The 72,089-nt window shown below is 47.3% G+C and overlaps 1 long non-coding RNA gene and 1 pseudogene across 1 annotated transcript; both read left to right on the top strand.

Annotated features, from left to right (window-relative positions):
• The first annotated feature begins 28,408 nt into the window (after positions 1 to 28,408).
• On the top strand, positions 28,409 to 32,768 carry LOC123086494 (uncharacterized; annotated as a pseudogene).
• Positions 32,769 to 35,458: 2,690 nt separating this feature from the next.
• Positions 35,459 to 39,292, top strand: LOC123082104 (uncharacterized). The gene is made up of 3 exons (XR_006438945.1): positions 35,459 to 35,836; positions 35,917 to 36,170; positions 38,857 to 39,292. It is a non-coding gene; the product is annotated as an uncharacterized lncRNA (long non-coding RNA).
• Positions 39,293 to 72,089: the final 32,797 nt, after the last annotated feature.

Raw genomic sequence — 72,089 nt, 5'->3', positions numbered from 1 at the left:
CATCTGTGAAGGTCAGAAAATAGCGATACCCGCCGCGAGCCTCAACACTCATCGGACCGCATACATCAGTATGTATTCCAACAAGCCAGTTGCTTGCTCCATTGTTTTGGAGAACGGAATCTTAGTCATCTTGCCCATGAGGCATGGTTCGCAAGCATCAAGTGATTCATAATCAAGTGATTTCAAAATCCCATTAGCATGGAGTTTCTTCATGTGCTTTACACCAATATGACCTAAACAGCAGTGCCACAAATAAGTTGCACTATCATTATTAACTTTGAATCTTTTGGCTTCAATATTATGAATATGTGTATCACTACCATCGAGATTCAACAAAAATAGACCACTCATCAAGGGTGCATGACCATAAAAGATATTACTCGTATAAATAGAACAACCATTATTCTCTGATTTAAATGAATAACCGTCTCACATTAAACAAGATCTAGATATAATGTTCATGCTCAACGCTGGCACCAAATAACAATTATTTAGGTCTAAAACATTGGAACCATTTCCCGACAGTAGATGTAGAGGTAGCGTGCCGATGGCGATCACATCAACTTTGGAACCATTTCCCACATGCATCGTCACCTCGTCCTTAGCCAATCTTCATTTAATCCATAGCCCCTGTTTCGAGTTGTAAATATGAGCAACAGAACCAGTTTCAAATACCCAGGCGCTACTGCGAGCATTAGTAAGGTACACATCAATAACATGTATATCAAATATACCTTTCACTTTGCCATCCTTCTTATCCACCAAATACTTGGGGTAGTTCCGCTTCCAGTGACCAGTCCCTTTGTAGTAGAAGCACTCAGTCTCAGGCTTAGGTCTAGACTCGGGCTTCTTCACTTGAGAAGCAACTTGCTTGTCGTTCTTCTTGATGTTCCCCTTCTTCCCTTTGCCCTTTTTCTTGAAACTAGTGGTCTTGTTAACCATCAACACTTGATGCTCCTTCTTGATTTCTACCTCCGCAGCCTTTAGCATCGCGAAGAGCTCGGGAATTGTCTTATCCATCCCTTGCATATTATAGTTCATCATGAAGCTTTTGTAGCTTGGTGGTAGTGATTGAAAAACTCTGTCAATGACACTATCATCAGGAAGATTAACTCCCAGTTGAGTCAAGTGGTTGTGGTACCCAGACATTCTGAGTATGTGTTCACTGACAGAACTATTCTCCTTCATCTTGCAGCTATAGAACTTATTGGAGACTTCATATCTCTCAATTCGGGCATTTGCTTGAAACATTAACTTCAACTCCTCGAACATCTCATATGCTCCATGACGTTCAAAACGTCTTTGAAGTACTGATTCTAAGCCGTAAAACATGGCACACTGAACTATCGAGTAGTCATCAGCTTTGCTCTTCCAGACGTTCATAACGTTCGGAGTTGCTCCTGCAAACGGGTCTTGCACCTAGCGGTGTTTCCAGGACGTAATTCTTCTGTGTAGCAATGAGGATAATCCTCAAGTTACGGACCCAGTCCGTGTAATTGTTACCATAATCTTTCAACTTAGCTTTCTCTAGGAACGCATTAAAATTCAAAGGAACGGCAGCACAAGCCATTGATCTACAACAACATAGACATGCAAAAACTATCAGGTACTAAGTTCATGATAAATTAAAGTTCAATTAATCATATTACTTAAGAACTCCCACTTAGATAAACATCCCTCTAGTAATGTAAATGATCACGTGATCCATATCAACTAAACCATGTCCGATCATCACGTGAGATGGAGTAGTTTTCAATGGTGAACATCACTATGTTGATCATATCTACTATATGATTCATGTTCGACCTTTCGGTCTCAGTGTTCCGAGGCCATATCTGCATATGCTAGGCTCGTCAAGTTTAACCCGAGTATTCTGCACATGCAAAACTGGCTCGCACCCGTTGTATGTGAAAGTAGAGCTTATCACACCCGATCATCACGTGGTCTCTCGGCACGACGAATTGTAGCAACGGTGCATACTCAGGGAGAACACTTATACCATGAATTTTAGTGAGGGATCATCGTATAATGCTACCGCCGTACTAAGCAAAATAAGATGCATAAAGGATAAACATCACATGCAATCAAAATATGTGACATGATATGGCCATCATCATCTTGTGCCTTTGATCTCCATCTCCAAAGCACCGTCATGATCTCCATCGTCACCGGCTTGACACCTTGATCTCCATCATAGCATCATTGTCATCTCGCCAACTATTGCTTCTACGACTATTGCTACAGCTTAGTGATAAAGTAAAGCAATTACATGGCGATTGCATTTCATACAATAAAGCGACAACCATAAGGCTCCTGCCAGTTGCCGATAACTTCTACAAAACATGATCATCTCATACAATAATTTATATCTCATCATGTCTTGACCATATCACATCACAACATGCCCTGCAAAACAAGTTAGATGTCCTCTACTTTGTTGTTGCAAGTTTTACGTGGCTGCTACGGGCTTCTAGCAAGAACCGTTCTTACCTACGCATCAAAACCACAACGATTTTTCGTCAAGTGTGCTGTTTTAACCTTCAACAAGGACCGGTCGTAGTCAAACTCGATAAAACTAAAGTTGGAGAAACAGACACCCGCTAGCCACTTGTGTGCGAAGCACATCGGTAGAACCAGTCTCATGAACGCGGTCATGTAATGTCAGTCCGCGCCGCTTCATCGAACAATGCCACCGAATCAAAGTAAGACATTGGTGGTAAGCAGTATGACTATTATCTCCCACAACTATTTGCGCTCGTGCATATAACATCTACGCATAGACCTGGCTTGGATGCTACTGTTGGGGAACGTAGTATTTCAAAAAAGTTCCTACGATCATGCAAGATCTATCTAGGAGAATCATAGCAATGAGCGGGGAGAGTGTGTCCACGTACCCTCGTAGACTGAAAGCGGAAGTGTTTAGTAACACAGTTGATGTAGTCGAACGTCTTCGCGATCCAACCGATCCTAGCACCGAACATACTGCACCTCCGTGTTCAGCACACGTTAAGCTCGATGACGTCCCTCGAGCTCTTGATCCAGTTGAGGACGATGGAGAGTTCTGTCAGCATGACGGTGTGGCGACGGTGATGATGAAGTTACCGGCGCAGGGCTTCGCCTAAGCACTACAACAATATGACTGAGGTGTGTAGCTGTGGTGGGGGCACTGCACATGGCTAAGAGAAGACTTGGTGTGCCTTTGGGGTGCCCCCTCCCACGTATATAAAGGAGGGGGAGAGGAGACCAGCCCAAGGGGGGCGCACCAAAGGGGGGAGTCCTGCTTGGAGTCACGGTCCAAGTAGGATTCGCCCCCCCTTTCCTATTCCAACAAGGAGAAGGAAGGAAGGAGGAAGAGGGGAGAAGGAAAGAGGGGGCGCCGCCCCTCCTAGTCCAATTTGTACCAGCCATGGGGGGTGCGTGGCAACCCCTTGAGGCCCTCCTCTCCTTTCCCCTAAAGCCCATTAAGGCCCACTACTTCCCCGGGGGGTTCCGGTAACCTCCCGGTACTCCGGAAAATACCCGAAACACTTCGGAACCATTTCGGTGTCCGAATATAACCTTCCAATATATCTATTTTTACCTCTCGACCATTTCGAGACTCCTCGTCATGTCCATGATCTCATTCGGGACTCCGAACAAACTTCGCTCATCAAATCACATAACTCATAATACAAATCATCATCGAACGTTAAGCGTGCGGACCCTACGGGTTCGAGAACTATGTAGACATGACCGAGATACATCTCTAGTCAATAACCAATAGCGGAACCTGGATGCTCATATTGGTTCCTACATATTCTATGAAGACCTGTATCAGTCAAACCGCATAACAACATACGTTATTGCCTTTGTCATCGTTATGTTACTTGCCCGAGATTCGATCGTCAGTATCATCATACCTAGTTCAATCTCGTTACTGGCAAGTCTCTTTACTTGTTCCGTAATGCATCATCCCGTAACTAACTCATGTAACATCCCAAATTTCCAATTTGGAATGTTATACATTAGATCATCATTGCATATCATAATTTATTGCTTTTGGGTTGATCCTAGAAATTTCACGCAACTCAAGGACCCTCGGAGAGAGTTGGGGATTTCCTTATTTTCATATTTGAGTTTTCTCAAAATTTGAAAAATAGGATCATTTGATTTTATTTATTTTATCTTCAATTATTTCTATTACAAAAATATGAGAGAGGGAATAAAATGACTTTCCCAAAATAAAGAAATATTGAGGATTTAATAATAAAATCAAAATAGTTTTATTTCGGAGTTTTTCATTGTTTTTTTTAATTTAGGAAAAATTACACGTTTTCAAAAATTGCATTTAGGGCCAAGAAAATGTTCATCCTATTCTAAATATTTTATTTAGACGGTGAAAATTTGTTTTGGCATTTTTAGATTTTTATTTATTTTTCTAGAATTTTTTTAGTCCGGCGAAATTATTTTAAAAAAACCCGCGCCCGACTGGGCCAAAGGCCCAGCCAAGCCAGGCCGGCCCGCCAGGAGCCGCCGCCTCCTGCGCCGTGCTGCCACCGGACTCAGAGTCCGAGCCGGAGCCGCCCGCGCCGCCCGACCCCCTCCCCAAGCCAGCCCCCCCTTCCCCATTTAAATAGCCACCCGGGCCCCCCTCCCCCTGGAGCCCCGAGCCGAGCCGCGCCGCCCCGCCCACGCAGCCCCGCCGCCGACGCCGCCTACCGATGCCTTGCGCCGCCGCCCCGCCCACACAGCCCCGCCGCCCGCCTCGCCGGACTCCGAGCCGAGGTAGCCGCCATCACCCAGTTTTCTGAGAAAAACCGATTCGTTTTTTTTAGAAAACCCTAGTTTCCGTTTTTTTAAATAGATCGGTTTTTTCCGGTTTATTTATTTAGCGAGCGTTCGCTCGTTCGTTCGTTTTAACGAACACGTTCATCGTTAAGTTCCAGAAAATGAACGTTCGTTCGTTATTCTGTTCGTCGTTTCTCTTTTTCTCGGATTTTCCGCGATTATTTCTGATCGCGATTTCTGATCCGATTTTCGTTCTAGTATAACTTTTCGCTCGTTTATCAGAATCAGGCGATTCAAGTGCCTGGAGTTTCGTCTCGAAACCCTCTTTCCGTTTAACCAACTCAAACAAGTTTTTGCCTGAGTAAAATTTGACCTAGATTTAGATTAGTAAACGGAGTTTGTTTCTTTTGTCGTTTGTCTTTTGTTGCTTCGTTTGATTTGATTCTTTTTGCCAACCGGAGTTATTAAGTTGAACTATCTGGTTAGATCTCTTATTTGAGTTTTACCTGTGCATTAGATGAGTACTTATTGTATTCTTGTTTGTTTGCGGTAGAGTACCCGGATTGCGCCGCTTGCTACTTCGAATCCCTAGGTTTCACAGATCATCAGCAAGGCAAGTAACACTTTGATCATACTTCCTATTACCCAGTTTTTATTGCATTAGATCAATCCTCACACATTGCATTTTTAGGATCTAATTAAATTGTGGGTTTTGGGAAGTAGATGAGGTAGTACCTATTACCTGTTTTATTATCAAACCTTTGGGAGTTACTTCTACGTTGCTTATCGCTATGCTATGCTAGTAGACGTGGATTGGGTGAGTGTATCCATGACAGATGTGAGATTGTTAAATTAATGGTTTATCTAAGGTGGCAACTTAAACACACATCTGGGTGGATTGAGGCACCTGGGTATTCCAGCAATTGCCTGTTTTTCTTTGGACCGCCACCCAGGCTCAAAGCGATCATGAGATTATTCATACTAGAAACTTCCGTGTGCAGCCACAAGCTACTATGGGCTCTAGCATAGTTGACTAAGTCGTGCGAACTCTTACAGTGGTAGACTAGCAGATGTAGGGGATGTAGGTTGGTACGGTCTACCCGTTCGTAAGGTGCAAGCGCTTCTGAAAGACTATGTCTCGGTCATCCATTTCTCAAACACCATGTAGTGCGAGAATCCCAACGGAGGAGATCGGGTCTTGTGGGGAAAAGTGCGCAAACCTCTGCAGAGTGTATAAACTAATCATGGTTAGCCGTGTCCCCGGTTATGGACATCTTGAGTATCTAGTACTTGGATTATCATGTGAATCTCATCATGTTACTCTAATTAATTTTGTTGGGTTTAATGATGATGCTTAATTGGGATTGAGAGGCGTGTCTACACTCTCAATGTTTAACAACTACCATGATAGTTAAATAAAATTTATTCCTTTGCAGTAGGGAAAAATTGGCTTTACGCAAAACTGTAACCATAGAGCTTTCCACCATCCAAATATGCATGTAGTATAGTCTTATTCTTCCATCATTCTCTATGTGTTACTTTGCCAGCATATTCCATGTGCTGACTCGTTTTCGGGCTACAACGTTCATGTTGCAGACTTTTCAGACGACGAGTAAGGAGACTTTTAGGTCGTGGTTCTATACTCAGTGATGTCGTTGGAGTTGATGGACTCACTTATCTTCCAAGCCTTCCGCTGTTATCGTTATTAGATGGCCTTAAGCCATATTTATTGTAATAAGTTCTCTTTTGAGACACTCGATGTAATAAGTGTGTGATTGCTACTCTTTTATAAATCCTTCAAGTACTATGTGGTGTCAGCATTACTGATCTAGGGATGACACCGGAGCACAGAGATCAGACTGGTTGAGGTATAGTCGCTACAAGATGGTATCAGAGCACACGCTGACTGTAGGACACGACCACTAAGCTAAAAGCCCTAGATCACTACTCACTCTTCTCATTCTGACTCCTCATCTTTTCCTACTATTTTAGGATGGCGGATGCAAGGAACAAGTTCACGCAACCGGATGAAGATACACCCTTTGGACGTCACCTGAAGGAAGTCACTAGATATCTGAACATCGGAGTACCAAGCTTCACCGGAACCTACAACGCCACTTTACCTGAAGAGGAGCGCTGGATGATTCAAGTTCAAGTTCCAGGAAGGACGTTCATGCCAGTCACCGAGCCCATAGAGTTTTCCTTTGATGCACCAACCTGGAGTCTAGGAAAGAGCATGGCAGCTCACATCACCATGGGACGTATTGGAGAAGTTTACCGCAATGATCTCAAGGATACTATTTACCAGATTTGTGGGCGCCGAGATGAGCACTGGGAGATGATCAACACCAAGAAGGATAGATCCATTGCAGCTTTTATCCAGGAGTTGAACCAGCACATTCGACGTCAGGAGAACCAGATGTGCGCAGACATGATAGATCTGAAGAAGGCAAGAACAAGAATCAAGGAACTGGAGGAAGAACTCAAGGCTACACGTGAAGATTATGAAGAGGAAATCGAAGTACTGGTGCAGAAGAATGACGACCTGATCAAGAAGATCAGAATATTCATGGGAGGCCCTACACCAGTAGAAGAAGACGAAGAACCCAAGGAGATTCGCCCGAAAGACTACATCATCATCGACGACACCGACTCGGATCCAGATGATAGCGATGATGACTATGTTGATGAAGCTGGAGCAGATATCATGGAGTCTGCAACCGAAGAATATTTCTAGTAGACCACCCAAAAGTAGTAGTAGTCCACCATGTAAATATAGTAGTCCGAGCACTTTTGCGATAGTTAGACCGATTGTGTGCCCTTGTTTGATTGAATGAAGTGAATTGTTTGCTTTTGCCTCATGTGCATAAGGGTAGTGTTTCTCTTTAGACCCATCTCTATTCTTAAATCTCGTCTTTTCTAAACCCAACAGATGCCTCTGAGACGTGACCCCGGATTTACCTTCCCACCGGAGCTCACTCAGTTGATCCAGCAGCAGAATATGTTGATGCAGTTGCTAGTCTAGAATCAGAATCAGGGGAACAACAACAACAACCCACCACCACTACCACCACCTGTTGACCACTTAGCCCGTTTTCTTAGGTTGAACCCGCCAGTGTTTTCCAGTAGCACCGAGCCTATAGTAGCAGATGATTGGCTCCGCGAGACAGCAAGGGAGTTAACCACGGCAGGATGCACAAATGCGGAAAAGGTGAAGTTTGCCGCACATCAGCTTGACGGACCCGCATCATCATGGTGGGAGAATTTCACAGCCACTTTCCCTATCGACACTGTCACATGGGACCAGTTCCAGCAGGCTTTCCGTACTGCCCATGTTTCAGCAGGAGCTATGGCCATGAAGAAGCGTGAGTTCGCAACTTGCGCCAAGGAGGGCGGACAGTTGGCCAGTATGTGGAGGACTTTAGTAAGCTAGCACGTTATGCCCCAGATGACGTTGCTACAGATGCAGCTAAGCAGGAGAAGTTTCTGGAAGGACTGAATGATGAGTTGAGCATGCAGTTGATGGTAGCAACCTTTAACAACTACTAGGAGTTGGTAGATCATGCTCTTATGATTGAAGGGAAGCAGCAGCAAATTGAGAACCGCAAGAGGAAGTATGGACAAGGGAAGTACAATTCTGGAGCTCAGCAGAAGCTGCGCTTTACCCCTAGACCGGGAGGACCTTTTCAACATACCCATGAGGGAGGAAGCTCGCACAATCATAATGGCCCCAAGAATGGTAATGGGAATGGAGGAAGCAACGGCCAGAACCATACCAACCCATCAACCCCAGCCAAGAGAGACCTGAGCCAAGTCACTTGCTTTAAGTGCCAGAAGACCGGACATTATGCCAATGAATGTCTTGAAGCCCAGAATGGAAATGGCAATGGAAGCTCTGGGAAGAATCCGAACCCTTTCAACAGGGGACAGGTGAACCACGTTAACGTGGAGGAGGTTGAAGCCCAGCCCGATGCAGTAATAGGTAAGTTTTTGGTTAAGTCATTTACTGCACTCGTTCTTTTTGATACTGGTGCATCGCATTCATACATCTCAAGGGGATTTGTGGATAAGTATAAACTGCCAACCCAAGCCCTTAGGTCACCCATGTTAGTAACCTCGCCTGGAGCAGAGTATATGGCTAGTCTATGGTGTGATCGGTTACCATTAAGGATTGGTAACTATGTATTTCCCTCGGACCTAATAGTATTGGAATCTCAAGGATTGGATGTGATATTAGGCATGGATTGGTTATCGAAGTATGAAGGGAACATTGAATGCACCAGTAAGTCAATTTTGCTTACAACGCCAGAAGGAAGAAGGATAAAGTATGTATCCCGGCATGTGCCGAAGAGGACTCAAGTAAATTTCTTAACAAGAGTTGTGCAGGAGGAAGTACCAGTAGTGAAGGATTTCCCTGACGTATTTCCGAGGAGTTGCCAAGCATGCCACCGGATAGAGATATTGAGTTCTTGATTGAGCTTTTGCCAGGCACATGGCCAATATCTAAGAGACCATATAGGATGCCCGCAAAGGATTTGGAGGAAATTAAGAAGCAGATTAAGGAGTTACTAGATAAAGGTTATATTCGCCCAAGTTCTTCACCTTGGGGATCGCCAGTACTTTTAGTGGAAAGAAGGATGGATCGTTAAGGATGGTTGTTCATTATCGAGGATTGAATGAAGTAACCATCAAGAACAAGTACCCACTACCGATGATTAATGATCTGTTTGATCGACTGCAAGGAGCTAAGGTATTTTCCAAGATCGATCTGCGATCAGGATACCATCAGTTGAAGATTCGAGAACAGGATATACCTAAGACGGCTTTTACCACCAGGTATGGGCTGTATGAGTATACCGTTATGTCATTTGGTCTGACTAACGCACCTGCCTATTTTATGAACATGATGAACAAAGTATTTATGGAGTTTTTGGATAAGTTCGTCGTAGTGTTCATTGATGATATCCTGGTTTACTCGAAGAATGAAGAGGAGCATAAGGAGCATTTGCGTTTGGTACTTGGAAAGCTCAGAGAACATCAGCTATATGCCAAGTTTAGCAAATGAGAATTTTGGTTGAAGAAAGTTGGATTCCTTGGACACGTTATATCCGGAGAAGGTATAGCAGTAGATCCCACCAAGGTTGACACTGTGACAAATTGGGAAGCCCCAACAACAGTTGGAGAGATCCGGAGTTTTCTGGGACTCGCAGGATACTACCGGAGATTTATTGAAAATTTCTCGAAGATTGCGAAGCCTATGACGGAGTTGTTGAAGAAGGATACCAAGTTCAAATGGAGTGAGGAATGTGATGCCAGTTTCCAGGAGTTGAAGAAACGTTTGGTTACATCATCTGTGTTGATTTTGCCGGATCAGAACAAGGATTATGAGGTGTATTGCGACGCTTCACGTCGAGGACTTGGAGCAGTGCTTATGCAGGAGGGAAGAGTTGTTTCATATGCCTCACGACAGCTTAAGCCTCATGAGTTGAATTATGCCATGCATGATTTGGAGTTAGCAGTCGTAGTGCATGTATTGAAGACTTGGAGACATTTTCTCATTGGAAACCATTGTGAAGTGTACACGGATCACAAGAGTTTGAAGTATATTTTCACGCAGAAGGAGTTGAATCTCAGGCAAAGGAGATGGTTGGAGCTCATCAAGGATTATGATATGAGATTGCATTATCACCCCGGAAAGGCTAACATAGTAGCCGACGCGTTGAGCCGTAAAAGCCACGTCAATACCCTAATGACGGGAGATTTACCAAGGGAGTTAGCCGAAAATCTTTGTGAGCTTTGTTTGGAGATAGTTCCGAGAGGCTATGTAGCAGCATTAGAGATTCGTTCTACTTTGATGGATAAGATGAGAAGCCCAGAAGACTGACAAGGAGATTGCTTCTATAAAGGAGAAAATGAGCAAAGGAAAAGCTAAGGGATTTCGTGAGGATGAGCACGATACCCAATGGTTTGAAGACCGGGTTTACGCGCCCAATGACCCAGAGATCAGGAAGTTGATACTGCAAGAGGCCCATGATTCACCATATTCGATTCACCCAAGAAATACCAAGATGTATTTGGATTTGAAGGATACTTTCTGGTGGACCGGAATGAAGAAGGATATTGCGGAGTATGTAGCAGTTTGTGATGTATGTCAGAGAGTAAATGCAGAGCATCAGAAGCCAGCAGGATTGTTACAGCCATTGCCAATACCCGAATGGAAGTGGGATAAGCTAGGCATGGATCACAGGTTTGCCCAGAACTCGTTCAGGCTATGACACGATTTGGGTTGTAGTCGATCGTTTAACAAAGGTAGCTCATTTCATTCAAGTGAAGACTACTTACACCAGTGCTAAGTTGGCAAAGATATACATGACCAGGATCGTATGTCTGCATGGAGTTCCAAGGAGCATTCTATCAGATAGAGGAACCCAGTTTACCTCAAAGTTCTGGAATCAGTTGCACGAAACTTTAGGTACCAGGCTAGAGTTCAGTACAGCTTTCCATCCGCAGACAGATGGACAGACCGAGAGAGTTAATCGGATTTTGGAGGATATGCGGAGAGCTTGGGCGCTAGATTATGGATCTAGTTGGGACGACAATTTACCATATGTAGAGTTCTCTTACAACAACAGTTATCAATCTAGTTTGAAGATGGCCCCTTTGAAGCCTTGTACGGAAGGAGGTGCAGGAGCCCATTGTCGTGGGATGAAGTTGGAGACCGCTAGTTGTTTGGACCGGATCTGATTAAGGAATCTGAACATAAGGTGAAATTGATTCGTGATAGGCTCAAGGTAGCCCAGTCCAGGAAGAAGAGCTACGTAGATTCAAAATGCAAGGAGACAGTCTACAAAGTCGGAGACTGAGTTTATCTTCGAGTATCTCCACTTCGAGGAGTTAAGCGCTTTGGAGTTAAGGGAAAGTTAGCGCCACGTTTTGTAGGACCATACAAAGTTTTGGAGCGTATGGGAGAAGTACCTTACAAGTTGGAATTGCCCAAAGGATTGTCAGGAGTTCACGATGTATTCCACGTTTCCCAGTTGAAGAAGTGCCACGTAGAGATGGCTGATATACCGCTGAGAGATACAGTGCCGCTGGAACCGATTCAGTTGGACAGTGATTTGACCTATGAGGAGAAACCAGTTAAGATTCTTGAGTATGCCAGCCGAGTAACCCGCAGCAAGGTTATCAAGTTTTGCAAAGTTCAGTGGAGCCACCACACGGAGGATGAAGCCACCTAGGAGCGAGAGGAAGATCTGCTGAAGGACCACCCTCACCTATTTTCTAGCCAACCCGAATCTCAAGGGCGAGATTCATCTTAAGGGGGGTAGGTTTGTAAAATCCCAAATTTCCAATTTGGAATGTTATACATTAGATCATCATTGCATATCATAATTTATTGCTTTTGGGTTGATCCTACAAATTTCACACAACTCAAGGACCCTCGGAGAGAGTTGGGGATTTCGTTATTTTCATATTTGAGTTTTCTCAAATTTTGAAAAATAGGATCATTTGATTTTATTTATTTTACCTTCAATTATTTCTATTACAAAAATATGAGAGAGGGAATAAAATGACTTTCCCAAAATAAAGAAATATTGAGGATTTAATAATAAAATCAAATAAGTTTTATTTTGGAGTTTTTCTTTTTTTTTGAATTTAGGAAAAATTGCACGTTTTCAAAAATTGCATTTAGGGCCAAGAAAATGTTCATCCTGTTCTAAATATTTTATTTAGACGGTGAAAATTTGTTTTGGCATTTTTACATTTTTATTTATTTTTCTAGAACTTTTTTTAGTCTAGCGAAATTATTTAAAAAAAACTCGTGCCCGACTGGGCCAAAGGCCGAGCCGAGCCAGGTCGGCCCGCCAGGAGCCGCCGCCTCCTACGTCGTGCTGCCGCCGGACTCAGAGTCCGAGCCGGAGCCGCCCGCGCTGCCCGACCCCCTCCCCAAGCCAGGCCACCCCCTTCCCCCTTTAAATAGCCACCCGGGGCCCCCCTGGAGCCCCGAGCCGAGCCGCGCCGCCCCGCCCACGCAGCCCCGCCGCCCGCCTCACCCGAGTCTGAGCCGAGGTAGCCGCCGCCCGATTTTCTGAGAAAAACCGATTAAGTTTTTTTTAGAAAACCCTAGTTTTCTTTTTTTAAATAGATCGGTTTTTTTCGTTTATTTATTTAGCGAGCGTTCACTCGTTCATTCATTTTAACTAACACGCTCATCGTTAAGTTCCACAAAACGAATGTTCGTTCATTATTCTGTTCGTTGTTTCTCTTTTTCTCGGATTTTCCGCGATTATTTCTGATCGCGATTTCTGATCTGATTTTCGTTCTAGTATAACTTTTCGCTCGTTTATCGGAATCAGGCGATTCAAGCGCCTGGAGTTTCATCTCGAAACCCTCTTTCCATTTAACCAACTCAAACAAGTTTTTGCCTTGGTAAAATTTGACCTAGATTCAGATTAGTAAATAGAGTTTGTTTCTTTTGCCGTTTGTCTTTCGTTGCTTCGTTCGATTTGATTCTTTTTGCCAACCGGAGTTCTTAAGTTGAACTATCTGGTTAGATCTCTTATTTGAGTTTTACCTGTGCATTAGATGAGTACTTATTGTATGCTTGTTTGTTTGCGATAGAGTACCCGGATTGCGCCGCTTGCTACTTCGAATCCCTAGGTTTCATGGATCATTAGCAAGGCAAGTAACACTTTGATCATACTTCCTATTACCTAGTTTTTATTGCATTAGATCAATCCTCACACATTGCATGTTTAGGATCTAATTAAATTGTGGGTCTGGGGAAGTAGATGAGGTAGTACCTATTACCTGTTTTATTGTCAAACCTTTGGGAGTTACTTCTATGTTGCTTATCGCTATGCTATGCTAGTGGACGTGGATTGGGTGAGTGTATCCATGACAGATGTGAGATTGTTAAATTAATGGTTTATTTAAGGTGGCAACTTAAACACACATCTGGGTGGATTGAGGCACCTGGGTATTCCAGCGATTGCCTGTTTTTCTTTTGGACCGCCGCCCAGGCTCAAAGGGATCATGAGATTATTCATACTAGAAACTTACGTGTGCAGCCACAAGCTACTATGGGCTCTAGCATAGTTGACTAAGTCGTGCGAACTCTTACAGTGGTAGACTAGCAGATGTAGGGGATGTAGGTTGGTACGGTCTACCCGTTCGTAAGGTGCAAGCGCTTCTGAAAGACTATGTCTCGGTCATCCATTTCTCAAACACCATGTAGTGCGAGAATCCCAACGGAGGAGATCGAGTCTTGTGGGGAAAAGTGCGCAAACCTCTGCAGAGTGTATAAACTAATCATGGTTAGCCGTGTCCCCGGTTATGGACATCTTGAGTATCTAGTACTTGGATTATCATGTGAATCTCATCATGTTACTCTAATTAATTTTGTTGGGTTTTAATGATGAAGTTTAATTGGGATTGAGAGGGTGTCTACACTCTCAATGTTTAACAACTACCATGATAGTTAAATAAAATTTATTCCTTTGCAGTAGGGAAAAATTGGCTTTACGCAAAACTGTAACCATAGAGCTTTCCACCAGCCAAATATGCATGTAGTATAGTCTTATTCTTCCATCATTCTCTATGTGTTACTTTGCCAGCATATTCCATGTGTTGACCCGTTTTCGGGCTGCAACGTTCATGTTGCAGACTTTTCCTGCGATGAGTAAGGAGACTTTTAGGTCGTGGTTCTATACTCAGTGATGCCGTTGGAGTTGATGGACTCACTTATCTTCCAAGCCTTCCGCTATTATCGTTATTAGATGGCCTTAAGCCATATTTATTGTAATAAGTTCTCTTTTGAGACACTCGATGTAATAAGTGTGTGGTTGCTACTCTGTTATAAATCCTTCAAGTACTGTGTGGTGTCAGCATTACTGATCCAGGGATGACACCGGAGCACAGAGATCAGACTGGTTGAGGTCTGGTCGCTACAACTCATTAGTCACATTGCTTGCAAGGCTTATAGTGATGTGCATTACCGAGAGGGCCTAGAGATACCTCTCCGATACATGGAGTGACAAATCCTAATCTCAGTCTATGCCAACTCAACAAACACCATCGGAGACACCTGTAGAGCATCTTTATAATCACCCAGTTACGTTGTGATGTTTGATAGCACATAAGGTGTTCCTCTGGTACTCGGGATTTGCATAATCTCATAGTCAGAGGAACATGTATAAGTCATGATGAAATCAATAGCAGTAAAACTAAGCGATCATTATGCTAAGCTAACGGATGGTGTCGGTGTCAAAACCGGCGGATCTCGGGTAGGGGGTCCCGAACTGTGCGTCTAGGCGGATGGTAACAGGATGCAGGGGACATGATGTTTTACCCAGGTTCGGGCCCTCTTGATGGAGGTAAAACCCTACGTCCTGCTTGATTTATTCTTGATGATATGGGTATTACAAGAGTTGATCTACCACGAGATCGGAGAGGCTAAACCCTAGAAGCTAGCCTATGGTATGATTGTTGTTGTCCTATGGACTAAACCCTCCGGTTTATATAGACACCAAAGAGGGTTAGGGTTACACAAGGTCGGTTACAAAGGAGGAAATATCCATATCCGTATTGCCTAGCTTGCCTTCCACGCCAAGTAGAGTCCCATCCGGACACGAGACGAAGTCTTCAATCTTGTATCTTCATAGTCCAACAGCCCGGCCAAAGGATATAGTCCGGCTGTCCGGAGACCCCCTAATCTAGGACTCCCTCAGTAGCCCCTAAACCAGGCTTCAATGACGTCGAGTCCGGTGCACAGTATTGTCTTCGGCATTGCAAGGCGGGTTCCTCCTCCGAATACACCCCGGAAGAATTTGAATACAAGGATAGTGTCCGGCCCTGCAAAATAAGTTCCACATACCACCGTAGAGAGAATAATATTTCCACAAATCTAATCTGCTGACACATTTCGGCAACATGACATCAGGCCATGGCTCGGTGATTTATTCGAACCATTTTTCTTCAACCAGCTCCACACATAACGCGAGGCGGTTTCTTGACATGTCTTGTCAAAGCAGAGATCGTGTTCCCCTAATTACGGGATTCTCATCAATATGGTCGTGGCTAACCCAACCGTGCCTAGGACTCCTAGATTTTAGGCAAGTCCCAAAGGGCCACTAGGAGGACGCTTGATATTCACCCTCTTTATAAAGGGACAAGGCTCTTACTTTTTTCCCTCCCATGCTCAATCAAATCCTTCCCCCGCCTAGAGTTCTAACACCCAAAGCCCAGGTCAGGTGCTTCAGACCTTCAATCATGTCCGGATCTAGCCTTCAAGGCCGGTGGATGCCCTCCTCCGTTACGGAAGAGGATATCAAGAAGTTGAGGGAGGCCAGATACCTGACCGCCGAGGTTTCGCATCGGTTGCCTGCCCGAGGGCAGGTCGTCCCTACTCCCGAACCCAACGAGAACGTTGTGTTCGTCTCCCACTTCCTCCGAGGTCTAGGCCTCACTCTGGATCCCTTCGTTAGGGGTTTGATGTTCTATTACGGGCTAGATTTCCACGATCTAGCCCCGGACTCCTTTCTCCACATCTCGGCATTTATTGTCGTATGTGAGGCCTTCCTCCGCATTACCCCTCACTTAGGCCTGTGGCTCAAGACCTTTGACGTGAAGCTGAAGATGGTCGAGGGGCAGCATGTAACGTGCGGAGGCGCATTAATAAGAAAGATCACTGGAGCTCCATGGCCAAAGGGTTCCTTTCCAAAGGTGTCCGGATTATGGCAACGGGAGTGGTTTTACATCACAGCTCCCAGAAGTGCCAAGTGGGTGGCTTCCCCTGCTTTCCGCTCGGGCCCTCCACCACAACTGATGTCATGGATTAGCAGAGGGCTGAGCTGGGGTCCAGCCAAGGACGTGCCTATACTGCAGAGCGGCATTCAAGATCTCTTGGAAGGAGATTTCAGTCTGGTTATGGTGGTGCAAGTCATGCTGGTTCGTCGAGTCCAGCCTTGCAAACGCCGGCCCCCCGCATGTGGGAGTTCAACCCAGAAGGACCGTGCACTATTCAGAATTTCCTCGGCCTGACGCACGAGGAGATGTATAAATCATTCTTCGGACCCCAAATAGAGTGTCCGGATACTACTGAGGACGTGGGCCTGAGCAGCAACCGCACCGCCGACCAAGTAAGTAATCCTCTAGCCGAACACACCGTCTTTCATTTATCATGACGTCATTCCGAGAAATCGCTCTTTGACCAGGATTGGCTAACAAAGGCGAAGATGATTCGGTGTTCCGCCCCCCTTCCTGAGGGTTTGGACAATCCGGTACTGGAAAAGATGCTCGAGCTAGCGCCTTGCCCGGCGCCCTCAAAGGAAGATAAAGGGGGGAATAATGAGGGCGAAAGCGGGCCCCCACCGCTACCAATTCCAACCGAGGGAATAAGCGCCTCCGTGAAGGAGGATAACCAAGGGGAAGAATCTGGCATTCTCTCGCTCCGGGGAAGGAAGAGGACTGCCTCTGAAGAGCCGGAAACCAAGGCTTCCAAACGGGAGAAGAAGTCTCCACCAGAGGGTCCTGCCTCAGAGGGTGCTCTTGCCGCACAAAGTCTGCGTGGGGATCAGCCCTCTAACGAGCCGTAAGTGATAAAAAATGCTTAATAGTAAAGATATTATACCTTACTTCCGAGGAAAATAACCGAAGTGTTTATCTTGCAGTTCGGATCTTAGCCCTTCTCAACAGAGCTCGTCTTCAGGGGATCTTCTTTCGGAGATGATGGAGAGCGAAACGCCTCCCCCGGACCCCCCCACTCAAGAAGGTGTCGTCACGGAGGGCCTCCCCGGGTCCGGTGAGGCCAGAAGATAATCCTATGGTCACCCGAAGTCCCCAGTATCCGGCCCTTGAAGAGGGCAAACAAAAGAGTCCGGCGCCGTCTGGTATGCGGTCGGACGCACTGAGGGATCTGCTGAAGCGAGCGACTATCTCAGAAGAACACCGTATGTTTATGGGCACGGTGATGGAAAGGATTTCGTCCACCAAAAGCGGGTTGCATGACGCCTTTATGAGTCTACTAACGGGCTTTGAGGTACGTAAAATGATATACATTTGTGATAGTACATCACATTTTTAGGTGTACCCTGTGTAGGTAGTAGCCCCTGAGACTCTGGTTGTCGCCGAGAATGGTGGCAAATAGAGGATCGTAGTCCCAGGTAATAACCATACCGCTTTTATGTGCAGGTGGTGGAAGCTCCGGTGGCTAGCCGGACTAATGAGTTTGCCGAACTAAAGCGGCAACTGGATGCGGCAGATGCCGACATCGAGCTTGTTAACAAGCGGCTTGACGAGGCATAGGGTAAGTGATGTTTTCTGGTGAATGTCACATAGGAAGAGCAGCGTGATGCCAGTATCTTTAATATGTTGTGACTGCAGATGGAGCTGCCACCGTGGAGACCCTTCGGGCGGAACTTGCCCGAGCCAAAGAACAAGCAAGGAGTAGTAATGCGGCTGCTTTGGAGGCGGCCGAAGAGTTGAGAGCCGAGAAGGCCGCACATTGCGAGAGCAAAGAGAAAATGGCCAAGATGGCTGTAAAGTTAAAAGACACTGCCGACCGTTGCCAGTTCCTTGAAGAAGAAAACGGAGCAAAGGCAGCGAACCTTGAAAAGGCCACAATGGCGACCAAAGACACCCGCTCTGCTATGAGAGCGAAGAAGGAGGAGCTGCGTGAAGCCAGGGATATTGTGGCTGGGAAGCCCTTTATGCTGTGGAGGAAGCTCGGAGATCCGCGGTATGCCCCTCTAGATCGGCTGTGGAGTTCGGCAGACGCATATCTAGACTTGGCGACGAGCGCGGTTGATGCGGCCGAATACTTCCGAGATCAAACAGATCGTGAAGTGGACAAGCTATTCTGGTCGCAGTTTAACGTTCCAGAGCGTCCGCTTCCATTGACTGATCAGCTAGCCGAATGGGCCGAACTCAATAGGTTGTCCAGACTCGCCATGAGGTCTGTCGTGGATCAGCTGTGGCCAGAAAGGCCAAAGCCGAACATCTATTTTAGCCTGGTGCAGCAGTTCCTTGGTGACCGCGCATCAATGCGATGAATAGGTCGGCGTGTATAGAAGGCTCGCGGATGGCCCTTGCCCGTGTCAAAGCATACTGGGCGGAGATGGATGCTACCACTGCTGCGGCGCAGGGTTCGGCCATAGGCCGAGTGGCTGTCGAGCACTATTTTGAAGAAGTTCTTGAGGGTGCTCGTTTGATAGAGGCCCAGTGCTCGAAGAATATTATGTTTGAGTGACATGTATTCCCATTGTAAAAACAATGTTTTAGTAAATTTATCAAGGCTATATTTATACTTTTGCCCGAAAGTAATATGACGCCTCCTGTGCGGCCATTTACGTATGTATATCCTGAAAGATTGTAGACGTCGGCTTCAGCCCCCACGCATATAATGCGGGGGTGTTCGCAGAAGATGCGTGTTCACACTTAATCCAACGTCTTGGTCCTATTAAGGAGGTGATAGCGCAGCGAACTAGGCAACCGGAATATAATGCTTTAACACTTTCACTTAGCAAGAGGAGTTTGACAGTGGGGCTACTATATAGCCCCTGGTGGCTCCGCACTCGCCCGAATTCGGGGTGCGTACATGCCTGGCCGGGAAACGGCCCTTCGTTAAGGCGGAGGAATTCTAAGATTCTGATAGGTCATCGAGTGGTTGACCAGTCTCACGCTATATCATGACAGTCAGTTTTCGGCTTTCTCTACTGAGGTGCTCGTCCGGATGAACCAGGGCACAATCACAGTAGTTCTCCTGGTGCCGCCTTAGCCGATAGAGAGGAACGCAAGGCAGCAAAACACAGGAGCCGGGCAAACCCAACATTTGACCAAAGACATGATTCGGAGCTGATGCATATAAGGCCAAACTCGCGATGCCGAACACTCCCTAAGGTATTCAGTCTTTATGGTGTAAACCGGGCCTAAACAGTGCCCTTTGTAAGAAGCCCCTGGTGTCCACGTACGTGCATTATGCTGACGTGGCCACATGCCAAGACGTCAGCATCCTTCTCAATTGTACTGAGAATCCGAGGGATGTGTATCAAAAAGAGATAATAAAAAAGGTTGACGCAGGGTCTTAATCTAGAAAGAATCCTTGGAACGGGTCCCTGCTGCACTTCTGCGCCTGTGTCTCCGTTGTGCCGTATCCTGGACGGGTGTAGCACGATGGTCATCTGTAAAAGAGAGGAACTTAGGTGAAAAGTTGTCGTGCAAAAAGGTAGGTTTAAAGAACCATGTACAATTCAAGATGAGTAAAAATTGCCACTTGTCTGTGTGCATTGAGCCCCTTGTATTTGTAATAGGGGTGTGGCCATCAAACCTGTGTGAATTACATATAGCTGCGTCGTACTCGTCTAATCGTGTCCATAGTCTTGACGACCTGTCGAATGCTTTAGTTGGTGAGGCCATTTTAGTGTGCGGCTGCCAAGGTAGCCGCACTCTCTTCGGCGCGCAGGGATTGCTCAATATTTCCATTTACTGTAATGATGACATGTGGACCGGGCATCTTAAGCGTGAGGGAAGAGTAATGCGGTATTGCATTAAAGCGAGTGAAAGCTTCACGTCCAAGTAGTGCTTGATAGCCACTTTGGAACGGAGCAATGTGGAAGGTTAAATTTCCACTACGGAAGTTATCGGGGAAGCCGAATATAATCTCTAGTAGCAGGGAGCCCGTGCAATGAGCCCCTGGGCCTGTCGTTACTCCTTTAAAGGTAGTATTGCCGTGGCAAATTTTCGTTGGGTCTATCCCCATTTTGCGGATTGTGTCCTGATATATCAGGTTTAGACTGCTGCCACCGTCCATCAGGACTCGTGTGAAGTGGTATCCGTCAATTATTGGATCTAATACCAAGGCAGCCCATCCTGTGCGCCAGATACTTGCTGAGTAATCCTGATGGTCGAAGGTGATCGGTTGAGACGGCCAGTGGCAGAACTCCGCGGTGATAGGCCTTTGGGCATATTTATCTGAGAGTGCCGCTTTGTTTCTCCGCTTTATCACATGTAACACGTTTACTGTTTTGACTTCTGGTGGAAATTTCTTATGTTCCCCAGTGCTTTGCTTGTGAGGCTCATCCTCGTCTTTGCTTGGTGTATCCTACCCCTTATGTTCGGCATTGAGCTTGCCAGACTACTTGAAGACCCAACATTCTCTGTGTGTATGATTTGCAGGTTTATCAAGGGTGCTATGGATCTGACATATTTGGTCCAGAATTTTGTTTAGGGTGGACAGTTCATCTCTGGCGCCTTTAGAGGGCGGCTTTTGCTGACCTGGCCGAGAGCTTCTGAATCCGGCGTTTACCGCCGTGCTCTTCGGGATGTATTCCTTATTCCGGCGCTTATTTTTTGGTTGCATCGTGATTTCCCATTTCCATCTCTAACTTCTGATGTACTTGGGTCACTGGTGCTGCATCGGGCTAGCCAGCTGTCTTCGCCCGCGCAAAAGCGGGTCATGAGGCTTGTTAATGCTGCCATTGTTCTCGGCTTTTCTTGGCCGAGGTGTCAGGCAAGCCATTCGTCTCGGACGCTGTGTTTAAAAGCTGCCAAGGCTTCGGCGTCCGGACAGTCGACTATTTGGTTCTTTTTAGTAAGAAACCTGTTCCAAAGCTTTCGGGCTGACTCTCCGGGCTGTTGAGTTATATGACTTAAATCGTCCGCATCCGGAGGTTGGACATAAGTCCCTCGAAAATTTGCCCGAAAAGCGTCTCCGAGCTCTTCCCAGCTTCCAATGGAGCTTTCGGGGAGGCTTTTAAGCCAGTGCCGAGCTGGCCCTTTGAGTTTGAGGGGTAAATACTTAATGGCGTGGAGATCATCTCCTCGAGCCATATGGATATGGAGGATATAGTCCTCAATCCAGACCCCAGGGTCTGTTGTTCTGTTGTATGCCTCTATGTTTACGGGTTTGAATCCCTCTGGAAATTCATGGTCCAGCACCTCGTCGGTGAAACATAGGGGGTGTGCGGCACCCCTGTATCTGGGTGTACCGCGTTGTTCGGATGTTTGTTGTGTTGCATCGTATGCTGGAGCGCGCTTGCGTGGTCCATAGATGGATCTGGTTGCGCCGTCCTTTTGATGCGAGCCCTCGCGTGGATCGCGTATTGGCTTATGTGCGGCGTTGTTTGCCGCTCTATGTTGGCCGTGAGGTCGTCTATCCGGCCAGATGGCTGTTTAAATTTTTGGTTGTGGGGGATCTAAGGCCTCCTCATCGAATTTAGGTAGCAACTTCCGCTTCGGGTAGCTCATGGTGGGGCGATTACTGTCGTACTTCGCTGCTGTGTTGAGTACTTTACTCCATCTGATTCTGAGTGTGTCTTGCGCAGCCTTGAGCCTTTGCTTCTGCTTTTTTAGACTCCTCGCGGTGGCAACAAGCCTTTGACGGGCATTCTATTGCTCCGGGTGTCTGTCCGGTGTGATGTCATCCGGACTATTATCTTTGACAGAGTCGGGTTGTTCGGTTTAATTCTCCGTGTTGCCGTGGTCCGGCGATGGTTCACCCTACTCTAACGCTGGGTCTATATGATCGTTGTTTCTGCCGAGGCGGGATTTGGAGCGGCGCTTACGCCGCCGCTTTGACTGCTTCTCGAGGGGACAACCCTTCGTTGCGTCCTTCCATTCCTCGTCGTCGTTTTCTTTTGGTGTGTCCACCATGTATACGACATGTGATGAAGTGGGAGTCCAGTGCCCTGTGGGCAGTGGTTCCTGTTCGTCTCCTGCATCGTCGTCCATACCGTCGATGTCTTCGGAGTCGAAGTCGAGCATGTCGGTTAAGTCATCGACAGTGGCTACTAAGTGGGTGGTGGGTGGGCGGCGAATTTCTTCGTCATCCGCATCCCAATCCTGCCGGACATAGTTCGGCCAGGACTCTCCTGACAAGGAGAGAGACTTTAATGAATTCAGTATGTCGCCGAAGGGCGAGTGCTGAAAGATATCCGCGGAGGTGAACTCCATGATTGGCGCCCATTCGGATTTGATAGGCACGGGCGCAGGCAGTTCGGAGTCCGTGGCCGGGGAAGGATCCGGCAGTTTGGCAACACGGCTCTCGTCAAGGGTAAGGTCGATATTCAGCTTGATCACCACTGAGGATACGGCCTCCGTGACGGGGTCTATCCACCCGTCCATGGATGGCACAACTGGCTCCGAATTGAGGCTCAGAGCGGCTGCCGGTGCGATCTCCTGAATACGGTCCGATGGTAGAGCTAAATCATACTCATCGTGACCGCGTGGCGCACAAGGCAGGGGCTCGAATCTGTCGAAGATCAAGTCTCCGCGGATATCGGCCGTGTAATTTAAGCTTCCAAACCTAATCTGATGGCCAGGGGCGTAGCTTTCGATCTGCTCCAGATGGCCAAGCGAGTTGGCCCGCAGTGCGAAGCCGCCGAACACAAAGATCTGTTCAGGGAGAAAAGTCTCACCTTGGACTGCATCGCTATCGATGATAGAAGGAGCCATCAGGCCTAACGGCGACGACACAAAGGAACTCTCAATGAAAGCACCAATGTCGGTGTCAAAACCGGCGGATCTCGGGTAGGGGGTCCCGAACTGTGCGTCTAGGCGGATGGTAACAGGAGGCAGGGGACACGATGTTTTACCCAGGTTCGCGCCCTCTTGATGGAGGTAAAACCCTACGTCCTGCTTGATTTATTCTTGATGATATGGGTATTACAAGAGTTGATCTACCATGAGATCGGAGAGGCTAAACCCTAGAAGCTAGCCTATGGTATGATTGTTGTTGTCCTACAGACTAAACCCCCCGGTTTATATAGACACCGGAGAGGGTTAGGGTTACACAAGGTCGGTTACAAAGGAGGAAATATCCATATCCGTATTGCCTAGCTTGCCTTCCACGCCAAGTAGAGTCCCATCCGGACACGAGACGAAGTCTTCAATCTTGTATCTTCATAGTCCAACAGTCTGTCCAAAGGATATAGTCCGGCTGTCCGGAGACCCCCTAATCCAGGACTCCCTCAGATGGGTCTTGTCCATCACATCATTCTCTGATCTCGTTCATCAAATGATAACACATGTCTATGGTCAGGAAACTTAACCATCCCTGATTAAGGAGCTAGTCAACTAGAGGCATACTAGGGACACTATGTTTTGTCTATGTATTCACACATGTATCAAGTTTCCGGTTAATACAATTCTAGCATGAATAAAAAATATTTATCATGATATAAGGAAATATAAATAACTTTACTATTGCCTCTAGGGCATATTTCCTTCACTTCCGCGGGAGGCCAGGCCGGTGACCACACACAGCTGGGCTGCGGGACCGAGGGCACGGGAGGGGGGGCGAGCGAGGGCAGTCATCGGCGGGCGAGGCCACCTTGTCATCCACGAAGTCGGATCTAGCAAAAGTGGGACGACTCGAGACTGGCCGGCGGTGGAGGCGCATCCTCCGACGAGGGGGCGGGCAACGAGGAGGCGGTGGCTGGCAGCAGAGAGGCGATCAGGGGGGGATCGACCGCGAGGCGCGCCGGAAGCGTCGGGGAGGCGGAGGGGCCGCGTCGCCCGAATCATCAGAGACCCTAGGCGCCATCCTCATCCAACCGAGGCCAGAACCACTCTCACCTGACTATATATAGAGATCAGGGTGGTGATTTATCCTTAGAACGATTACTTCATCAAGATCGAACACTAGCTAAAATTCCATACAAAGAATCAACACGCTCTGCATCATCCATAAGCAGAGGTGGGCATTTTTCAGGCATTTCTTCAGTACAAACTAAAATATGGCAAGGGATTGGGGTTTTAAATTGTAATGCAACAGAATTGTGATCAACTATTCTACTTCTACCATTATAGTGACAGCAAACATCAGTTTTTTCAGAGATCTAAACCTGCCTAAATGCTGATGATCGGTCAAAACACGCTAATGAACAGAAAGTAACGCTGATGATCCTCATTTTGCCAATTCAGACAGGAGAAGAAAGGAACAGGAAAACTGAACTCATAGCAAAAGGAACGAGCAAGTGCATGATCGATCATACCTCATACCCATCCTTGTTCTTGTCCGCCTCCTTCCTCCTCTGAGCCTCCTCCAGCCTCCTTTTCCCGCCCTCCTCCTCCATCTAGGCCTCCTCCTTCCTCCGCGCGGCGTCCTCCCACTGCCTTCTATAGAGATAGATCAAGACGCTTAATTGGACTTTCACAAAGCACATACCTTGATAAAGTTTCACAAAGCACATACCTTGATAAAGTTTTGAAGAAGTTCAAAATGGATCAGTCAAAGAAAGGGTTCTTGCCTGTGTTACAAGGTGTGAAGTTGAGTCAGACTCAATGCCCAACCACTGCAGAAGATAGAGAGAAAATGAAAGTCATCCTATGCCTCAGCCGTAGGATCTATCATGTATGCAATGCTGTGTACCAGACCTGGTGTGTGCCTTGCTATAAGTTTAGCAGGGAGGTACCAAAGTAATCCAGGAGTGGATCACTGGACAGCGGTCAAGTACATCATGAAATACCTGAAAAGGACTAAGGATATGTTTCTCGTTTATGTGGTGAGAAAAAGCTTGTCATAAATGGTTACGCTGATGCTAGCTTTGACCCTGATCTAGATGACTCTAAGTCACAAACCGGGTACGTATTTATATTGAATGATGGAGCTGTCAGTTGGTGCAGTTCCAAGCAAAGCGTCGTGGCGGGATCTACGTGTGAAGCGGAGTACATAGCTGCTTCGGAAGCAGCAAATGAAGGAGTCTGGATGAAGGAGTTCATATCCGATCTAGGTGTAATCCCTAGTGCATCGGGTCCAATGAATTTTTTTTGTGACAACACTGGAGCAATTGCCTTAGCGAAGGAATCAAGATTTCACAAGAGAACCAAACACATCAAGAGATGCTTCAACTCCATCCGCGATCAAGTCAAGGAGGGACACATAGAGATTTGCAAAATACATACGGATCAGAATGTTGCAGACCCGTTGACTAAGCCTCTTCCACGAGTAAAACATGATCAACACCAAGACTCCATGGGTGTTAGAATCATTACAATGTAATCTGGATTATTGACTCTAGTGCAAGTGGGAGACTGAAGGAAATATGCCCCAGAGGCAATAATAAAGTTGTTATTTATATTGCCTTATATCATGATAAATGTTTATTATTCATGCCATAATTGTATTAACAGGGAACTTGATACATGTGTGAATACATAGACAAAACATAGTGTCCCTAGTATGCCTCTACTTGACTGGCTCATTAATCAAAGATGGTTAAGTTTCCTGACCATAGACATGTGTTGCCATTTGATGAACGAGATCACATCATTAGGAGAATGATGTGATGGACAAGACCCATCCGTTAGCTTAGCATAATGATCGTTAAGTTTTATTGCTATTGCTTTCTTCATGACTTATACAACTATGAGATTATGCAACTCCTGAATACCGGAGGAACACCTTGTGTGCTATCAAACGTCACAACGTAACTAGGTGATTATAAAGATGCTCTACAGGTGTCTCCGAAGGTGTTTGTTGGGTTGGCATAGATCGAGATTAGGATTTTTCACTCCGAGTATTGGAGAGGTATCTCTGGGCCCTCTCGGTAATGCACATCACTATAAGCCTTGTAAACAATGTGACTAATGAGTTAGTTGCGGGACGATGCATTACAGAATGAGTAAAGAGACTTGCCGGTAACGAGATTCAACTAGGTATGATGATACCGACGATCGAATTTTGGGCAAGTAACATACCGATGACAAAGGGAATGACGTATGTTGTCATTGCGGTTTGACCGATAAAGATATTCGTAGAATATGTAGGAACCAATTTGAGCATCCAGGTTCCGCTGTTGGTTATTGATCGGAGATGTGTCTCGGTCATGTCTACATAGTTCTCGAACCCGTAGGGTCCGCATGCTTAACGTTCGATGGCGATTTGTGTTATGAGTTATGTGTCTTGGTGACCGAAGATTGTTCGGAATCCCGGATGTGATCACATACATGACGAGGAGCCTCGAAATGGTCGAGAGGTAAAGATTGATATATTAGACGAAGGTATTCAGACACCGGAATGGTTTCGGGACGTTTCAGATATTTATCGGAGAACCGAGGGGTTACCGAAACCCCCCGGGGAAGTAATTGGCCTTCATGGGCCATAGGGGAGAGAGAGGGGATCCCGCAAGGGGTGCCTCCCCCAAGGGAGTCTGAATTGGACAAGGGGGAGGGGGCGCGGCCCCCTTTCCTCTTTCCCTCTCCCTCTGCTTCCCTTTTCCCCTCCGATAGAAAGGAAAGGGGGCCGACTAGGATTGGGAGTCCTAGTCGGTTTCCCCCCTATGGCGCGCCCCTTGTGGCCGGCCTCCTCCCCTCCTCCTTTATATACCGGGGGGGGGGCACCCATAGCACAACAATTATTCTCTTAGCCGTGTGCGGTGCCCCCCTCCACAGTTTACTCCTCCGGTCATAGCGTCGTAGTGCTTAGGCAAAGCCCTTCGCGGATCACATCACCATCACCGTCACCATGCCGTCTGCTGACGAAACTCTCCCTCGACCCTCTGCTGGATAAAGAGTTCGAGGGACGTCATCGAGTTGAATGTGTGCTGAACTCGGAGGTGCCGTATGTTCGGTACTAGATCGGTTGGATCGTGAAGACGTTCGACTACATCAACCGCGTTAACCTAACGCTTCCGCTTTCGGTCTACGAGGGTACGTGGAGACACTCTCCCCTCTCGTTGCTATGCATCTCGTAGATAGATTTTGCGTGATCGTAGGATTTTTTTTGAAATTGCATGCTATGTTCCCCAACAGTCGAAGTATCTCGAGAAGGAAAAAGCAGGATACCGAGTCGAATGCGCAGGGATGTCAAGCCTCAGAAGCATCCTATTAGCTTTAAGATAATGAAGAAGGCGTGCCATTTGTTGCACGAGTAGGAAGTTATCATGAATGCTTCTGCTAGCGATGAACGCGCTTCGGTTGATGGAAACCATACTGCTGAGATGCGAGGCGAGCCGGAGAGAGAGAGGCTTCACAAAAAGCTTGACTATGAGGTGGATCAAACTGATTAGCCGGTAGTTGAAGAGTGACACAGCGTCCGCCTTCTTGAAAAGTAGAGTAATGAGTGCCTCATTAAGCTTGCGAAAGCCTCGAAAATTGAGCGAATGTAGCTCGCTGAACACACCGCAAATGTCCTCCTTGATCACCTCTCAAGCACTCTGCATAAACTCAATGGCGAAATCATCCGGGCCCGGTGTTTGACCCATTGGAAAGTGCTTGGTGGCCGTCCATATCTCGTCCTCGGAAAAAAGGAGCTTCTAGAAGTGAGAGTTCAAAGGGACCAACGTGCATCGCCGTGAGGTCGATGGTGAACGGTCATGGCTTGGCGGAGTCAAGAATGAGCGTGAAATAGGAGAACACTGCTTTAGTCGTGGTAACATGAAAGGCAGATCTAACGATCACAGAGGCAGTGAACGAAGTGAGATAATCGGTCGGTTGAGTGGAAGCGTTTCTGGAGTTTGTCAGACAGAAAAAAAAATCTACTAAACGGCGGACTCCAATACGATTAAATTGAATCGGTCGCTGGCTCGGAAGTTCTAATAAAAAGAAAAAGGAAAAGGAATCGTTCGCTCGCGCGCAAGTTTTCAAATAAAAAAGAAAATGAAAAAGGAATCGTTCGCTCGCGCGGAGCACACAGTGCTCGGTCGCATAACTGACGCCCTCTCCGCTCACCTCTGCAAAGGCAACCTGCCCCCACAACGCCGCCGCCTGCGACGAAGACGTCGGAGCCAAGCACCTTCTCGCCGCTACCTTCCACTGCTAATCTCACCACCCCTCCTGCATCCCGTTTACCGCCGCCGACGAAGCCCAAGCTCGCCGGCGCTACCTTCTGCCTTCTCGCGGATCCTGGGACGGCCGAGCCGTCGGGCTACACTGCGGCGGGCAATCAGTTGGTTTTCCTCTCCCATCGTTGGGGAGCCCTTGCGGTAATTGCTCGGATTCGAATTCCAGATCTTTTCGGAGTTTCTACGGCAACAATCCTCGCTGGATCCGGACTCCCTTCTTCTAATCGGATCACAGGTGAGGCCTCGGCTCGACTGGATATAAAGTGCAGCCAGCCCTCGGTGTGCTTCTTCTCATCAGATTAGATACAAGCCAAGTCCAGTTGGTTTGCCGCTGAAGCAACTCTTCTCCAACAAGACCTGCTTTTGCAATTGCTCCAATGGAGGTCTGTAGCGTAGCCAGGATAACGAGCTTTGCTCATTTTGGCCTGAAAGTTTTGCCTAAGCTCCTGGCTCTTTCTCCCTGTTCATTGGGGAAATTCAGAAAGGTCTCACCAGCGATGGAAACTGAAACTGTGTTGAGAAAACTGCCGGAGCTGCTGCAGGATGTATTGAGAAAGGTCTCACCACCCATGGAAACTGAAACTGTGGTGAGAAATTTGCCGGAGCTGCCGCAGGATGTATTGATGGACATATTTTCACTCCTGGAGATACCTGACCTCATGCGTGCGGCCTCTGTCAGCTCCTCCTGGCGCTCGGCGTATACCAGCCTCTGCAGCCAGCTTAAGCTGTACAAACGGCCTCAAACGCCTTGCCTCCTCTACACCTCTGAATCTGCTGGTTAGAATGTAGCTTGTCTCTACAGCCTCGCAGAGAAGAGGGTCTACAATTTAACTCTCCCGGATCCACCCATCCGCAGCAGGTATCTTATTGGGTCATCGCATGGTTGGCTAGTTACTGCGGATGACAAGTCTGAGCTACACCTTATCAATCCGGTCACTGGCCAACAGATTGCTCTCCCGTCGGTGGTCACCATTGGTTATGTAGAGCCAATCTTTGACAATGCAGGCACAGTTATTATGTATGAATTGTGGGAGCAACTGTACGATCCGGATTTAGACCCTGAAATGGTTGGTCCCGAAATGATAACCCATGCTCCTGACAAGCTTCGTGACCATGTCTACATCAGGGTATTTATCTTTCCGGATCCGTCCACAGGAAGCTACATTGTGGTTCTCATCCATGGTCCAGGATGTCAGCTTTCGTTTGCAAGGGTAGGAGATTGTAAGTGGACCTTGCTGACGCTGGATTGGGACTATGATCAATGCATCTACATGGATGGTCTATTGTATGCATCCACAAGAGCCGGAAGAATGGATGCTTTTGACCTCACTGGTCCTACCGTCACGAGGAATATAATTGCAGATGAGATTGCCATTCACAGTTCTGAGTACAGGGGCGAATTCTACCTTCTTCAGGCTCCATGGGGTGATCTGCTGCAAGTTTGCAGGAAGGCTGAACTCATAGATGCGGGCTATGAGGAGCTCATAGTTAAAACTAATAAAATCTTGTTACACAAAGTCGATATGGAAGCACAAGAGCTTGTGGAAATAAATAGCTTGCATCATAACGTGTTGTTTCTGGGGCGTAACCAGTCTATATGCCTTAGTGCTGAAGAATATCCGCAACTGAAGGCAAATTGTGTCTATTTCGCAGATGATGAGCAACACAATTGGAAGTATAAGACGAATCCCCGGGACATAGGTGTTCTCAACCTTGAAGATGACAGTAGGGAGGAAATTGTGTCCCCGCTTTGGTCCAGCTGGCCAAGTCCCATATGGATAACACCCAGTCTTACAGTGATGAACCTGTCATTGTACAAATAGGTAGCTTTTTTTAATTATGTACCTTGATTATGGGGTATGTCGACCAAATTTGCCACTCTTTGGTGGGCAGATGCTATGACAAAGGAAGCATGTTCCGTTTATCTCTTTTTTCCATACATTGTTTGCTGTATCTGATGAAACTATGGCCGAAAAATAAATATTAGGAATGGAAATGGTGCTCTACAACAATTCCGTTTTCTGTTCTCACATTTCTTTCCTATTCACATGCATATTTTGGCTGAATATTGTTTGTTTGATACCCCTCCCCCCCACCCCCACTATAACTGAAAGTACAATTTGCGTACTCTCAGAAAAAATAATAACTGGAAGTACAAGCCATGTAGTAACCATCCAGTAGCATGGTCTATTATTCTCTTCTGTATGATGTACTATATATTTCTGATGCTTTCATTGTGTCTGTATCATTTATTTAATTGGAATGTTCTTCATTAACTAGCCATTGAAGGTGACATCATTTTCTGATTATTACCGGTACATGTCAGTGGAATTGCTTATCCCTGTCCATGGTTCAAGATAACTGAAGATTTATTTGAATGGTATAAGTAAATTACACTCTTGCTCCTGGCCTACTTGATACGGTTCTTCATGCTTTGGCAAGCATTTCGGCTGAGTTACTTTGAAAAAGAGGAAGATTGCCACTCGAAACAGTTTAGAATCTTTAATTTAGACCGAACGGTACTGTGGTCGGCATGTTTGTCGGCATACCCATGGAAACATCACGATTTCCTTATGAGGTGAAGACGTGTGCCTCTGGTATGTACCCCCTCCCGAACAACCTGAACTCCACAGCTTCTTATGTAGGTATGATTACCAGTGCTAATTCACTACTCCCTCCGTCCAAATTACTCGTCGTTGTTTTAGTTCAAATTTGAACTAAAATAACGATGAGTAATTTGGAACGGAGGGAGTATTTATTTAGCTGGTTTATTTTTGTTATCCTTGTATATAATGCAATTTTATGCTCCCTGTAAGGCATGTGCATGTCTTGGTTAAAAATAAAAATAGAAGAATGCATGTCGGCAAAATTGCAGCATAGAACATGAGCATAAACACTTGCGGAACTGGTGGCATAATCCAAATGTTTTCCCTTCAAATTATCCTAGAAACTAATTTTATGCAATTCTTAGTATTACCTTCACAATTTTATTGATCCACTCAGTGTATAATAGAAAGCTCCAGATTTCAGAGGTATCTTAATGGTGGAGAAGAATCTGTTAATCGGTGAGAGGGCATTACAGAACCCTGAAGCGACAGTCATCAAGCCATCTCATGCTCAATGGGGATCCAATATTCCACTACAATTTCAAGTTGGCGTAGTCTTCCAAAAAAATAGGGAAAAAACTGTTGGCACCAGATTCCAAGGCGCTTAGCCAGCTATGAATCTGATCTCACGTTGAGGTTGAACAAGGGGCTACGACAGTCAAACATCAACCCATGCCTCACAGTGTAGGTAATCTATATCTTAAAATTGAAATCTACAGGGATCAGAACTAATGATCTGAATGATCATTTCTCGTGAATGATGGTTTGGTTCGACCTGACTTTTGTATGGGACATCTGAATATCATAATGTAGGGTAGTGAAAAAGTACCCGTGCTTATAAAACAACGTGGTTGCTTTGACGAGGGTTTACACAATTCATATCTTCTGCGATCTTGGTAAACAGCCTCCTTATACTTGGACTAACAAGAGGTTTTCAGCACTTACAAAAGATTGGATAGATGTCTAGTAAATATTGAATGGTGTACTGTTCATCGAAATACTACACTCTATAATAGTAGAATTTTTTTTATCGATTCCCACTTACACACGCCATGGGGCATTGTGCAGGTTCAAGCCACGTATGCGCAGAATTTGCTCTACCAAGAATGCTTATGCCTTGGTGATACAGGTGTATGAAAGATGTTCAATAATACAGAGACACGCATACCGACCATCAGCAGTAACAACCTCTTAGATCTTGATGATGCTGTTGGGGAAAACAAGCGAATACACTGGCATGGTGTGTCTATACCACTACCAGAAATGGCGTCTCTTTTCTAACTGCAAGCGTAGGCAAGCTGTTGCTTGTGCCAAATGCTGTTCAATCCAAGGCTGGCAAGATGAGGGATTTTATTTGAAGACTGATGTTTTTTAGTTCTTATGATAGGTCAAGTCTAGTTGAGAGACATTATGTAAGGACCAGATCATTCTGGCTTGTTCTGAATTTACATTCGGACCCTGCATCTGTATTTTGTTTGTCTTGAAAACAGACCCAAATACAATGAGGTGTTAACTAATGCAGATTTTCATCAGTACATTTTCATCGCAGAGGGTAGCATATGGTCCAAAAACACACAAACCAGGAAACCATCACAAAGACAATGTGCTATTTCTATTTCTGTTTGTATACCAGCAGCCACTCATTTTTTCCTGTTCTGCAGCTGCTGCATAATATCATTTGTAGGATTTGCCACACTATTGTTCGTATTCTGAATGTAAAGGATTCAATAGAAGTGGAAACATCAGTACTAAATTCTACTGTATAAACAGTCTTCGTTAGAATCTAAGACACCAAAGCCTTTCCATCCATCACAAAAGACCATTCACAAGATTTTTGTACAAAATTCTCCAATGAGCACACTAGACCCTAGTGCACACATCTCATGTGAAAGAAACAGAGTAAAAACTAATGCTAGCACTCGCTGCAGAAGTCTCTTGTGAAACAAAGTAAAAAACTAATGCTAATCACTTGCTACAGAAGCACCAAACAGTGGGCTCATTTGCTCAAACTATGGAGCTAGATGTTCCTCGGCTATAACAAGGAAACCCTTCTTCTTGCAACTTTCAATCCCAACTCCCTTGTGCGACCTGCTGATATGATGAACAATCTGAAAGGAAAATCAATGGCATTTAGTCTTAAAATTTATTATGAGAGTGTTCGCAATATTTGTACAAAATTCTCAAAAGAGATTCCTGCGAATTCTAAAGGCTATAACAAGGGCAGCCTTCATGCTAACCAGAGCATAATCTTCATGAAGTGCAGAGTATATACCATTTTACTTGCGCATGTTATGACAATAGTACCGGTGCTTCCCTAGCTGGCTCTTGTCCTTGGCAATCACATAGCAACCCGGCTTCTTGCAGTGTTCCACTCCCGCTTTGTGACGATTTCCGATATGGTGATCCTTCTGAAAAGAAAGAAACAAACAAAAAAAAGATTAGTCCCTAAATTTAGTTTACCACACTCAGTTAGGAAGTCGAGAGAAAAGCGCTGCCTCATGGTCAGTACAGCCATATTCAGAGTTCTGGTTTTCAAAGAAGCAGATCATGCATTAGGTCATTTGATTCTTCTTGAGGCTGCTAATGTTCTTATCCCAGAAGCTCCTGTGAGCGTCCCTCTCGATCTACAACAGTCAAACAGTTTTCAGAATCAGCCAGTCAATTTCATGCCTATGAGCAACAAAAATGCAGCAAACTAGTAAAACATAATGGGCAATTGGTCTTTGGAAAGGCTCAAACAAAAGGATGATCTGCAGTCACGTGACATACCATTGGAAATTTCTACATCGTCACAATATGATCAAACACTAAGGAAAGATTCACATTCTTCACCAAAACAGCTATCTGATAAATCCCCATCTTCAAATGACCAAAGGTTTTCAGGTAGGCTTAGTGGTGGCTGTAGTCTTGATAACAAAGGGGAAAAGAGCAACCTGACTAGATATAGAGACCGGGGTGGTGATTTATCCTTAGAACGGCCACTTCATCAAGATCGAACACTAACTAAAATTCCATACAAAGAATCAACACCCTCTGCATCATCCATAAGCAGAGGTGGGAATTTTTCAGACACCTCTTCAGTAGAAACTAAAACATGGCAATCGATTGGGGTGTAAATTGTAATGTGACAGTAAACTATTCTACCATTATAGTGACAGCAAACATCAGTTTTTTTCAGAGATGTAAACCTGCCTAAACGCTGATGATCGGTCAAAACACGATGATGAACAGAAAGTAACGCTGATGATCCTCATTTTGCCATTCAGACAGGAGCAGAAAGGAACAGGAAAACTGAACTCGTAACAAAAGGAACGAGCAAGCGCATGATCGATCGTACTTCATACTCATCCTTGTTCTTGTCCGCCTCCTTCCTCCTCTGGGCCTCCTCCCGCCTCCTTTGCCTGTCCTCCTCCTCCATCCTGGCCTCCTCCTTCCTCCGCGCGTCGTCCTCCCGCTGCCGTCTCTTCGTCTCCTCCTTCTTCTCATTGGCCTTTTTGATGGCCTCGGCAAGCTTCTCCTCCTCCTTCTTCTTGGCCTATGCCTTCTTCCTCCTGGCATCCTCCACCTCCTTGGCCGCCGCCTCCTCCTCCTTCCTTTTCTTGGCCTCCTCCTCTTGCCTCTTCTTCTCGGCCTCCGCCTCCGCCTCCGCCTTGGCCTTCGCCTCGGCCTCCGCCTTGGCCTTATTCCTGGCCTCCCTCTCCATCCTCCTCCGGCGATCCTCATCGTCCTGGCCATCCGTCGTTGATTGCTTCTTGTTCTTGTTCTTGGTCTCATTGCGCTCCTCCTCGTCTTGGCCCACCGGTAAGCGGCATGCGCGCCACACTAGCATCATGAGCGAGCTGAGAGATAAGCCCAATGAAGAGGCCACCGAGCGCAAGATCCTGATCCAGCTCCCCGGCGTCGGCGGTGGGCGTGGCACCGGCTCCGGAGGCGGTGGCCGCTGGCCAATTTGCTCCATCGCAGAGGATGCGGGCTTGCGGAGGGAGCACGATGTGGTTTGGGGTGGAGGGGGAGGAGGGTGCGGTGCAGTGGATGGCTTCCGGTGGGGGGAGTCGCAGTGCGGCGCGGTGGCGTTGGGAGTTGGGACGGAGGTGGGAGGAGGAAGAAGGTTTCGAGCGACGAGTACGCGGGGAGGGCGGGGACGAACTGAATTTAACGGCCACCTCCTCGTCTCTCTGGCCTTTTTTTTCCCTCTCTCTCGCTCTGGTTGGGCACGCACGAGGAGCCCTTTTTTCTCTTGGGCCGGGCTAAGAGAGCCCAACCATTTTCTTCTCTTCTATCTTTTTTTTTAATTCCTGTCCGGTTGCCTCTCCGAGCTCCGGCGGCCAGCGACCGTGGAGTGCTCCCAAACCACCGCGTGCCAATAGGGCAATCGACCGGCACGTTTCGGTTCCAACCGAACCGACCGAGCCGTAACCCCTAAGTGGCTCGAGGTCTGCTCACTGGCTTATCGCATCACATCCTCACTCCTCAGCTCTCAACCACCACCACCGGCGGTGGAGCATAACCTCAAGGACGCGGCGCTGGCTCTTATCCGTCTCCTCGCTGCCACGGACGTCCATGACCTCCTCCCCCTCATACCCACTGACCCCTCCCAACTCCAATGGCAGCATGTCCGCCAGCTGCTCGACAAAATGAAACGCCCGACCAACTGACCAGCATCCATGCCCAATCTACTCCATGGTACGTGTCTCGGATCCCATCTTTCCATTCTTCAGTTTGCAATCGTGTGTCACTGAATGTGTGCTGTTTATTTTTGAAAGTTATCGAAAATGTGATGTTGTTCATCACGGGGATACTTATTCAAGAGTGCATGTGTTTTAAATCATGCGGTCATTTTGATGACCAATCCAAGACTCATTTCAAGGTCCGTGGATGGGATGCTATCCAGTGAATGTAAGATTTCTGCCTATGAGAGTACTGGTACTGAAGGAGGCAGATGCTGGACCTCTCAGCGGGGAGCAAAGTTTTATGAGGACGACCCTTTTGCACCAGTTGAAATCTTCTAATGTAGATGGTTAGTATCATTCTCCAGCATCTACATGTAGTGCACTGCTTTAGGATTGTTTTGCATATGTTATCTGAACATTGTGTACTTCCCAGATTATACTAGAATGATTAGCTTGAATAGCTGAAGTAACTAGTGGTACACTATATGTGACCATCTGGCAGCATGATTTTTATTGGTTGCTGGTTGCATATTGCCTGTCATCATGATTGATCATGAGTCACGGCCATCTAGCAGTGCATTTTACTCTCCCGGTGTTTGAAATTTGAAGCTCTATGTGCACCTATGGAAACTAGGTTTATTGATTTAGCATGAATTTTGGGGATGTTATATCTTTCAAGTTTCAACTGCATGACCACCAAATATAGTCGACCAGCTGTGAGGCTTGACATCCAGAATACTACTGGTCACATGTTTCTCAATTTTAATTTTGCACATATCTACTATACATTTCATTGATTGATTGCTTTGCTTCTTGTATGTTCATATTTTCTGCGGATATACTATTTTTTTCATAGTGTTCAAGCACCCTGTTATATCTAATTATGCACCTTGTGGCTGCTCTGCCAGGTTGCTTTATGTTTTTATTTTGAGAAAAAGTCATGCTTCATGTTCTATCTACTGATATAAGATCCCACACCATTGTTTATTTAAGACTTCCACAAGTTAACTTCTAGTGAGGCTGTTAGAGTACTATGGCATTTCAGTCCACTACAATAGCTGAATAATTTACCTTACTAAGCGAACCCACTAAGTCATCATATGTACTTTTACATAATGTGGTTCTGAAAATTGGGTAGTTCTCATATTCTAGTAGAATGATTAGCTTGAATTGTTGTGGTAACTAGTAGTGCTGTACAACATGACCATATGGCAGCATGTTTTATTGCTTGCTGGTTGCGTAATGCCTGTCATCATGATTTGTCATGACCATCTAGCAGTGTATTTCACTCTGTGGTTTTCCCGAGATCTTCGATTGAGTAGCGTAGTTAAGTTCACCGTAGGAGACAAGACCAATAGGGTTGATTGATTGCACTCTCCCTCTCCCTCCCGCGCTGCCCCCGTGCGGCGGGGGGGGGGGGGGGGGAGGGAACCCTAGGCGGCCGCCGCCAAGATCCCCACCCTCCCTCCTCCTCTCCCGCCGCCGCCAAAGGGTCTGGTCGGGCAAAGCTCGTCCGGGCCGGCGGCGGCAGGGCCCTCTCGATCCCCCGTAGGCAGAGGTGTGGCATGGACGCCGCGACACGACGCCGCGCGGGCGCGCTGGAGGCCGCTGGCGTGGTGGCGGCGTGGACGGTGGAGGATCGTGCAGGGTGAGCTTTGACGGTGTGGATCTGGCGCGTGAGGGGCTTATGCAATGAGGGATGTGGGCGGCGCGGCCTGGCGCTTCCTGGGCGTCGGACGATGGCTGTTGGCAGCAAGGTAGTCGACGGCTCTTCTCACGGGCGGGCGGAGGCAGGTCAGTGGGTGGACGGTGGACACCTTGGCCTCGGGCGGCGGTGGCGGGACGATGCGTGGAGAGCCGAGGGGGCACGGGGCTGGCACCGTGGATGCGGCTGCTCAGCGGCCGGACTGTCGGCTGCCTTGGCGGCCTCTCATCTGGATCCAAGATGCCCGTATCTGATGGGGCGGCATCCGCCCCTCGGATGCATTGGCTGGTAGTTGGCCGGCAACGCGTACTGGCCTCCGGTGCGAGAGTTTGACGCAGTCCTCCTGCCCGGGGCTCATCGCTCCTCGCGTGGCGTCTGGCGTTCGGTCACCCTGGAGTCTGTGCACGGCTCTGGGCCACCTCTGTTCCGGTCAAGATGGGAGCTTGTGGTTCGATTGGGGGGCGTCTTCTCGTTATGGCATTGATGAAGGACCGTGGCGGTGGTGGTCAAGACAACGTTGTGCCAGCAGTCGGATCTGTGCCGTAGGCCACGGCGTCCTCTGAGTTGATGGCTCGATGATGCCCGTCGGTAGCTACTGGACCATGTCCCCCCTCCCCCTGGTCCACCTGGATAGGAGGGGACTTTAGGCGTGGGTGCCCCTACGGTGGTGGCGCTGACCCTGGCCTGGGGGCTGATGCGGCCTTCTCTAACCACGGTTTGTGCACGGTGAAGCAGACAGTCGGCTTTGTCTCGTGGCATGGATGCCGGGGCGGCGGCCTTGGAAGGTGGTCCGCACGGTTGGCTCTCCGGCGGGCACCATGGCGGCGGTGGTGGCATTGTCTCTTGGTCATGTGTGCGGCGAGAGGCTTGGCGCAAGGTAGCTCGGGCGCGCTCTCGGTCTCCGTGAGGGCGTCTCAATCCGGATCTGGGGACTTGAGCTCGTCATGCTTCTTCTGAAGACCTCGTGGTGACACGTGAGAACTATCGGGCGAAAGCTCTGCGCTCTGTGGCACCGACGATGGTGACAAGAACAGAGATTTCAAGAGAAAACTATCGTTCAACACTAATTTTATACATAGATTTTCATCATACATAGATTTGAAATCTACCGGGCCAATTTCAAGAGGTTTTCAACACTTACAAAAGATTGGAAGCAAGAGGAGAAATTTTATTTGAAGACTGCTGCTTTTTAGTCCTCATGATAGGTCAAGTCTAGTTGATAGACAACTCCAAATGTTTTCCCTTCAAATTAATCTAGAAACTAATTTTATGCAATTCGTAGTATTACCTTCACAATTTTCATTGATCCACTCTATGTATGATGGTAGGGAAGAGTCTGTTTTGGCAGAGCACAAGTACCATCGGTGAGAAGGAATTGCAGAACTGTGAAGCGACAGCCATCAAGCCATTTCATGATCATTGGGATCCAGTATTCCACTACAATTTCAAGTCGGCACAGTCTGCCAAAAAAATTGTTGCCACCAGATTCCAAGGCGCCTAGGCAGCTATCAATCCGATCTTATGTTGAGGTTGAACAAGGGGCCACGACAGTAAAACATGCAGTATCTTGCCCACTGCATTTCGTCAACCCATGCCTCACCGTGTAGGTAATCTTCATCTTAAAATAGAAATCTACAAGGATCACAACTAATGATTTGAATGATCATTTCTCATGAATGATGGTTTGGTTCGACCTGACTTTTGTATGGGACATCTGAATCTCATAATGTAGGCCAGTGAAAAAGTACCCCTGCTTATGAAACAACGTGGTTGCTTTGACGTGGGTTTACACAATTCATATCTTCTGCGGTCTTGTAAAACAACCTCCTTATACTTGGACTAACAAGATGTTTTCAACATTTACAAACGATTGAAATACTACCCTCTATAATAGTAGTTTTCTTTTATCGATTCCCACTTACACACGCTAAAGGGGCATTGTGCAGGTTCAAGCCACATATGCGCAGATGGATGAAAACTATGATGGAAACACTCGTCAGCGGGAATCTGCTCTACGAAAAAAGTTATGCCTTGGTGATACGGGTTCATGAAAGAAGTTGAATTATACAAAGACACGCATACCAACCATCAGCAGAATAACAACCTCTTAGATCTTGATGATGCTGTTGGGGAAATCAAGAGAATACACTCGCATGGCGTGTCGATACTATTGGGGAACGTAGCAGTAATTCAAAATTTTCCTACGTGTCACCAAGATCAATCTAGGAGATACTAGCAATGAGAGAGAGTGAGTGCATGTTCATACCCTTGAAGATCACTAAGCGGAAGCGTTACAAGAACGCGGTTGGTGGAGTCGTACACGCAGCGATTCAGATCGCGGTCGATTCTGATCTAAGCGCCGAACAACGGCGCCTCCGCCTTCAACACACGTGCAGCCTGGTGACGTCTCCCATGCCTTGATCCAGCAAGGAGGAGGGAGGAGTTGGGGAAGACAACTCCAGCAGCAGCACGACGGCGTGGTGGTGGTGGAGCAGCGTGGTTCTCCAGCAGGGCTTCGCCAAGCACTATGAAAGATGAGGAGGTGGAGAGGTAGGGCTGCGCAGAGAGACTTTTGTGTATGGCAGCCTCAAAACCCCCACTACATATAGGATGAGGGGAGGGGGCTGCGCCCCCTCTAGGGTTCCCTCCCTAGGGGGCGGCAACCCTAGATGGGATAGAGGGGGAGAGAGGGGGGCGTCCTAGGGTGGGTCTTAGCTAGGCCCATCTGCGCCTAGGGTTCCCCCTCCCCCCTTTGCTGTGCCATGGGCCTTGGTGGGAGGCGCACCAGCCCATTCAGGGGCTGGTCCCATCCCACTCTTGGCCCACGCAAGCCTCCGGGGCTGGTGGCTCCTCCCGGTGGACCCCCGGAACCCTTCCGGTGGTCCCGGTACATTGCCGGTGATGCCCGGAACACTTCCGGTGTCCAAATCCTCACTTCCTATATATCATTCTTTACCAACGGACCATTCCGGAACTCCTCGCGACATCCGGGATCTCATCCGGGACTCCGAACAACATTCAATAACCATGTACATACTTTCCCTATAACCCTAGCATCATCGAACCTTAAGTGTGTAGACCCTACGGGTTCGGGAACCATGCAGACATGACCGAGACATCTTTCCGGCCAAGAACCAACAGCGGGATCTGGATACCCATGTTGGCTCCCACATGTTCCACGATGATCTCATCGGATGAACCACGATGTCGAGGATTCAATCAATCCCGTATACAATTTCCTTTGTCTATCGACATGTTACTTGCCCGAGATTCGATCGTCGGTATCTCTATACCTCGTTCAATCTCGTTACCGGCAAGTCTCTTTACTCGTTCCGTAACGCATGATCCCATGGATAACTCCTTAGTCACATTGAGCTTGTTATGATGATGCATTACCGAGTGGGCCCAGAGATACCTCTCCATCATATGGAGTGACAAATCCCAGTCTCGATTCATGCCAACCCAATAGATACTTTCGGAGATACCTGTAGTGCACCTTTATAGCCACCCAGTTACGTTGTGACGTTTGGTACACCCAAAGCATTCCTACGGTATCTGGGAGTTGCACAATCTCATGGTCTAAGGAAATGATACTTGACATTAGAAAAGATTTAGCAAACGAACTACACGATCTTGTGCTACGCTTCGGATTGGGTCTTGTCCATCACATCATTCTCCTAATGATGTGATCCCGTTATCAATGACATCCAGTGTCCATGGTCAGGAAACCATGACCATCTATTGATCAACAAGCTAGTCAACTAGAGGCTTACTAGGGAGATATTATGATCTATGTATTCACACATGTATTACGGTTTTCGGTTAACACAATTATAGCAGGAACAATAGACAATTATCATGAACACGGAAATATAATAATAAACACTTTATTATTGCCTCTAGGGCATATTTCCAACAGTCTCCCACTTGCACTAGAGTCAATAATCTAGTTACATTGTGATGAATCGAACACCCATAGAGTTCTCGTGTTGATCATGTTTTGCTTGCGGAAGAGGTTTAGTCAACGGATCTTCGACATTCAGATCAGCATGCACTTTACAAATATCTATGTCTCCATCCTGAATATATTCATGAATTGAGTTGAAGCGACGCTTGATATGCCTGGTCTTCTTGTGAAACATGGGCTCCTTGGCAAGGGCAATAGCTCCAGTGTTGTCAGAGAAGAGAGTCATTGGGCCCGACGCATTGGGAATAACTCCTAGGTCGGTGATGAACTCCTTTATCCAGACTGCTTCATGTGCTGCCTCCGAGGCTGCTATGTACTCCGCTTCACATGTAGATCCCGCAACGACGCTTTGCTTGCAACTGCACTAGCTGACTGCCCCACCATTCAAAATGTACACGTATCCGGTTTGTAACTTGGAGTCATCTAGATCTGTGTCGAAGCTAGCATCGACGTAACCCTTTACAACGAGCTCTTCGTCACCTCCATAAACGAGAAACATATTCTTAGTCCTTTTCAGGTACTTTAGGATATTCTTGACCGCTGTCCAGTGTTCCATGTCGGGATTACTTTGGTATCTCCCTACCAAACTTACGGCAAGGTTCACATCAGGTCAGGTACACAGCATGGCATACATAATAGACCCTATGGCTGAGGCATAGGGGATGACACTCATTTTTTCTCTATCTTCTGCCGAGGTCGGGCATTGAGCTGTGCTCAATTTCACACCTTGCAATACATGCAAGAACCCCTTCTTGGACTGATCCATATTGAACTTCTTCAATATCTTGTCAAGGTATGTGCTTTGTGAAAGACCAATGAGGCATCTCGATCTATCTCTATAGATCTTGATACCTAATATGTAAGCAGCTTCTCCAAGGTCCTTCATTGAAAAACACTTATTCAAGTAGGCCTTTATGCTTTCCAAAAGTTCTATATCATTTCCCATCAATAGTATGTCATCCACATATAATATGAGAAATGCTACAGAGCTCCCACTCACTTTCTTGTAAACACAGGCTTCTCCATAAGTCTGCATAAACCCAAACGCTTTGATCATCTCATCAAAGCGAATGTTACAACTCCAAGATCCTTGCACCAGCCCATAGATTGAGCGTTGGAGCTTGCATACCTTGTCAGCATTCTTAGGATCAACAAAACCTTCCGGCTACATCATATACAATTCTTCCTTAAGGAAACCATTAAGGAATGTTGTTTTGACATCCATTTTCCATATCTCATAATCATAGAATGTGGCAATTGCTAACATGATTTGGACGGACTTCAGCGTCGCTACGGGTGAGAAAGTCTCATCGTAGTCTACCCCTTGAACTTGTCGATAACCCTTAGCGACAAGCTGAGCCTTATAGATGGTCACGTTACCATCCGCGTCAGTCTTCTTCTTAAAGATCCATTTATTCTCTATGGCTTGCCGATCAACGGGAAAGTCTATCAAAGTCCATACTTCATTTTCATACATGGATCCTATCTCGGATTTCATGGCTTCAAGCCATTTGTTGGAGTATGGGCCCGCCATCGCTTCTTCATAGTTCGAAGGTTCACCGTTGTCTAACAACATGATTTCCAGGATAGGGTTGCCGTACCACTCTGGTGCGGAACGTGTCCTCGTGGACCTACGAAGTTCAGTAGCAACTTGATCCGAAGTTTCATGATCATCATCATTAACTTCCTCTCTAGTCAGTGCAGGCAGCACAAAAACATCTTCCTAAGCTGCGCTACTTTCTGGTTCAAGAGGCAGTACCTCATCAAGTTCTACTTTCCTCCCACTTACTTCTTTCGAGAGAAACTCTTTCTCTAGAAAGGATCCATTCTTGGCAACAAAGATCTTGCCTTCGGATCTGAGGTAGAAGGTATACCCAATAGTTTCCTTAGGGTATCCTATGAAGATGCATTTTTCTGACTTGGGTTCAAGCTTTTTAGGTTGAAGTTTCTTGACATAAGCATCGCATCCCCAAACTTTCAGAAATGACAGCCTAGGTTTCTTTCCAAACCATAATTCATACGGTGTCGTCTCAACGGATTTCGACGGAGCCCTATTTAAAGTGAATGCGACAGTCTCTAAACATAACCCCGAAATGATAGCGGTAGATCGGTAAGAGACATCATAGATCGCACCATATCCAATAGAGTGAGATTACAATGTTCAGACACACCATTTCGCTGAGGTGTTCCAGGCGGTGTGAGTTGTGAAACAATTCCACATTTCCTTAAGTGCATGCCAAACTCGTGACTCAAGTATTCTCCTCCACGATCTGATCGTAAGAACTTTATTTTCCTGTCACGTTGATTATCTACCTCACTTTGAAATTCCTTGAACTTTTCAAAGGTCTCAGACTTTTGTTTCATTAAGTAGACATACCCATATCTACTTAAGTCATCAGTGAGGGTGAGAACATAATGATAGCCACCGCGAGCCTCAACTCTCATTGGACCGCACACATCAGTATGTATGATTTCCAATAAGTTGGTTGCTCGCTCCATTGTTCCGAAGAACGGAGTCTTGGTCATTTTGCCCATGAGGCATGGTTCACACGTGTCAAATGATTCATAATCAAGAGACTCCAAAAGTCCATCTGCATGGAGTTTCTTCATGCGTTTGACACCAATGTGACCAAGGCGGCAGTGCCACAAGTATGTAGGACTATCATTATCAACCTTACATCTTTTGGCATTCACACTATGAATATGTGTAACATCACGTTCGAGATTAAACAAAAATAAACCATTGACCGGCGGGGCATGACCATAAAACATATCTCTCATATAAATGGAACAACCATTATTCTCGGATTTAAATGAGTAGCCATCTCACATTAAACGAGATCCAGATACAATGTTCATGCTCAAAGCTGGTACTAAATAACAATTATTGAGGTTTAAAACTAATCCCGTAGGTAGATGTAGAGGGAGCGTGCCGACGGCGATCACATCGACCTTGGAACCATTCCCGACGTGCATCATCACCTCGTCCTTCGCTAGTCTCCGCTTATTCCGCAACTCCTGTTTTGAGTTACAAATATGAGCAACCGCACCGGTATCAAATACCCAGGAGCTACTACGAGCGCTGGTAAGGTACACATCAATAACATGTATATCACATATACCTTTGGCGTTGCTGGCCTTCTTGTCCGCTAAGTACTTGGGGCAGTTCCGCTTCGAGTGACCATTTCCCTTACAATAAAAGCACTGAGTCTCGGGCTTGGGTCCATTCTTTGGCTTCTTCCCGGCAACTGATTTACCAGACACTGTCGGATCACGGGTTCTGGCAAAACCCTTAAGGTTCGAACTCTGGGGTGCACGCGAAGACCTCCCCCCCTATCGATCCGCGTCCTAACTTAGCCTGGATCTCACAAACTAACTCGACGAACTTGCAACACAAGGGACACAAGATTTATACTGGTTTGGGCCACCGTTGTGGTATAATACCCTACTCCAGTGTGGTGGTGGATTGCCTCTTGGGCTGAGGATGAATAGTACAAGGGGAAGAACAACCTCCTCAGGTTGAGGTGTTCTTGTACTTGGTGCACTTGTGTGGCTGAGGATGATCTTCAATTCTCTCTCCCGCCTATGGTGGTGGCTAGTCCTATTTATAGAGGCTCTGATCCTCTCCCCAAATATTGAGCGGGAAGGGAGCCAACAACGACCAATTTGAAAGGGGACAGCTAGTACAAGCTATCCTGACAAAAGGTGGTCTTTGCCAGCCAAAGGTTCTAGTGGTGACTGAAGGAAATATGCCCTAGAGGCAATAATAAAGTTATTATTTATTTCCTTATTTCATGATAAATGTTTATTATTCATGCTAGAATTGTATTAACCGGAAACATAATACATGTGTGAATACATAGACAAACAGAGTGTCACTAGTATGCCTCTACTTGACTAGCTCGTTAATCAAAGATGGTTATGTTTCCTAACCATGAACAAAGAGTTGTTATTTGATTAACGAGATCACATCATTAGATGAATGATCTGATTGACATGACCCATTCCATTAGCTTAGCACCCGATCGTTTAGTATGTTGCTATTGCTTTCTTCATGACTTATACATGTTCCTATGACTATGAGATTATGCAACTCCGTTGCCGGAGGGAACACTTTGTGTGCTACCAAACGTCACAACGTAACTGGGTGATTATAAAGGAGCTCTACAGGTGTCTCCAAAGGTACATGTTGGGTTGGCGTATTTCGAGATTAGAATTTGTCACTCCGATTGTCGGAGAGGTATCTCTGGGCCCTCTCGGTAATGCACATCACATAAGCCTTGCAAGCATTGCAACTAATGAGTTAGTTGCGAGATGATGTATTACGGAAAGAGTAAAGAGACTTGCCGGTAACGAGATTGAACTAGGTATTGAGGATACCGACGATCGAATCTCGGGCAAGCTAACATACCGATGAACAAAGGGAACAACGTATGTTGTTATGCGGTCTGACCGATAAAGATCTTCGTAGAATATGTAGGAGCCAATATGAGCATCCAGGTTCCGCTATTGGTTATTGACCACAGACATGTCTCGGTCATGTCTACATTGTTCTCGAACCGTAGGGTCCGCACGCTTAAGGTTTCGATGATAGTTATATTATGAGTTTATGAGTTTTGATGTACCGAAGGAGTTCGGAGTCCCGGATGGGATCGGGGACATGACGAGGAGTCTTGAAATGGTTGAGACGTAAAGATCGATATATTGGACGACTATATTCGGACATCGGAAAGGTTTCGAGTGATTCGGGTATTTTTCGGAGTACCGGAGAGTTACGGGAATTCGCCGGGGAGTATATGGGCCTTATTGGGCCATACGGGAATAGAGGAGAGAGGCCAAAAGGAAGGAGGCCTGCGCCCCCCCCCCTCTGGTCCGAATTGGACAAGGGGTGCAGCCCCCTTTTCCTTCTTCCTCTCCCCCTCTTCCCCCTTCTCCTACTCCAACAAGGAAGGAGGGAGTCCTACTCCCGGTGGGAGTAGGACTCCCCTTGGCGCGCCCCCTCCTTGGTCGGCCGCCCCCTCCCCTTGGCTCCTTTATATACGGGGGCAGGGGGCACCCTAGAACAAAGAAGTTGATCTTCGTGATCATTCTTTAGCCGTGTGCGGTGCCCCCCTCCACCATATTCCACCTCGGTCATATCGTTGCGGTGCTTAGGCGAAGCCCTGCGTCGGTAGAACATCATCATCGTCACCACACCGTCGTGCTGACGGAACTCGTCCCCGAAACTTTGCTGGATCGGAGCCCGGGGATCGTCATCGAGCTGAACGTGTGCCAAGAACTCAGAGGTGCCGGAGTAACGGTGCTTGGATCGGTCAAATCGGGAAGACGTACGACTACTTCCTCTACATTGCGTCAACGCTTCCGCTTCGGTCTACGAGGGTACGTAGACAACACTCTGCTCTCTCGTTGCTATGCATCACCATGATCTTGCTTGTGCGTAGGATTTTTTTTGAAATTACTACGTTCCCCAACAATGGCATCCGAGCCTAAGTTTTATGTGTTGATGTTATATGCACGACTAGAACACAACTGAGTTGTGGGTGATATAAGTCATACTGCTTACCAGGATGTCATACATTGGTTCGGCGGTATTGTTGGACGAAGCGGCCCGGACCGACATTACGCGTACGCTTAGGCGAGACCGGTTCTCCCGACATGCTTTGCACAAAGGTGGCTAGCGGGTGACAGTTTCTCCAACTTTAGTTGAACCGAGTGTGGCTATGCCCGGTCCTTGCGAAGGTTAAAACAACACCAACTTGACAAACTATCGTTGTGGTTTTGATGCGTAGGTAAGATTGGTTCTTGCTTAAGCCCGTAGCAGCCATGTAAAACTTGCAACAACAAAGTAGAAGACGTCTAACTTGTTTTTGCAGGGCATGTTGTGATGTGATATGGTCAAGACATGATGCTAAATTTTATTGTATGAGATGATCATGTTTTGTAACCGAGTTATCGGCAACTGGCAGGAGCCATATGGTTGTCGCTTTATTGTATGCAATGCAATCGCGCTATAATGCTTTACTTTATCACTAAGCGGTAGCGATAGTCGTGGAAGCATAAAATTGGCGAGACGACAACGATGCTACGATGGAGATCAAGGTGTCGCGCCGGTGACGATGGTGATCACGATGTGCTTCGAAGATGGAGATCACAAGCACAAGATGATGATGGCCATATCATATCACTTATATTGATTTCATGTGATGTTTATCTTTTTATGCATCTTATCTTGCTTTGATTGACGGTAGCATTATAAGATGATCCCTCACTAAATTATCATAGTAAAAGTGTTCTCCCTGAGTATGCACCTTTGCGAAAGTTCTTCGTGCTGAGACACCACGTGATGATCGGGTGTGATAGGCTCTACGTTCAAATACAGCGGGTGCAAAACAGTTGCACACGCGGAATACTCAGGTTATACTTGACGAGCCAAGCATATACAGATATGGCCTCGGAACACGGAGACCGAAAGGTCGAGCATGAATCATATAGTAGATATGATCAACATAGTGATGTTCACCAATGAAACTACTCCATATCACGTGATGATCGGACATGGTTTAGTTGATTTGGATGACGTGATCACTTAGAGGATTAGAGGGATGTCTATCTAAGTGGGAGTTCTTAAGTAATATGATTAATTGAACTTTAATTTATCATGAACTTAGTCCTGGTAGTATTAGCATATCTATGTTGTAGATCAATAGCTCGCGTTGTTGCTTTCACTTTGATATGTTCCTAGAGAAAATTGTGTTGAAAGATGTTAGTAGCAATGATGCGGATTGGATCCGTAATCTGAGGTTTATCCTCATTGCTGCACAGAAGAATTATGTCCTTGATGCACCACTAGGTGACAGACCTATTGCAGGAGCAGACGCAGACGTTATGAACGTTTGGCTAGCTCAATATGATGACTACTTGATAGTTTAAGTGCACCATGCTTAACGGCTTAGAATCGGGACTTCAAAGACGTTTTGAACGTCATGGACCATATGAGATGTTCCAGGAGTTGAAGTTAATATTTCAAGCAAATACCCGAGTTAAGATATATGAAGTCTCCAACAAGTTCTATAGCTAAAAGATGGAGGAGAATCACTCAACTAGTGAGCATGTGCTCAGATTGTCTGGGTACAACAATCGCTTGAATCAAGTGGGAGTTAATATTTCGGATAAAATAGTGATTGATAGAATTCTCTAGTCACCATCACCAAGTTAGTAGAACTTCGTGATGAACTATGATATGCAAGGGATAACAGAAACGATTCCCGAGCTTTTCATGATGAAGAAATCGATGAAGGTAGAAATCAAGAAAGAGCATCAAGTGTTGATGGTTGACAAGATCACTAGTTTCAAGAAAAGGGCAAAGGGAAAAAGGGGAACTTCAAGAAGAACAGCAAGCAAGTTGCTGCTCAAGTGAAGAAGCCCAAGTCTGGTCCTAAGCCTGAGACTAAGTGCTCCTACTACAAAGGGACTGGTCACTGGAAGCGGAACTACCCCAAGTAATTGGTGGATAAGAAGGATGGCAAAGTGAACATAAGTATATTTGATATACATGTTATTGATGTGTACTTTACTAGTGTTTATAGCAACCCCTCAGTATTTGATACTAGTTCAGTTGCTGAGATTAGTAACTCGAAACAGGAGTTGCAGAATAAACAGAGACTAGTTAAGGGTGAAGTGACGATGTGTGTTGGAAGTGGTTCCAAGATTGATATGATCACCATCGCACACTCACTATACTTTCGGGATTAGTGTTGAACCTAAATAAGTGTTATTTGGTGTTTGCGTTGAGCATGAATATGATTTGATCATGTTTATTGTAATACGGTTATTCATTTAAGTAAGAGAATAAATTGTTGTTCTGTTTACATGAATAAAACATTATATGGTTACACACCCAATGAAAATAGTTCGTTGGATCTCGATCGTAGTGATACACATATTCATAATATTGAAGCCAAAAGATGCAAAGTTAATAATGATAGTGCAACTTGTTTGTGGCACTGCCGTTTAGGTCATATTGGTGTAAAACGCATGAAGAAACTCCATGCTGATGGGTTTTTGGAATCACTTGATTATGAATCACTTGATGCTTGCGAACCATGCCTCATGGGCAAGATGACTAAAACGCCGTTCTCCGAAACAATGGAGCGAGCAACTGACTTATTGGAAATAATACATACCGATGTATGCGATCCGATGAGTGTAGAGGCTCGCGGCGGGTATCGTTATTTTCTGACCTTCACAGATGATTTAAGTAGATATCTACTTGATGAAACATAAGTCTGAAACATTTGAATAGTTCAAAGACTTTCAGAGTGAAGTGGAAAATCATCGTGACAAGAAAATAAGGTTTCTACGATCTGATCGCGGAGACGAATATTTGAGTTATGAGTTTGGTCTTCAATTAAAACAATATGGAATAGTTTCACAAATTCATGCCACCTGGAACACCACAGCATAATGGTGTGTCCGAACATCATAACCGTACTTTATTGGATATAGTGCAATCTATGATGTTTCTTACCGATTTACCACTATAGTTTTGGGGTTATGCATTAGAAACAGCTGCATTCACATTAAAAAGGGCACCATCTAAATCCGTTGAGACGACACCGTATGAACTATGGTTCGGCAAGAAACCAAAGTTGTCGTTTCTTAAAGTTTGGGGTTGTGATGCTTATATGAAAAAGTTTCATCCTGATAAGCTCAAACCCAAATCGGAGAAATATGTCTTCATAGGATACCCAAAAGAAAATGTTGGATACACCTTCTATCACAGATCCGAAGGCAAGATATTCGTTGCTGAGAATGGATCTTTTCCAGAGAAGGAGTTTCTCTCGAAAGAAGTGAGTGGGAGGAAAGTAGAAAACTTGATAAGGTAATTGTACCTTCTCCCTTATTGGAAAGTAGTTCATCACAGAAATCTGTTCTTGTGACTACTGCACCAATTAGTGAGGAAGCTAATGATGATGATCATGTAACTTCAGATCAAGTTACTACCGAATCTCGTAGGTAAACCAGAGTGAGATCCGCACCAGAGTGGTATGGTAATCCTTTTCTGGAAGTCATGTTACTAGACCATGACGAACTTGCGAACTATGAGGAAGCGATGATGAGCCCAGATTCCGCGAAATGGTTTGAGGCCATGAAATCTGAGATATGATCCATGTATGAGAATAAAGTATGGACTTTGATGGATTTTCCCGATGATCGGCAAGCCATAGAAAATAAATGGATCTTCAAGAGGAAGACGAACATTGATAGTAGTGTTACTATCTGCAAAGCTAGACTTGTCGAAAAAGGTTTTTGACAAAGTTCAAGGTGTTGACTACGATGAGATTTTCTCACTCGTATCGATGCTTAAAGTCTGTCCGAATCATGTTAGCAATTGCCGCATTTTATGAAATCTGGCAAATGGATAACAAAACTGCACTCCTTAATGGATTTCTTAAAGAAGAGTTGTATATGATGCAACCACAAGGTTTTGTCAATCCTAAAGATGTTAACAAAATGTGCAAACTCCAGCGATCCATCTATGGACTGGTGCAATCATCTCAGAGTTGGAATATACGCTTTGATGAATTGATCAAAGCATATAGTTTTATACAGACTTGCGGTGAAGCCTGTATTTACAAGAAAGTGAGTGGGAGCACTATAGCATTTCTGATAAGTATATGTGAATGACATATTGTTGATCGGAAATAATGTAGAATTATTCTGCAAAGCATGACGGAGTGTTTGAAAGGAGTTTTTCAAAGAAAGACCTCGGTTAAGCTGCTTACATATTGAGCATCAAGATCTATAGAGATAGATCAACACGCTTGATAAGTTTTTTCAATGAGTACATACCTTGACAAGATTTTGAAGTAGTTCAAAATGGAACAGTCAAAGAAAGAGTTCTTTCCTGTGTAACAAGGTGTGAAATTGAGTAAGACTCAAAACCTGACCACGGCAGAAGATAGAAAGAGAATGAAAGTCATTCCCTATGGCTTGGCCATAGGATCTATGAAGTATGCCATGCTGTGTACCAGATCTATTGTATACCCTACACTAATTTTGGCAAGGGAGTACAATAGTCATCTAGGAGTAGATCACTGGACAACGGTCAAAATTATCCTTAGTGGAATAAGGATATGTTTCTCGATTATGGACGTGACAAAAAGGTTCGTCGTAAAGGGTTACGTCAATACAAATTTTTGACACCGATCTGGATGACTCTAAGTCTCGATCTAGATACATATTGAAAGTGGGAGCAATTAGCTAGAATAGCTCCGTGTAGAGCATTGTTGACATAGATATTTGCAAAATACTTACGGATCTGAATATAACAGACCCGTTGACTAAAATTATCTCACAAGCAAAACATGATCACACCTTAGTACTCTTTGGGTGTTAATCACATAGCGATGTGAACTAGATTACTGACTCTAGTAAACCCTTTGGGTGTTGTTCACATGACGATGTGAACTATGGGTGTTAATCACATGGTGATGTGAATTATTGGTGTTAAATCACATGGCAATGTGAACTAGATTATTGACTCTAGTGCAAGTGGGAGACTGAAGGAAATATGCCCTAGAGGCAATAATAAAGTTATTATTTATTTCCTTATTTCATGATAAATGTTTATTATTCATGCTAGAATTGTATTAACCGGAAACATAATACATGTGTGAATACATAGACAAACAGAGTGTCACTAGTATGCCTCTACTTGACTAGCTCGTTAATCAAAGATGGTTATGTTTCCAAACCATGAACAAGAGTTGTTATTTGATTAACGAGATCACATCATTAGATGAACGATCTGATTGACATGACCCATTCCATTAGCTTAGCACCCGATCGTTTAGTATGTTGCTATTGCTTTCTTCATGACTTATACATGTTCCTATAACTATGAGATTACGCAACTCCCGTTTGCCGGAGGAACACTTTGTGTGCTACCAAACATCACAACGTAACTAGGTGATTATAAAGGAGCTCTACAGGTGTCTCCAAAGGTACATGTTGGGTTGGCGTATTTCGAGATTAGGATTTGTCACTCCGATTGTCGGAGAGGTATCTCTGGGCCCTCTCGGTAATGCACATCACATAAGCTTTGCAAGCATTGCAACTAATGAGTTAGTTGCGAGATGATGTATTACGGAAGGAGTAAAGAGACTTGCCAGTAACGAGATTGAACTAGGTATTGAGATACCGACGATCGAATCTCGGGCAAGTAACATACCGATGACAAAGGGAACAACGTATGTTGTTATGCGGTCTGACCGATAAAGATCTTCGTAGAATATGTAGGAGCCAATATGAGCATCCAGGTTCCGCTATTGGTTATTGACCGGAGACATGTCTCGGTCATGTCTACATTGTTCTCGAACCGTAGGGTCCGCACGCTTAAGGTTTCGATGACAGTTATATTATGAGTTTATGAGTTTTGATGTACCGAAGGAGTTCGGAGTCCCGGATGGGATCGGGGACATGACGAGGAGTCTCGAAATGGTCGAGACATAAAGATCGATATATTGGACGACTATATTCGGACATCGGAAAGGTTTTGAGTGATTCGGGTATTTTTCGGAGTACCGGAGAGTTACGGGAATTCGCCGGGGAGTATATGGGCCTTATTGGGCGATACAGGAATAGAGGAGAGAGGCCAAAAGGAAGGAGGCCTACGCCCCCCTCTGGACCGAATTGGACAAGGGGCGCAGCCCCCTTTTCCTTCTTCCTCTCCCCCTCTTTCCCCTTCTCCTACTCCAACAAGGAAGGAGGGAGTCCTACTCCCGGTGGGAGTAGGACTCCCCTTGGCGCGCCCCCTCCTTGGCCGGCCGCCCCCTCCCCTTGGCTCCTTTATATACGGGGGCAGGGGGGCACCCTAGAACACAGAAGTTGATCTTCATGATCGTTCCTTAGCCGTGTGCGGTGCTCCCCTCCACCATATTCCACCTCGGTCATATCGTTGCGGTGCTTAGGCGAAGCCCTGCGTCGGTAGAACATCATCATCATCACCACGCCGTTGTGCTGACGGAACTCGTCCCCGAAGCTTTGCTGGATCAGAGCCCGGGGATCATCATCGATCTGAACGTGTGCCAAGAACTCGGAGGTGCCGGAGTAACGGTGCTTGGATCGGTCGGATCGGGAAGACGTATGACTACTTCCTCTATGTTGCATCAACGCTTCCGCTTCGGTCTACGAGGGTACGTAGACAACACTCTCCCCTCTCGTTGCTATGCATCACCATGATCTTGCGTGTGCGTAGGATTTTTTTTGAAATTACTACGTTCCCCAACAGTGACGCCGTCCTGGGATCCATGGTGACCTCCGTCTTGCCGTCCTTCTGGTCTTGGTCTTGTTGCATCGATATGGAAACCTTTGCTTGATGCCTCGGTACTCCGCGCCTGCGCTTACCCCCTTAGCACCAAATAGGAAACAAGGACGCTGCGTATGTTGGCGCCCGCCTGGCGCCCGCTTGGTCTCGATCGTCATGGCCTACGTCACGAGAACCTCGCAAGGTTTGCCCAACCTTGAACTCTCCGCCCCTCACGAGCCGGCCTGATGAGGCTGCTCCTGAGGAGGTCTTGTGTCGTCCGCCTCGTGAGGCTTGGCCCCTCACGAGGGTCTTGATTCCTTGTTGATGAAGATGACCGTACAGGCCTGCCAGCAAAGCCACGCCGTGGGCCGCAGGCAGGCAAGTCTGGGGACCCCCGTTCCCAGGACGCCGACAGTAGCCCCCGGGCCCAAGGCGCGCTCGGGCTTGGCTTCGAGAGGAAGCTAAGGGTCAAGTGCGGAGAGACATGGGCCCCAATAGCCTGCGGCCTCGGTCGCCGCATGGCGGTTGATTGGACGTGGGCGTCTCCGCTTCCCCACGCTGCCTTGATACCCGCCTGGCTAAACGGCCACCGCGGTCTACACGGTTATTCTTCCATTGCTTGCGCCATTCTCCTCCAATTCCTCTGCTCCCCTTTCCAATCTGACCTTAGCTCTGCTCGCCCCACTGCCATGGTGCCGATGCAAGCGGATAAAGGGAAGAAGCCTCTGTCTTCAGCTAGTGCGCCCCTGGCCGCCGAGCCTGCAATAGGCCGATCGCGGGTGCTCAATGATGAGGCCATGGGCAAGGTGCGTCCCATGCTCGCATCCATCTTCAACGAGTGGGGAGAGACGGTGTCTTGGCCTGCTTCCTATGCTCACATTGACCGGACGACCACTGAGGTCCCCTTCTTCATCGACGCCCTCTGGGCCGGCTTGGTCCCTCCTTTCTCCGCCTTCCTCAAGGCAGTGCTTTCCCATTACCAGATCCACATGTTGCACCTTGATCCCCATTCCGTGACCCTGCTTGCCGTCTTCGCCTTTGTTTGCGAGGCCATGGTCGGCATTGCTCCTTCCGTGGCTCTTTTCCGCCACTTCTTCTCGCTGCACCTGATTGATCCTAGGCAGAGCTCCGGGTGCCCGAGCTTTTAGGCCGTGGCGGCAACGGCCGGCAACGGGATTGACTTCGAGCTTCCACCATCCGCGAGCGGGTTCCGGACACGGTGGGTGTTTGTTGACGCCGAAGTGCTCAGCCCCCTGCTCTCTTCTCCGTCTGAGCCCGCCATTCCTAACTCCGGCTGGTTCCACCGGAGGCTCGCCGATCCATGCCTTGTCCCCGTCTGGCTGAGGTTGAGATGGCTCAAAGACCTTGGCGTGACTGCGCCTATGGTGGTGAGGGAGTTCATCCGGCGCCGAATTGCTCCGCTTCAGCGCCACTCCCGGCCGATGTGAGCCTTGCTCGGCAGCCAGGACCACATGAGACTTTAGGAGTCTAAGATCCCCCATGAGGCGCGGCGATCGGTGTTTGAGGTCCTGACGGGCATCCCGTTGCTGGACGACTTGCCGAGGAAGAGTTGTGTTTTGTACCGCTGCTCGAACAAGATGTCCTTCATGGAGCAGATGCCCTCCTTCAACGAGTGGGGGTTGCGCCCAGCTGGCCTCGTGGGGCCCCACGAGAACCCCATCGTCGTGGTTCCTTTCCTCGACGCTGGTGTAGAGCTCACCCCAAGTGTTGGTGCAGGGGGCATGCACCACTGGGGGCCGATAGTGAAGGTGCCGAGATGCTGATGCCGCCCAAGGCTCCCGAAGCATCGACCTCGGGGTCCCGCGACTCTTGCCCTGGGGCGGCGGTTGAAGGGGCGGTGCAGCCCGCGTCTCCCACGGCCGGGGCTCCTGAGGCCTCGGCAAGTCACTGCGAGGTAGGGCTGGCCAGCTCTCCTCAGCCTGGCGCTTCTAAGACTGCCCCTCCGAGCACTTCTCCAGCCGCGCCTCGCGTCAGCCTCCATGTCCAGCGCTTCGGCCGGCTATGCGTGGACTTCACAGAACTCCGCAAGAGAAAGTGGTCCTCAAGCTGCGGCAGTGGCACCTTCGTGCCGTTGAAACGGAGGAAGTATATCACCGTTGACGAGTAAGTACCTTATCTTGGTGATCTTCTATGTGCCGCTTTCCTTCCTGACGATTGTCCCCTCAGGACCCCTTCTGCCATGGCCGTAAAATCTCCTGAGAAGCAGCTCCCTCTCGTCCCGTTGCACACGCCAAGCTCGAGGACAGCCCACGGCGCGGGGTCCACCGCGGGAGTTGGCCCGTCATCAGGGCATCTTGAGCTCATGCCTTCGTCGTCCTTCCTTCGCGGCCTGGCTCAGAGCGTGGCAAGCGTGCCAAGGGCTCCTCCCCTGATCACTACCGACGGCTGGTTGGCTTCGATCCTGGGGTCCTCTTCAAGCAGCGGGCCCCGTTTAGTTTGGGTCCCTCACGAGACCCAGACGATGCCTGGGGCAGCGCCAGCCCCCTGCCCCCTACTGAGAGGGGACATACCGCATCGGGCGTCACCCACACCCTCGTAGCGGAGGGTGAGATGAGCCGTGCACAGAGTCCGAGCACGGGCGGAGCGTTGTTCGTCATGAGCTCTTCTAGGAGGCGATGGGAACGATGAACCAACTCGGTGAAGAACTTGAGGGTGTCGATGCGCGCCTCGAGGCCGAGGGTCTTCGGTTGGCGGAGAAGTGGCACAAGCTGAAGGTGGCCATCAACCTCAGGCGCCACCAGTGCAAGCTGGACAACAGGAAGGCCGAGGCTTCTCTTGCAGCCTCCCGTGAGGCCTTCTCCCGAGATCTAGAGGAGGCTCGGGAAGCTGACCGCCACCGCGAGGCCGCGGAGAAACGTGCGTGGGAGCTCCAAGCCTGGAGCGCTGTCTTGGATCAGTAGGTGGAGGCGCGCAGGGATGCTCTTGCATCGTTGAGGTGGTCGCCCGTCGAGGAGGAAGAGATCCATAAGTGCGAGGAGGTGCTGGCGCTCGAAGCCGTGGAGCATAGCCTTGGACTCGAACGACTGGAGACGAGGGAGCGCTAGGTTGCTCTGGCGGAGGACGACGTCGGTGCGCGCGAGGTTAGGGCCCAGGAGGAGGTCGACTGTCGTGTGGCCGAGGCTCGCGCGGATCTCGAGAGCAGGCACAACCTAAAGCTGAAGGTCGTGGAAGCTGGGGCCGCTGGTAGGACTGCTTCCCTCAAGTCCCAGCTGGTTGAGGTGGAACGGCGCGAGGAGGCCACCGCATCAGCCTTGGCCTCGGCGCAGGCTGAGCTGGTTTCATCCCGCGCCGAGCTGCTCTGTCTTCGGCAGCGGGTCGCCGACGCCGAGTCCGTCGCGCGGCAGAATAGGGACGAAGTGCTCTAGCGATGGACGTTGGAGCGTGTGCACGCCCCATGCTCGAGGACCTCGGGAACAAGGCCAACACCGCCCTGGGCCATATCAGCAATGAGAATGCTCCTCATCCCCATGCAAATGACTACGCCAGCCACCTCCGCTTCTTTGGGGATGAGGTGACGTGCCTGCAGAACCGTTCCGAGAGGGCTAGCCAACTTGTTGAGGAGAGGAGTCACAGTCTGCTAGGGCGTGCATTCTCCCGCGTCTTCAGCTACCTCCGGAACATCGACCCCAACTTCAATTTTGACACCGCCATTGCTCCCGTACCGGAAGCCATCCGGGACGATCTGGCGCGATGGGTTGAAGACAATGTGGATGCGCTGGTCAGGGCCTTCGCTTCTGACGACGCCGGGGTAGTGGTCGTGGAAGACGAAGGCGTCGTGGTTGACGATGGCAACACTGGTGCCGGTGAAGGTGGAGGCTACGCCAACGATGGCGACAGCGACACTAGCGGTGCATCAGAAGATGATATGGGAGACACGCGAGCGACATATCCGACTGATTCCTCGTTCCCCTACTGTTTACCCTGTAAAAACTTGGGCGTGGCCCCGGAAGATTGTAAGAGCATTCTGAGAGGGGGAGCCCCTCATGTAAACAATCGTAGCTTTTATCCTTCTGTATCAAATTGAGTATGCATCTTCACGAGCTTACGCATGCTGGGGCAAGGTTGTTGTTGCAGTTTACCTTAGCTTGGACTGAAGGAAATATGCCCTAGAGGCAATAATAAAGTTATTATTTATTTCCTTATATCATGATAAATGTTTATTATTCATGCTAGAATTGTATTAACCGGAAACATAATACATGTGTGAATACATAGACAAACAGAGTGTCACTAGTATGCCTCTACTTGACTAGCTTGTTAATCAAAGATGGTTATGTTTCCTAACCATGGACAAAGAGTTGTTATTTGATTAACGGGATCACATCATTAGGTGAATGATCTGATTGACATGACCCATTCCATTAGCTTAGCACCCGATCGTTTAGTATGTTGCTATTGCTTTCTTCATGACTTATACATGTTCCTATGACTATGAGATTATCCAACTCCCGTTTGCCAGAGGAACACTTTGTGTGCTACCAAACGTCACAATGTAACTGGGTGATTATAAAGGTGCTCTACAGGTTTCTCCAAAGGTACATGTTGGGTTGGCGTATTTCGAGATTAGGATTTGTCACTCCGATTGTTGGAGAGGTATCTCTGGGCCCTCTCGGTAATGCACATCACATAAGCCTTGCAAGCATTACAACTAATGAGTTAGTTGTGAGATGATGTATTACGGAACGAGTAAAGAGACTTGCCGGTAACGAGATTGAACTAGGTATTGAGATACCGACGATCGAATCTCGGGCAAGTAACATACCGATGACAAAGGGAACAACGTATGTTGTTATGCGGTCTGACCGATAAAAGATCTTCGTAGAATATGTAGGAGCCAATATGAGCATCCAGGTTCTGCTATTGGTTATTGACTGGAGACGTGTCTCGGTCATGTCTACATTGTTCTCGAACCCGTAGGGTCCGCACGCTTAAGGTTTCGATGACAGTTATATTATGAGTTTATGCATTTTGATGTACCGAATTTGTTCGGAGTCCCGTATGTGATCACGGACAAGACGAGGAGTCTCGAAATGGTCGAGACATAAAGATTGATATATTGGAAGCCTATATTTGGATATCGGAAGTGTTCCGGGTGAAATCGGGATTTTACCGGAGTACCGGGAGGTTACCGGAACCCCCCAGGAGGTATATGGGCCTTAGTGGAAGAGAGGAGAGGTGGCCAGGGCTGGGCCATGCGCCCCTCCCCCCTAGTCCGAATAGGATAAGGAGAGGGGGGCGGCGCCCCCCCTTCCTTCTCTCTCTCCTCTTTCCCCCTCCCGAATCCTATTCCAACAAGGAAAGGGGGGGAATCCTACTCCCGGTGGGAGTAGGACTCCTCCTGGCGCGCCCTCCTCCTGGCCGGCCGCACCCCCCCTTTGATCCTTTATATACGGGGGCAGGGGGCACTCCTAGACACACAAGTTGATCCATGTGATCATATTCTTAACCGTGTGCGGTGCCCCCTTCCACCATAGTCCTCGATAATATTGTAGCGGTGCTAAGGTGAAACCCTGCGACGGTAGTACATCAAGATCGTCACCACGCCGTCGTGCTGATGGAACTCTTCCCCGACACTTTGCTGGATCGGAGTCCGGGGATCGTCATCGAGCTGAACGTGTGCTAGAACTCGGAGGTGCCGTAGTTTCGGTGCTTGATCGGTCGGGCTGTGAAGACGTACAACTACATTAACCGCGTTGTGCTAACGCTTCCACTGTCGGTCTACAAGGGTAAGTAGATCACACTCTCCCCTCTCGTTGCTATGCATCACCATGATCTTGCGTGTGCGTAGGAAAATTTTGAAATTACTATGTTACCCAACATGGACGAGCCTAAAACCAGCCTGAGAGATTGCGGGCTTTTGAGGAGCTCCTGAGGAGTTCGTTGACACGCCCGAGGGGGCCGCGCGATAAGCAAGCGCCAGCCACGGCTTGGCGCGTGCGTGGCTCGTGTGCGTCATGCCCAGCCTGGCTTGCGAGGGGCCCGCGAGGGGGGAGCAACTAGCGCGAACTCCGAAATAAGGCAAGAACTAGACTGCAATAAATAGCTCGAACGAGAAAAGGAATCCCCCCGCGCGCATCAAATAAAATTCAATTTCAACTTAAATCCAAATCCAGAAGGCAGGGTTACAGAAAAGAGATCCAAAGAAAATGGCCGCGTCCGGGGCCTAGTCTAGTCTTCGATGTCTTCTCACCAGTGCGGAGCTAAGTGTTGCCACTGGGCGTGGGAGGGAGCCCCGAAGGCCCGAGGGCGGCTCTCCTGAGGCTCCGGGGCGTGTACGGCCCCACTCATTATTACGTGAGAGTGTCACATGCGGCGATCTTCATAGGCGTGAGCCTTACTTCATATCGCGTGACGAGGGCCCCGCCTTGCGCGACCCCTACCACCGCAGGGACGACCGGAAACCAGGACAGCCCCACGAGGGCAGAGGGGACGCCAGCGACGCCCTCGGCAACCACGGGTCCTCTACCGGGGGAAAGGTCGCCGTCGCCACCCCGATAGAGGGCCTACCTATGGGCATTGCCTTGCTCCGTGCGACACGAGGAGGGGCCTTGCTCCTAGCCCCTTCCACGCAGCCCCCAGTGGGTCTCTCCTGTCGGGGCGGGCATTGCCTTGCCAGAACCATCGTTTGGCGCTGTGACCTGGTTCATCTGTGACTCATGGTTAGCGTAAGCTTGCCCCTGACGGATTAATGGTACCCTATATCTGTCGTTGACGGCGCGGTCGGCGGGGCTCTTTGGTGGCTCCTGGAAGGCTTCAGCTCCTAACGCCTCCTCCTCCCATCCTGGCCCGAGGAACGAGCCGGGGTCGTCCTCTGGCGTGTAGTCCTGATCCATCATGCGGGGCACGTAGGCCTCTGAGGCTGCTGCCCCGAAGACCTTGCCGAAGTGCCCCACGCTCCATGTCGCTCGGCCCGTCACACTGTCCTGAGGATGGCGGGGCGGTGCTCCGATGAGGCCGTGTGCGAGGACGCTCGTGCCTGCGCCCGTCTGAGGTGGCTCGGATGTGAGAGGGCGCCCTCCACCGTGGACCATGCTAATGTCGACGAAGCCCCCAGGCCCACTTGGGGGTACGCGGGAGCGGCGAGGCCCGCCGTGGGATCCTGCCGCTGCCTGGGGCATGAGCTAGTAGCAGAAGGGCAGTGCTCCCGTGGCTGCCGCATCCAGGAGCTCGGCGACGCGTTCCAGCAGTGCATCCCGGCTGCTCTCCATCAGCCGGCACCGCAGCAGCTCCCGAGCCACTGTGAGCGCGGCCCGCATGTTTGCCTGCTCCCTCCTGGTGTGCGGTGCCGTTGCTGCAGCGTGGCTTGCGGCCCTTGCAGCAGCTCGCGTCTGTCGTGGGGTAAGAGCAGAGGTTGAGTGGACACGCCGCCCATGCCCCATGGTGTTTGGGGCGTGCTCCACCTGAGACGCGGGGTTGAGGTCTTCCTGGGCGGGCGGCGTCGCCCGGGCGGGCCAGGCTGCCCATCGGTTGTCGTCAGCCCTCGAGTCACCGGACATCGGAACCACGGAGCGTCGGCAGATCGCCTGGTGGGGAAGAAGCTCCGGCGCACCCCTACCTGGCGCGCCAAATGTCGGATCATGGGTTCCGGCAAAACCCTTAAGGTTCGACCTCTGGGGTGCGCGCGAAGACCTCTCGCCCTATCGATCCACGTCCTAACTTAGCCTAGATCTCATGAACTAACTCGACGAACTTGCAACACAAGGGACACAAGATTTATACTGGTTCGGGCCACCGCTGTGGTGTAATACCCTACTCAAGTGTGGTAGTGGATCGCCTCTTGGGCTGAGGATGAACAGTACAAGGGGAAGAACAGCCTCCTCAGGTTGAGGTGTTCTTGTGCTTGGTGCACTTGTGTGGCTGAGCATGATCTTCGAGTCTCTCTCCCGCCTATGGTGGTGGCTACTCCTATTTATAGAGACCCTGGTCCTCTCCCCAAATATTGAGCGGGAAGGGAGCCAACAACGGCCAATTTGAAAGGGGTCAACTAGTACAAGCTATCCTGACAAAAGGTGGTCTTCGCTTGCCAAAATTTCTGGTGGTGGCACCGTCCTGGGCTCCATGGTGACCTCCGTCTTGCCATCCTTCCGGTCTTGGTCTCGTTGCACCGATATGGAAACCTTTGCTTGATGCCTTGGTACTCCGCGCCTGCGCTTGCCCCCTTAGCACCAAAGAGGAAACAAGGACGCTGCGCGTGCTGGCGCCCGCGATCGTCATGGCCTACGTCACGAGAACCTCGCGAGGTTTGCCCAACCTTGAACTCTCCGCCCCTCACGAGCCGGCCTGATGAGGCTGATCCCGAGGAGGTCTTGTGTCGTCCGCCTCGCGAGGCTTGGCCCCTCGCGAGGGTCTTGATTCCTTGTTGAAGAAGATGGGCCGTACAGGCCTGCTAGCAAAGCCATGCCGTGGGCCGCAGGCAGGCAAGTCTGGGGACCCCCGTTCCCAGAACGCCGATAGGCACGACAACCCCCTTGCCGCCCTTCTTGAAGTTCTTCTTACCCTTGCCTTTCTTGAAACTAGTAGTTTTATTTACCATCAACACTTGATGTTCCTTTTTGATTTCCACCTCCGCTGATTTCAGCATTGAATATAACTCAGGAATGGACTTCTCCATCCCTTGCATGGTTGTGCAACCCAGACATTTTGAGTATATGATCACTGACAGAACTGTTTTCGTCCATCTTACAACTGTTTTCAGCTCTTGGAACATCTCATATGCTCCGTGCTGCTCAAAACGCTTTTGGAGCCCCGGTTCTAAGCTGTAAAACATGCCGCACTGAACTAGGGAGTAATCATCTCTACGCGACTGCCAGGTGTTCATAACGTCTTGAGTTGCTGGGAAAATAGGTGTGTCACCTAGCTGTGCTTCAAGGACATATGCTTTCTTGGCAGCTATGAGGATGATCCTCAAGTTACGGACCCAATCCGTGTAGTTGCTACCATAGTCTTTCAGCTTGGTTTTCTCTAGGAACGCGTTGAAGTTGAGGGCAACATTAGCGTGGGCCATTTGATCTACAAGACATATTGTAAAGACATTTTAGACTAAGTTCATGATAATTAAGTTCATCTAATCAAATTATTTAATGAACTCCCACTCAGATAGACATCCCTCTAGTCATCTAAGTGATACATGATCTGAATCGACTAGGTCGTGTCCGATCATCACGTGAGACGGTCTAGTCATTAACGGTGAACATCTCCATGTTGATTGTATCTACTATACGACTCATGTTCGACCTTTCGGTCTCTCGTGTTCCGAGGCCATGTCTGTACATGCTACGCTCATCAAGTCAACCTAAGTGTTTTGCATGTGTAAATCTGGCTTACACCCATTGTATGTGAACATTAGAATCTATCACACCCGATCATCACGTGGTGCTTCGAAACAACAAACCTTCACAATGGTGCACCGTTAGGGGGAACACTTTCTTGAAATTTTAGTGAGGGATCATCTTATTTATGCTACCATTGTTCTAAGCAAATAAGATGTAAACATGACAAACATTACATGCAAATCATAAAGTGACATGATATGGACAATATCATCTTGCGCCTTTGATCTCCATCTTCAAGGCACGGCATGAACACCATCGTCACGGACATGACACCATGATCTCCATCATCGTGTCTTCATTAAGTTGTGTCGCCAACTATTACTTCTACTACTATGGCTAACGGTTAGCAATAAAGTAAAGTAATTACATGGCATTTTCATTAACATGCAGGTCATAAATAAATTAAGACAACTCCTATGGCTCCTGCCGGTTGTCATACTCATCGACATGCAAGTCGTGATTCCTATTACAAGAACATGATCAATCTCATACACCACATATATCATTCATCACATCGTTTTGGCCATATCACATCACATAGCATACCCCGCAAAAACAAGTTAGACGTCCTCTAATTGTTGTTGCATGTTTTACGTGGCTGCCATGGGTTTCTAGCAAGAATGTTTCTTACCTATGCAAAACCACAACGGTGATATGCCAATTGCTATTTACCCTTCATAATGAGCATTTTCATCAAATCCGATCCGACTAAAGTGGGAGAGACAGATACCCACCAGCCACCTTATCCATCAAGTGCATGTTAGTCGGTGGAACCAGTCTCACGTAAGCGTACGTGTAAGGTTGGTCTGGGCCGCTTCATCCCACAATGCCGCCGAATCAAGATAAGACAAGTAATGGTAAGAAAATTGAACAAATCATCGCCCACAACTACTTTGTGTTCTACTCGTGCATAGAATCTACGCATAGACCTAGCTCTGGTGCCACAGTTGGGGAACGTAGCAATAATTCAAAATTTTCCTATGTGTCACCAAGATCAATCTACACTACAAAAAAATACACTTCCGTGATGATACGTGTTTATCACAGTAGGTCGCTTTTTTGTCATACATGTACATCCATGACAAATTTATGACAAAATCAAGATAGTCATACCTGTGCTGTCGTAGAAGTGTTCCATGACATTACCAAAATTATCATCACGGAAGTGTCCACTTCCATGACGATAAATCGCGCATCACAGAAGTGATTTCGTCAAGGGTGACCGACACATGGCATCCACCGTAACGGAACGCCGTTAAGCTATCGGGTCGAGTTTTGGATCCGATAACCCGTTAACAACCCCGACCAATGGGGATTTTCCACGTGTAAAATCATCATTGGTTAGAGGAAACATGTGTCGGCTCATCGTTGGGACAGATGACATCCACTCACTGGACAGAAGGCGCCTATGATACGTCAATACGTGGCACGACCCAACAAGTTTAAATGGGCTGGCCCAACTAAAGGCCCACAAGATTTTGCGGACCATAATGGGCGGGCTCAGCTAAAGGCCCACGAGATTTTGCGGACCATAATGGGCTGGCCCAGCTAAAGGCCCACAAGATTTCGCGGGCCATAATGGGCCGGCCTAGGTAAAGGCCCACAAAATTTTTGTGTGCCATAATAGGCCAGCCCAGGTAAAGGCCCACAAAATTCTTGCGGATCATAATGGGCCGGCCCAGCTAAAGGCCCATGAGATTTCGCCGACATTAACGGGCTGGCCCAGCTGTAGGCCCACAAGATTTTGAGGACCCTAGTAGGCCGGCCCGTTAACTGGCCGCCATGTTTTGGGCCAAATGCCGGCTCATATTTGATACGGTCTATTAATGGCTTGCCACGCTCCGGGCATAATAGTGGCCCATATGAGATCCGGCCCGTTAAAAGCCTACCACGTTCTGGGCCAAATTACGACCCAAATCAGGTCCGGACCTTTAAGAGGTTTTGGGCCTAATTATGGCCCATATCAGATTCGGCCCGTCAACTGGACACTATGCTTTTGGGCCCACTTGCTAAAGGCCCACTTAGTAATTCGGCCTGATATTAGTTTTGGCCTATTAAGGGCCCGTTTAACATTTCGGCCCTATATTAATTTCAGCCTGTTAAAAGCCCGTCATATAGTTGGGCCTAACTACGGCCCGGTTTGCATCCGGCCTGCTCGCAGCCGATATCTGATTGGGCCAAACAAGGACCGAGACAATTTTTCGGCCTGTTAAAAGCCCGTGATTTGATTCGCACAATCATGGGCCGGGGTTCATTTCGGGCTGCTGCCGGCCCGTGAGCTGATCGGCACGTTTCAGGCCCAACCTACATCGTGATTGCATGACGGCCCGATTATGTACCGTAATTTTACGGTTTGGCCGGTTTACTGCGAAGACAGGATATATATACAGTAAAATAACTGCAGCATCGTGAATAAGAAAAACCTATACTATACAATAAAGAAATTACGGCATATTACATCCACTGGGCATCAAAGTTCGCCACTATGATAATAAAGCACAAGCAGACAGCAGATTACATACACTGGGCATCAAAGATCGCCACCAGTGCAAATAAACACGCCGACAAAATAATATACAAAACCGACAACACTTCAATAGAGTTCAAGAAAGGTTAGCCCTGCTGGGGAGCTGCAGCGCAAGCAGCTGAGCAAGATGATGAGACTGCGCTTGTTCAACACTTATATCTTCCTCACTCTGAAAGATAAACAAGCAGACAGATGACATGTTTTGCACATAAAAGTATCAGTGCTGACAATTCATCACATTTCTTACTGACGAATAAAGTGACACAGTTTAAATTTGCATTAACACAATATGGTATTGTTCAGGTCAAGACATGGCAGGAAATGACATTGTGAAGGAGTTGGCAGCTTCACGACACCACTGGATTACAGATCAAGAACTCATAAGTATCAATGGTTAGTGTGCTGTCAATTTATACCATTTCAGATTGGCAAATAAAGAGACGGTTTAAATAATAGTAGAATGATATGACATTTTTCATAGTTAAGACATTGCAGAATATGACATTGTGCTGTAGTGGGTAGGTTCACCACACCACTGGATTACAGATGAAGAACAGAAGCATACATGCAGTGCAAAAGAAGATCACTTGCTCTGTATAGTTTAATTTACATGGTATGAAGAAGGAACTTGGTTGTACAACTGAAAACTTAAATTGAGAAAGGACGAACTTTTGTTTATGAACTACATATAATAAACTTTAAACAAGCAATTTGATGCAAACACCAAAAATAAACAGCTGTTGCAGTCATGCCTAACCAAATATATACAACAAAGTTTGAAGGCTTGAGATGGACAAACTTACATTATTGGTGAAGACAGGCTCTATAAAGGCCTTGTCCATGCTGATGGGGGGGGGCAATTCAAGAAGTTTACCACAGAATCTTCTTCAAAAGCATTGCCTTTATTCTACATTTTGTTAAGAGTAAATATAGATGTGATAATATACGAAAAAATGGAGAATATTTAAGATAAGATGAAGAGTGATGCTACATAACCAAGTAGCTATAAATGTAAGTGCAGCGATACAGGCAAAAGGTACAGCCAAGAGCAATGCACAGCTAAACTTCTTCAGTACCAACCTTATGGTAAGAGTAAATATAGATCTGATGTGTAGAAAATGGAGGGCAAAGGAAAATAAGCTGCAGAGTGATGGTACATGAACAACTACCTGTCATTATAAGTACACTGATAAAGGACAACATGTACTTACAAGAACAATGCAGAGCTAAAAAACATTGGCATTGGATATATTCTACACTAATGTAACCATTCATACAGATCAGATAATTTGGAGCGAACAATTGATAAGCAAGCTATCATGCATACTGCTGTCACATAATGAACCAGGTATGTATGCAAGTACAGTGATACAGGACAACAGGTACTAACAAGAGCAAAGCAGCGGGCAGCATATTTGCGATATCCTGTCGTTCTTGTCAAACCGGAATTCTTCTTCGAGCAGATTTCCTGCAAAAAAGATCCGTAAGGCACATGCGGAAAAGTAGAAGTTCAAATTGTCATGTGATTTCATAGACAGTACCTCATCCTGGGAACGAGACCAGTGCATAACAAGGTTTTTCCATTCAATGTCTTCTAAATTTAGCACAGGAGACTTCACCGGAAATTCGTTTATAGACTTGCCATCAAAGTGTGATTTCCTCAGGTAACACCGATACTGCTACAATGCTTCCTTGAAAAGCACAAGCAAGCTTTGCTCGTCATGACTATCCAGATTGACCCTCGCCTAGTTACAACAATAATGTAAATTGGTCAAATCAGAAAAAATAGCCATGAATAATAGCACTTACACGTAAGTTGGACAGGAAGATGTGAAAATGGTGTTTGTCTTCACAATAATCTTCCCATGATGGGAATATATGCACGTAGTCCCTAACAACATTGAAAGCATTGTCTTTTAAACTGGGAATAAATGGAATGGGGTTCCAATCTGCAGGAATTGGCAGTCTCTGCAGTTGGGATAGGTCTTCGGCTGGTGGACTTGCTGTACTTTTTGCTGGAGTGGGATTTTTCTGTGGTACAACTGGTGCTATGGCAAATGAAATCAGTATACCTTTTGCTGGAGTGCAGGTCCTATGTGGTGGGGCTAGTGGTGTGGCCAGTGAAGTATGGGTACAGTCTGCTGGAGTCGGTCCTACGTTTTGTGTCACTGGTTATACAGCCAATATAAGTGGGGTGATGTCTGATTTCTCTGGCACCACCGCGTTTTTCAAGGACATTGCTGGTGCTCCTTCAGGTTCGGCAATCACCCTCTTCCTTTTCGATGTCTGATGCATAAGAACAACATTTGAGTGGAAAAACATGGTATGATGACAGATGGAATAAGTATTGATAATGGATGGGCATGGCATCTCGACATATATGATGAGTAAACTAACCAGATGGCGGTGCAACAAAGTAGAAGAAATGCAAGACAACATATGCAAGATACGCGCAATCAATAAAACCTTGCCAAATTAGAACAGGCACCTTGATGGGTGAACAGGACAGGCCATCTGCCTTTGACTCCTCGAGGTTAGAATAGTCATTAGGATGATATTCTGAACAAGAATCAACAAGTGGGGAGCGTACGAGTTTCATTGCTTCCAGAATGGCACTCAATGCCTTGCTGCCAATTTTGTAAGTCATTGCAGTGTTCCACAATGTTCTTTTGATGCGCGGATTCTGATATTCACTGTAATTGCGTATAATATCTGAGAACCATGAAAACATAAATAGTTGTGAGATTATCTTTGTAATGCAGATGATATTCTAATATAGGGGCGCCCTGTAAACACTTGTGTGCTATCACTGGATTCTGATGAGAGAGCTCATGTGTGATGTAATATGGTGCGTCCATTTATATAATCTGGCACAAGTACACAAAAAATAGGCTCCAGAAGTAAGGATAGCTGGCAGATGATAGGTTCATAATATACTGTATAGAGGGTTTATTGCCAAACCATGATAACAAGAGCACACAACAACTAGGCAGGGCTGTTTGGTTCTTGGCCTAACCATGCCACACTTTGCCATACAATGTTGCCACACTTGCCTAAGGTTAGTTCTTCAAAATGAGAGCCACAAGTTGGCAAGCCTAAGGGAATCTTGCCACACTTTTTGTGTGTATGTGTTGTGGGGCCCTAGGGTGGCTTGCCTAAGGTGTGGCTTGAACCAAACATCCACCCAAGTTGGTCAAACTTGCCTAACCTTAGGTGTGGCAACCTTAGGCAAATTTAGTCTCAAACCAAATAGCCCACGTACATAACAGGGGTACACCATAACCAGGATATATAAATCGGGAAAGTGGAACTGGCTGGAAATTACAGTGTTGTATTGCCGCTAGTAATTGAAAGCCTATCGATCACGTACAGGCCAGCTCTATCAGCTGTTGACTGCAGATGTCCCTGCTCCCCTTCCTGACAAGGAACATACTGTGCTTCCCATATAGAACACCGCACGGGCCGCCGACCGAACCACCGGCCCCACCGCCTGTGTTCCTCCGCCACCCCCACCCCCGCCCCCACCCGCGTCGAGTTTTCTTCGTTCGACGAGGCCCCACCACCGCCCCCCACAACCACCGTCCCCACCCGAGCCCCTTCGATCGCACCGGCGAACTCCGGCGAGCTCTGAAAAATGGACTGACCCAATTTTGAAATTTAGTCTACTGTGATTTAACTAGTGTGGAATATAAAAGGGGAAAACCATAAGCATTGCGAGTATGGTGTTGAGCGTGCCATGGCGGATCTGAAGGTGCAAACCGGACAAAGGCAACTTCGCAACCAAGACAAGAAATCAGAGTAAAGCAGTGGCGATCTATTTTCTTGCTGCGATAAATAAGTTGAGCAGATACGAAAGAGTACCGCCTCTGGTGCGGCGCCGTGTACGCATCTGCTGAGAATTTGACGGTGCTGCGGTAGCGATGGCTGTCGGCGGCGTGGAAGCAGATCTAGGAGGGTAGACGGTGGCGGCGGGGCGCGGTGGACGAGACGGTCGTAGGAGCGGCGCCGGCAAGGTGGACGACGGCGGGGATGAAGCGAGAGGACGGGATGCAAGGATCCCGGTCCGAAGCCGTGGATGAGAGAGGTCGATCTCTTGTAATGGACGGCGGCGTCGGGGTATCAGCTCCGGCATGGTGGAGGAGGACGGCGGTGGATGGGGTGGCGGACGGCGGCGGACGGAGGAGGGTGGGGTGGAGAGGGTGTTTTGGCGCCCACGGAGTACGAATGGGGAAAAGGGAGGTAGAGAGGAAGGGGGGAACCATGTATTCAGGGCGCGCTTGTCTCAAATGCGAGGAAATTTACAAACTTAGCCCCCGTTTCAAATTTCTACTACATCACAGCAACACTAGTCGGTTGGGGATAGGACGGTAATCTCGCATACACCGAATATTTGCCGACGAGAGTTTGTTTTTGGCGCCCACCGTGTATGAATATGAATCGGGGAGGGAGTCGATTTCGGCCGAGGACACACTGTGTTTTGGCGCCCACCGTGTATGAATCCGGGTGAGAGGCGGTTACGTCATGTTTGGGTGAAATTACAAACCTACCCCTATCGAAACCTATAGAAATCCAGCATATAGGCTTTGCGTGGCAGGGATAGGCAGTAGTGATTTCCATCTCGCAGATTTTGGTTTCGGGCGGTTACTGCGACTTTCCCCGCTTCGTTCAAATTTTGCAGAGTGCACGTTTACCGTGCCAACTCAATTCGAATCCCGTTTGTATTCTATTTTTTTCGGGCGGGATCCATTTTCAATTGGAATTACATTCTATATACATCATTTTTTATATATACTTTCAAAAGCACAACAAAGAATTCTGCTCCTTTATATGTATAATATGATTTACAAATACAACGATCTCGAAATCTTAAGGTTGAATTCGAAAAAATTTAACCAAATTATGTTCTACTAAAATGTATGGATCAGTAATATCTACATATTAAATAACATAGATGTGCGTGAATTCATATGAGTATGCATGTTTGATAGATCAATTTTGGTTCGAGTATGGATTACATGTATCATCATCTCGAATTCAAATATTTGAATCCCTTTTTTGTTCACTCCTTTCACGCCCATCTCTCTCGCATGCATGCTCCTTCAGGTAGCTATCACTCTCTTTTCTCCAGCTCACCCGCACGCTCACTTCATGTTGCTCCTATCCTCGCAAACATGGTCTCTCGACGTCTCCCTTGAGAAGTGTCACACTCTCCCTATCATTATAAATTACACGGTTTTCATTATCTCTCACGTCTCTACTGTTCTCTGGTATCACTCGGTACCTAAGCTTTCTTTTTCACCGCCAAACACACAGTCTCCACTCGTCTTTCACTTTGTCTTTCTCTCTATGGGATTCTCTCACACACCCTATATGTCTCTACATATGACTCATACCACTAAAATTACTCTCTCTATCTCTCCTGTAGACACAACATTTGTTGCGGTCTCCTTTTCGTCTCCATCCCAGACTGACATTATTCATTTGTTTACTGATCAGACAACCCCGACTACCGTCTCCTCTCTCTCTCTCTCTCAGACACACACGCACAACTCCTACCACTAAAATGTGAATGGAAAATGAGATTTTGTTATACCCAAACAAAAAAGGACTGGAGGGAGTGATTGCTCTGACACGGACGCGACCTCTCATAGCGCAGGCATTGAATCGGCGCGCCGACCAAGAGGGCCGCACTCGCTGCAGGCCCGGCTGAGCACGCCTCCTCGCCGCATGCAACCAGCTTAAGACTGCCCCGCCTGCCTTCATTGAATCCGCGCGTGTGCCGGCAACACGTCCTTCCGCGAGCCGGCAGACATTTTAGAACACAAAAAATGACTAAAATATAATTAATTTACGCATGGTCTTTGACTTGTTGTGCTCGCACTGGTAGCAAGAACTAGTAGAGGATTTTCTTTATTTATAACTCTCCTCACATTTTTTTGGCTTTAAAGTGAATCATGGTTGTGGACATTATGTATGAATGTGCAGATATCTGTGAACATGAGTTTGATGTGGAAGTTGAACTTGGAATGTCGGGCTTGCGCGTGAACTATACCATGTCCAATGCTTCGTCTGTTATTGTTTGGAAAGTAATTGCTGTTATTACATGACCCAAAAAAACATTTTGTGCCACATCAGTAGATGCACGGACATCACAACAGGCATGCTGACTGGATAAACATTTGAACCTAGCTATTATGAAGGAAATTTTGTATTGACAACAGTTTTAGATAGCAGGAGACGCCTAGCCTGCTCTGCCTCTGCTAGCTTATTTCTGGCTTCTTCCATCTCTTCTTTGGCTTGGGTGAAGAGAGCATCTGATTGCTCTTTTCGCTTCTTCAGGAACTCAGCTACATTCTCAAGGGCTGCTGCACGCTTTCTTTCAGCCTTTACTAATGCCACGAGGA

Source organism: Triticum aestivum, chromosome 4A (assembly GCF_018294505.1).
Source record: "Triticum aestivum cultivar Chinese Spring chromosome 4A, IWGSC CS RefSeq v2.1, whole genome shotgun sequence".
NCBI classification, from domain to species: Eukaryota; Viridiplantae; Streptophyta; class Magnoliopsida; order Poales; family Poaceae; genus Triticum; species Triticum aestivum.
This window is presented reverse-complemented; position numbering and strand designations above follow the sequence as displayed.